Source organism: Silurus meridionalis, chromosome 8 (assembly GCF_014805685.1).
Source record: "Silurus meridionalis isolate SWU-2019-XX chromosome 8, ASM1480568v1, whole genome shotgun sequence".
Lineage (NCBI taxonomy): Eukaryota > Metazoa > Chordata > Actinopteri > Siluriformes > Siluridae > Silurus > Silurus meridionalis.
Genome location: NC_060891.1, coordinates 2,846,426 through 2,918,514, shown reverse-complemented (window position 1 = coordinate 2,918,514; position 72,089 = coordinate 2,846,426). Strand labels below are relative to the sequence as shown.

The 72,089-nt window shown below is 38.4% G+C and overlaps 1 long non-coding RNA gene across 2 annotated transcripts; it reads right to left on the bottom strand.

The window, feature by feature from the left end:
• Nucleotides 1-19,563: 19,563 nt before the first annotated feature.
• Nucleotides 19,564-48,029, bottom strand: LOC124390351. 2 transcript variants are annotated; one of them, XR_006926727.1, is made up of 4 exons: nt 47,959-48,029; nt 44,471-44,572; nt 41,030-41,148; nt 19,564-20,019 (listed from the first exon to the last, which is right to left on the bottom strand). It is a non-coding gene; the product is annotated as an uncharacterized LOC124390351 (long non-coding RNA). The 2 variants fall into 2 exon arrangements; XR_006926726.1 differs by having other exon boundaries at nt 44,471-44,577; nt 47,959-48,026.
• Nucleotides 48,030-72,089: the final 24,060 nt, after the last annotated feature.

Below are 72,089 nucleotides of genomic sequence, written 5' to 3'. Positions count from 1 at the left end.
CTTGTTTTGCAGATGTATTATTACAACAAATGCAATTATAAATGGATAAAATAACAGTAAAATAATGTACGGAGAAAAAGTAATTATAATGGATGGGGAAAAAAAAATTGCTCCCCATACAACTATTATTTATATTCATATATAACTATACATAATTCAGTACATAATAGTAATGAATGCTATAACTATTAATTTACTATTATTATTAATTATTATTAATTATTATTATTATTATTATTATTCATTATTATTATTATTATTATTATTATTCATTATTTCATTATTATGAGCCAAACACCGATGGTGGTGTAGGCAACATATTGGTATTCTACATTTCCAGGCAAGGTTGTCTATAGGAGTCTATACAAACATTCTATACATACAAACACTCTGTTGCGAATACAGCCGTAATAGTAATAAAAAGAGACAGGCAGAGGTCAAACCCACGACTTAAAGTGAAGCATGTTTGGACTCCAAACTGGTGAGCAAATCAACAAGGAAGGAATTCTATACAACAAGGAATTTTTCTATAGAAACCGAAACCCGGAAAAACTACCGGTAAGGATTTTTGCAGATAGACAATATTTTTAGCAATCAACTAGCGATGCCTCAACCTCTATTAATATATAGGTGATATTTTTGTTAGAAAGCGAGACTTTACTAGCAAATACATTCGCAAGATTAGCAAGATGGCGCCGGTGAGGTCGGCTGCCGTCACGACTGCTCCGGCTACGGTTTTTGCATATATCTTTATATCCTTATTTATCTGCCTTCTTTTTCTTGTTATTATATTTTTCTTTTTAAATTTTGTTATTATATTTATCATTTTTATTCTCCTTTTCACCCCATTTTATTCCCTCATGCCGGACCGTCGTTAAAAGCATTTCCCTGCATGTCGTACCCTGTATGTATGTGTATGTGACAAATAAAATTTGATTTGATTTGATTTGAAATACAGATATGATACGGGTAAAAAATATATACATTTAAAATTGTTTTTTTCAAAATATGTCCCTGGCGTTGTTCAAAGGGGAAGTTTCAAATGTTGGATCCTTTGCCTAAAGTTATGGCTTTGCTTTTCTTTTGAATGCTCAAACAAAAGTTTAAGAGTATCTATGAATGGAGACCTCACTGAGTTTGGATGCTTGGCCCGAAATGCTGCTTGCAATTTTAATTATTATTGTTATTATTAAAATTGTTACTGTAAGTCTTTGTGACTAACGTATTGTACTTGAAACTCTGAAAGTGACACCCATACCTAAGCCAGTAGCTTATTTTCCTGTAATTGTTTTGTTTTTGTAGAAAAGCCATTTTTTTTTTTAAATTCACCTGTACTGTCTGCCTGACCTCCCACTCACTCCCGCAATCTTTTAAATTACTCCCATGCTGCACGCTGTTCTGTCGGCTCCTGAGGGTCCTGCAGTAATACACGCCTCTGTTGCAAGTGGAGCCGTAATAGTAATACAAACAGACAGGCAGAGGTCAAACCTAGAACTTAAAGTAAAGCAAGTTTGGACTCCAAACTGATGAGCAAGTCAACAAGGAAGTGGAAACTTAGAACAAAGAAGACTAAAAACTTGGTCAAGTGCTAAAGGTTGGAGATATGATTTGTAAATTAAGTGTTAAGTATGTGGGAGGGTTCACAGGTGTCGAACGGCATATTATCAACTGTGGAGTTTATGTGGTAACTTGGTAGTGTTGTAGCCTCATATTTTTGAGGTTGTGTGTTTGAATTGTGCCTCTGCCCTATGTACATTTTCTTCCTGAGCTTTCAGAGTTTCCTCTCAGTGTTCTGGCTTCTACTCACAAAGGTACTGTATGTACTGGGTTGGCGTCCCGTCCAAAGTGTCTCTTGCCTTGTTTCCTGACTTTGTTGGGATTAGCTTCAGGTTCCTCATGACTCTGTGTGGGAAAAGCAGTAGAGAAGATGGATGGATAAGCAAGTCTTAAATAAATATAGTGTTATCCATACACCTTACGTACTACTTGGAATTACAATTGTAATAGTATTTGATGACTAGCTAAACAAAATCAAATCCAAAGCTTACTTGACAATTCAAAGTATTTGAGAGAATATTTTACTATTTACTTATAATTTAATATTTGTTAATTATCTCAATTAGAGCCATGAGAAAAGTGTAGAAAAAATAAGAAAAAATAAGTGTGAGCCACCCTGCTAATGTGTCCCCTAAGAGTCGTTCTGAGTTCCAACACCTCTCGGTTCCAGCTCCCTGGTCTTCATTGGAGTCTCTGAGTTAACTCCAGATCTAAAGAGTTTGCCAGTATGTATCTATAGTGTCCTGAATTTAACTGTTAAATCTACCCATTGTATATTCCGAAATTCCACATCCATAGCCAGGATATTGCGGAATATAAGCGGGAATGAATTGACAAACCAACCCAAGGATTGACATGTTTGTTTCCAGTTTATTGGACATCTGAAAGCAGTTAGCCACTATTCTAAACCCTTAATGCACTTTGCTAGCAATCGACGCAGATCTCTTATTTTTTAATCATAAAACTTTCATTTCTTCTCCGCTACCCTCGTCGTAGTTAATCTATTCGAATCCTTGTCACCGACGCTTGCGACAGGCACGCATAATTTAGATTTTTTTTTTTCATTTTTGGAGGACGCGGCCCCGAAAATGAGATCGAAAGAGCAAGCGGACGTGCGCTATGCGTAGATCGTCCGCTTCCTCTCGGCAGGTTGTAATTTAGCCGCAGACCGCGCAGGAAAAATGAATTGATCCGAGGGGTCAGATCGATGAACACGCGCAGCCACTACGATCTCTATCCACTGCACCACCCCCTCCAACCCCCTTCTTTTCCTCCTCATGATATTTACTGCTAAATGACAAGATCAATTTCAACTCACTCCAACACACTAGATAGGAGAAATCAATCATAAACCGTAAGGCCTCGCTTGCTAACTCCGCAGCGAGGTGACAGCTCCGGGGGGGGTGGGGAAAGGGCGGGTGTCTGTGTTTTAGATTTCAGGCGTGGAGCGTAGTGCTGATTTAAATGTGCTGCATGTAGATTTAGCCCCATACAGCATAATTCAGTTTGGATTGAGTTCTGAAAGAAAGAAAAAAAACGAGGCTGACCAGAATTGTAATCATTCTTAGGAGAGGTGTTTAAACTGGAATCAATAAAGGTGTCTCGATTAAGGCTGGAGCGTGACGCCTCGTTCTGCTTTTCTCTTTTTTTTTCTCAGTATGTTTAGAGATATGCAGCATTCTGTGAGTTTGCAAACTTTTTTTTTTGTGTACTGCATTTACATGTGAGCTGCGGCATTGAAACTTCGAAGAAAGAAGAATTATCGTGCCAGCAAGAAAACAGAAGACAAAACAAAGAGGAAACCGGTTATTGTTTGTCGTAATGTTGGAGAAAATTCGTTTGACTACATGGTTTGTGTACTTTGTTCACCACTGCCAGCTGGTTAGTCGTCAAATAGTTTTAATGCACTCTGATTTGCATCTGGTGGTTTTTCACTTTCACGCCACGCAATTGAGTCGTGAAACCCACCGAGCCCTGTCTAATCCCTTATGTAAACTGTACATCCTTATACTTTTCCAAAGGTAGTATAGACGTGTATGAGACAGCTAAACTCTCCATGAACTCCGGTCTGTAGAACACAGCCAGCTTTCTGCCTCCGTCCCCCTACTGGCTTGGTCTGGCCAAGAGTTGCTAATCACCCCAACTGGACCAGCCCCTGGCTACATTTTCATGAAGTCAATGTCAGTCATGCCTTTTTTTAATTATTATTTAGTTTTTTATGGCCTGATTGTCCCGAGGAGCTGAAACGCTGGAGCAATGATGTAGTGCTTCCGAGCTACAGCTTCCCTCGGCTCCTGCTGAGAGCAGCTCCTGAATGAGTGTTTGGAGACAGTCCAAAACACACTCTCCCATATTGTTTACGAGGGGAATCGATGCTGTTAAACAGGACAAAAGATGACACCGGCGAGAAGGTAGACAGATCCTCAGACCCAGGTGACGCGAATTAGGACGCGTGGGGTCAAAGCACGTCTGTTTTATCAGCAGTAAGAACCCATTTAGTAATTACTCCTGACTTGGACAGCACTTTAATTGGCAAGAGTTAAAGGACAAAGGGAAACAATGCTAATGTGACATGACACAATTATGCAGCCAAAAAGAAAAAGAAAACAATTAAGGATTGGTCTAAAATGGCAGAGTTGCTAATGTGTAATTACTGGGCATTGGTTACTGGCTGAAGCCCATTAGTGTAAAAAAAAAAAAAAAAAAAAAAGAAAAAATTTACAAAAAAACAAGCTGGAAGTGCATGGATTTTGTAATGCATACAAATTAAAAAGTCTTTCCTCTTAATGGCTCATTTCTGCAAATGGCATTTGACCAGGGGAATAAAAGACCCTGTCCCTGAGTTCAAAATATTTCCATCACATCAGCAACATGGGTGCAATTACATTCTCTCGGTTTGTATATACTAATACATATATGTTTTGTGTGTCTATATATATATATATATATATTAATTCATAATTACCATTTCACATTCCACACATTTTTAGGGTTGTGTGCTCTTCCAGGACTCTCACATTGGCGTCACCATGGCAACAGCACAGAAACTTATGCAACTCCCACTAAAAAAGCATCGAGGTTCTATTCGGCCCGGACTCCGGCGTCAGTAAACAGCAGTCAGTCTCCTAAAAACATGGCTGTCTTTATTATTAAACGCTTAAACAGAGAACTAGAAAAATGAATACTGAAAATCTTTCCGAAAAATGTTTGCTAATGGACTCGAGAAGGATCGACATGTTTGAGATAACGAGCTTGTTGTAAAAAAAACAGTGCGGGACATTAAAGATTATGAATGCAGTATATACAGAACGTATATGTCATACGCTCAATGAGCAGGGAGTGGATGCTGCACCGTATGTACGAGCTGAAGCACGATAAGCTGCTCTTTTAGGGCAAAAATCATTAATAATCGCGCGCTGTGGTATGATGCCCACCTACGGTTGGTTATAAATATAATAAATATTGTATTTGAGTGTTTTCTTTGGGCCTCTCACACAGATTAATCCTGCAATATATATATATATATATATAAACAGATCTACATGGATAAAAGTCCAAAACACAAAATTACAACTAAATATAAACAGCATTGAGAATCATTTCAGTAAGGGGAGAAGTGCAGGTTGTGCTTTTGAGAGTTTCCGTGGAATAACTTGTAATCTCTGGAAGTTTTCGGTTCTTCGTACCACCTGAGAAAAAATGGCATGTTAAAAAAAATAATAAATAAATGACACATTTATATAAATGTGTATAGTATATAAATCTGGAATGATAAAATGGCAAATGAAAATTGTTCCACAGGAAATAGGGAAGTAAATAATAGGGAATAAATTAGGCTGTGTGTTTGAATGATGCACAATCCAGAACAGAAAACAGGAAAAAACAGCTCGAGTTGCGTTGAAAAGTTCCAAAGAAATAGCAAAGTTGTGTTTAGAGTAAGAGGAGTTTGACCTGATGTGTTTTCAGCATCGCATTTGACTCAAAGGTGCATTCTGGGACGCCTTTCAGCTCAGCATGCATGAGTTCCCATCAGTTTTCCCTCCTTTCAGATGATGTTTTTTGGTTTTTGCACCATCTGAGTAAAGAGTCTTCGAGGTGTCTCTTGACCTGCGTGCACTAAAAGATTTAATAAAAGGAATATTGACAAGTTTTAAATAAAAACGCATTCCCTAGTCGGTTCCTATTTTCAAAGCTAAGCCGCGTACGCCGAGAGCGACACATCGCATCACATAAAGTACGCGATAGGCTTTATCGAAAGCGTGGGCAGGGTGGCAGCACGTTCGCCCGAGTGGCATTCGCTTTCTTTTTGACTTTATCTGTCAGGGTTTTCGCTGCACTCCGTGTACCCTGCGCACCCATGCATCTTAGGGGCGCGTGTGGAAAATGGACTCGGTTTATCAGTCAGGCTTCGAGATAAAGACAGAAAATCCATGACAGAGTACTCCGCAGTAAGCAAACACCAACTTCAACCACAACCCCAGATAATCCTACAAGACTGACAGCGCTGAGAAGCCCATATATTCCTCCTGCGTGGCCTTCACTTCAATCCCTCTCAGTGGGAATCCGCGATATAAAAGAGCTCGATAAGCACAGCTTTCACGCCCTTACCAACGGCGCCACTTCATCTGTCAGGCGTCACTTTTTTTTTTTTTCAGTGTGGCAGATGTGTAACTTCATTTTCTTTGCAGATGCTAAAAAAATATGCTGAATTATTACATGTATTTTATATGATGAGGTTTGCTTTCATGCCTGCTGTGTGTCTCAAATACTTTTTATGTTCTACGAGTCAGGCATGATATAGTGTATACAAGTATATGAAAATTCCTCTTTATAATAATAATAATAATAATAATGCTAATAGTAATGCATTTGCAAATTCTCCCTTCTCATTATTTTATTATATTTCCATAAATAAAGTCTCAAATCAAGCACAGAAACCATCCGGGTGAAAACATAGCAAAAGTTCCGTTTGGTGTCCTGATGATTTGCATAATTTAAAACCATAATTTTTTAAAACTTTTACAAGAGTAATTTGTCTTAATGCTCTATGTTGAGTTTGGTTTCACTAATAATAAACATATTTGTCTATGCACATGTTGATTAGAGTATTAAAAACTTAAAAAGTATTAATTTAAGGTACATTTAGAACAAATAAAAATGTGAGATTAATCACAAGTTAACTCATAATATATATATATATATATATATATATATATATATATATATATATATATATATATATATATATATATATATTTATTTATTTATTTATTTCCTGTGTTTTTCCTTCAATCCCATATAATTAATTTATTCTCATATATACATACATAAAAAAATATGCTTGTATTTATACTAATTTTCTATATTAACATTAATTGTTATCCTTTTGCATTCAAGCTCAACAACAAAAAAAGTATTTTTATTATTATTATTATTATTATTATTATTATTATTATTATTATTATTATTTTATATTTTATTTTATTTTATTTTATTTTATTTTATTTTATTTTATATTTTTGTATTTTTTTTTTTACATTTTATTATTTAAAGCAGACCACTGAGTTAAAAACAAGCTGGCTTGACATTAGTGTTACACTTGGACTCCACCAGATGATAAATGATTCTCCTACAGCGAGTTACTCTAATGTTAGCTTGAGCTCTCCACATCATGCCGTATGTCATCATCACGGCGAGTGTGATTCAGGAATTACGATGTAGAAGGTAAAAGCCAGCCTTAATTGATCTCATTCAAATGTGCATTACTTAACCTCTTCAGGTGATGGATAGGGAGCACTTCTGAAAGAGTATTGGCAAGAGGCGTCTCGGAGCGCTCATCAATCGCGCATAGGGCTGTAATTACGCATGCAACAATTTCATATGCGCCGTAGCACGAATGACAGCGACACGGGACGACACTGGCGTGTCCTTTTAGAATTTTTTAACCGTCCAGTCTAAAGGGACAAGCTGAGACCTGAGGAAACTTTTACCCAGATTTGAGACTCGGTCCAAAATGATCATCATGGAGATGTAAGTACCCCTTCAGTGGATGCTTTGATGATTGAACACTTCAGAGTTCCCACTATCTATTATACACTATATGGGTAAAAGTGTTGAGACCTGACTTTTCCAGCAATATTTGGATCTTCCACAAAATCAGAAGCCCACATGACATTGTTCCAGTTACTTGAAATAGGAGACCCAAACCTGTTCCATTGCCCTTGTGCACAGAGCCAGCTCCATGAAGATGTGCTTTCCATGGCTGTCAATCTACTCCTGAGCAAAGCTACAAAAGGATGAAAGACGTGCCATTTCTATTGATTGATTATTGATTATGAATAGAAACCCTTGAGGAGGTTAAACATTAGCGAGCGGCGATTAATGGAAATTGATGAATGAGGACTGGCAGGGCTATTTGTTTCTATATCGTCATGCTAATAGCAGCTCGAACACAAGGCATGTGTAGTATGAGACACAGTCATAACACCGCACGATCGACACGTGCTCTCGGCAGCTCTTGGTAAGATTTGAGAAGATTAAATGAGCGCCAAGAGCAATTTGGTTCCTGCGCTCGATGTGCAACACACAACACAGTGCGTGAGATTCAGATGGAGAACATTTTGTGTGTGTGTGTGTGTGTGTGTGTGTGTGCATGATTATTTCTTCTGCAATCAGTGTTATCCAAACACATTACATGAGGCAGGATCTAATCCAAATACAAAACTGAGCAGTTGATTGGTTAAAGGTTCAAGAGTTGTTTTTTCAAATGATTTCCTACTGACACAATTAATGTGGAAGATATGTTTATCTGCATGTCTAATCCCTTATGTAAACTGTACATCCTTATACTTTTCCAAAGGTAGTATAGACGTGTATGAGACAGCTAAACTCTCCATGAACTCCGGTCTGTAGAACACAGCCAGCTTTCTGCCTCCGTCCCCCTACTGGCTTGGTCTGGCCAAGAGTTGCTAATCACCCCAACTGGACCAGCCCCTGGCTACATTTTCATGAAGTCAATGTCAGTCATGCCTTTTTAATTATTATTTAGTTTTTATGGCCTGATTGTCCCGAGGAGCTGAAACGCTGGAGCAATGATGTAGTGCTTCCGAGCTACAGCTTCCTCGGCTCCTGCTGAGCAGCTCCTGAATGAGTGTTTGGAGACAGTCCAAAACACACTCTCCCATATTGTTTACGAGGGGAATCGATGCTGTTAAACAGGACAAAAGATGACACCGGCGAGAAGGTAGACAGATCCTCAGACCCAGGTGACGCGAATTAGGACGCGTGGGGTCAAAGCACGCCTGTTTTATCAGCAGTAAGAACCCATTTAGTAATTACTCCTGACTTGGACAGCACTTTAATTGGCAAGAGTTAAAGGACAAAGGGAAACAATGCTAATGTGACATGACACAATTATGCAGCCAAAAGAAAAAGAAAACAATTAAGGATTGGTCTAAAATGGCAGAGTTGCTAATGTGTAATTACTGGGCATTGGTTACTGGCTGAAGCCCATTAGTGTAAAAAAAAAAAAAAAAAAGAAAAATTTACAAAAACAAGCTGGAAGTGCATGGATTTTGTAATGCATACAAATTAAAAGTCTTTCCTCTTAATGGCTCATTTCTGCAAATGGCATTTGACCAGGGAATAAAAGACCCTGTCCCTGAGTTCAAAATATTTCCATCACATCAGCAACATGGGTGCAATTACATTCTCTCGGTTTGTATATACTAATACATATATGTTTTGTGTGTCTATATATATATATATATATTAATTCATAATTACCATTTCACATTCCACACATTTTTAGGGTTGTGTGCTCTTCCAGGACTCTCACATTGGCGTCACCATGGCAACAGCACAGAAACTTATGCAACTCCCACTAAAAAAGCATCGAGGTTCTATTCGGCCCGGACTCCGGCGTCAGTAAACAGCAGTCAGTCTCCTAAAACATGGCTGTCTTTATTATTAAATGCTTAAACAGAGAACTAGAAAAATGAATACTGAAAATCTTTCCGAAAAATGTTTGCTAATGGACTCGAGAAGGATCGACATGTTTGAGATAACGAGCTTGTTGTAAAAAAAACAGTGCGGGACATTAAAGATTATGAATGCAGTATATACAGAACGTATATGTCATACGCTCAATGAGCAGGGAGTGGATGCTGCACCGTATGTACGAGCTGAAGCACGATAAGCTGCTCTTTTAGGGCAAAAATCATTAATAATCGCGCGCTGTGGTATGATGCCCACCTACGGTTGGTTATAAATATAATAAATATTGTATTTGAGTGTTTTTCTTTGGGCCTCTCCCACACAGATTAATCCTGCAATATATATATATATATATATATAAACAGATCTACATGGATAAAAGTCCAAAACACAAAATTACAACTAAATATAAACAGCATTGAGAATCATTTCAGTAAGGGGGAGAAGTGCAGGTTGTGCTTTTTGAGAGTTTCCCGGTGGAATAACTTGTAATCTCTGGAAGTTTTCGGTTCTTCGTACCACCTGAGAAAAAAATGGCATGTTAAAAAAAATAATAAATAAATGACACATTTATATAAATGTGTATAGTATATAAATCTGGAATGATAAAATGGCAAATGAAAATTGTTCCACAGGAAATAGGGAAGTAAATAATAGGGAATAAATTAGGCTGTGTGTTTGAATGATGCACAATCCAGAACAGAAAACAGGAAAAAACAGCTCGAGTTGCGTTGAAAAGTTCCAAAGAAATAGCAAAGTTGTGTTTAGAGTAAGAGGAGTTTGACCTGATGTGTTTTTCAGCATCGCATTTGACTCAAAGGTGCATTCTGGGACGCCTTTCAGCTCAGCATGCATGAGTTCCCATCAGTTTTCCCTCCTTTCAGATGATGTTTTTTGTTTTTTGCACCATCTGAGTAAAGAGTCTTCGAGGTGTCTCTTGACCTGCGTGCACTAAAAGATTTAATAAAAGGAATATTGACAAGTTTTAAATAAAAACGCATTCCCTAGTCGGTTCCTATTTTCAAAGCTAAGCCGCGTACGCCGAGAGCGACACATCGCATCACATAAAGTACGCGTATAGGCTTTATCGAAAGCGTGGGCAGGGTGGCAGCACGTTCGCCCGAGTGGCATTCGCTTTCTTTTTGACTTTATCTGTCAGGGTTTTCGCTGCACTCCGTGTACCCTGCGCACCCATGCATCTTAGGGGCGCGTGTGGAAAATGGACTCGGTTTATCAGTCAGGCTTCGAGATAAAGACAGAAAATCCATGACAGAGTACTCCGCAGTAAGCAAACACCAACTTCAACCACAACCCCAGATAATCCTACAAGACTGACAGCGCTGAGAAGCCCATATATTCCTCCTGCGTGGCCTTCACTTCAATCCCTCTCAGTGGGAATCCGCGATATAAAAGAGCTCGATAAGCACAGCTTTCACGCCCTTACCAACGGCGTCACTTCATCTGTCAGGCGTCACTTTTTTTTTTTTTCTTTCAGTGTGGCAGATGTGTAACTTCATTTTCTTTGCAGATGCTAAAAAAATATGCTGAATTATTACATGTATTTTATATGATGAGGTTTGCTTTCATGCCTGCTGTGTGTCTCAAATACTTTTTTTTAATGTTCTACGAGTCAGGCATGATATAGTGTATACAAGTATATGAAAATTCCTCTTTATGATAATAATAATAATAATGCTAATAGTAATGCATTTGCAAATTCTCCCTTCTCATTATTTTATTATATTTCCATAAATAAAGTCTCAAATCAAGCACAGAAACCATCCGGGTGAAAACATAGCAAAAGTTCCGTTTGGTGTCCTGATGATTTGCATAATTTAAAACCATAATTTTTTAAAACTTTTACAAGAGTAATTTGTCTTAATGCTCTATGTTGAGTTTGGTTTCACTAATAATAAACATATTTGTCCATGCACATGTTGATTAGAGTATTAAAAACTTAAAAAGTATTAATTTAAGGTACATTTAGAACAAATAAAAAATGTGAGATTAATCACAAGTTAACTCATAATATATATATATATATATATATATATATATATATATATATATATATATATATATATATATATATTTATTTATTTATTTATTTCCTGTGTTTTTCCTTCAATCCCATATAATTAATTTATTCTCATATATACATACATAAAAAATATGCTTGTATTTATACTAATTTTCTATATTAACATTAATTGTTATCCTTTTGCATTCAAGCTCAACAACAAAAAAGTATTTTATTATTATTATTATTATTATTATTATTATTATTATTATTATTATTATTATTTTATATTTTATTTTATTTTATTTTATTTTATTTTATTTTATTTTATATTTTGTATTTTTTTTACATTTTATTATTTAAAGCAGACCACTGAGTTAAAAACAAGCTGGCTTGACATTAGTGTTACACTTGGACTCCACCAGATGATAAATGATTCTCCTACAGCGAGTTACTCTAATGTTAGCTTGAGCTCTCCACATCATGCCGTATGTCATCATCACGGCGAGTGTGATTCAGGAATTACGATGTAGAAGGTAAAAGCCAGCCTTAATTGATCTCATTCAAATGTGCATTACTTAACCTCTTCAGGTGATGGATAGGGAGCACTTCTGAAAGAGTATTGGCAAGAGGCGTCTCGAGCGCTCATCAATCGCGCATAGGGCTGTAATTACGCATGCAACAATTTCATATGCGCCGTAGCACGAATGACAGCGACACGGGACGACACTGGCGTGTCCTTTAGAATTTTTAACCGTCCAGTCTAAAGGGACAAGCTGAGACCTGAGGAAACTTTTACCCAGATTTGAGACTCGGTCCAAAATGATCATCATGGAGATGTAAGTACCGTCCTTCAGTGGATGCTTTGATGATTGAACACTTCAGAGTTCCCACTATCTATTATACACTATATGGGTAAAAGTGTTGAGACCTGACTTTTCCAGCAATATTTGGATCTTCCACAAAATCAGAAGCCCACATGACATTGTTCCAGTTACTTGAAATAGGAGACCCAAACCTGTTCCATTGCCCTTGTGCACAGAGCCAGCTCCATGAAGATGTGCTTTCCATGGCTGTCAATCTACTCCTGAGCAAAGCTACAAAAGGATGAAAGACGTGCCATTTCTATTGATTGATTATTGATTATGAATAGAAACCCTTGAGGAGGTTAAACATTAGCGAGCGGCCGATTAATGGAAATTGATGAATGAGGACTGGCAGGGCTATTTGTTTCTATATCGTCATGCTAATAGCAGCTCGAACACAAGGCATGTGTAGTATGAGACACAGTCATAACAATTCGCACGATCGACACGTGCTCTCGGCAGCTCTTGGTAAGATTTGAGAAGATTAAATGAGCGCCAAGAGCAATTTGGTTCCTGCGCTCGATGTGCAACACACAACACAGTGCGTGAGATTCAGATGGAGAACATTTTGTGTGTGTGTGTGTGTGTGTGTGTGTGTGTGCATGATTATTTCTTCTGCAATCAGTGTTATCCAAACACATTACATGAGGCAGGCTCTAATCCAAATACAAAACTGAGCAGTTGATTGGTTAAAGGTTCAAGAGTTGTTTTTTCAAATGATTTCCTACTGACACAATTAATGTGGAAGATATGTTTATCTGCATGTCTATATTCTGCCTCTATATCTCCTTGGAAAGGAAGACATGGTAGTACAAATAGTCTTAAAATGGGGACAAGGGTACAAGTAGTCTGGGTAAGGCAGGGTAAGGAGCGGCTTATAATCCGGAAAATACGGTAGGTGCTTTTTGAGCATGTATTCCACATTGCTCAAAAAGCACCTACCGTATTTTCCGGCTTATAAGCCGCTCCTTTTTCCCACGCTTTGACCCCTTGCGGCTTAAACAACGAAGCGGATAATTTATGGATTTTTCCGGGTTTTTCCCGGTTTCACAAACTTCAAGCCAAAAAACTGAGCCCCATAACATTAGACCAATGAAATTGCCGAACGGGTTCAGGTGAACCAATGAAACTCTTTATAATAAATCAGATGCGCTCCCACTGAATCGGGCCGCACCACATCATAAATATGGATGATTTCCTCTGACCTTTGACCTGCCGCTCACTCGGACTGTCTACAGGAAATGAGAATCATTCGTCACGCTGAAAACAACCGGGCATGAAAACACACACTTCACCTGTGTTCTGAGCTGCACGGCATCGGGAGAAAAGATTCACCGATGGTGATTTTTAAACGCACGACGATGCCAGAAGAAAAACTCTCAAGAGAAATTGTTGTGAAAGGAAGGAGGAAGACAGTGAACAATGACTTTCTTAGTAGGCTACTGTTTAGATACAAGCCGTGTAACAGACACTGTCTTTCATTAAAGCCTGTGTAAAGTTCATTAGTTTTAAGGCTTATTTATGTTCAAAATAAACATCTTTGTAAAATTCAGTGGGTGCGGCTTATATTTGGGTGCGTTTAATAGTCCGGAAATTACGGTAATCTAATGTTCAGGTCTCCACAAAGTCTTTCCATCTACTGGCACTTTCTTGTTTTAAGACAACAGTGTTACTGTTCTAACTCTACTAACTGATCGATCCTGAAGACTTTCCAGTGGTGGAAGGAATCATAAAGCATCTTCTTTAATGTTGAAAAAAGTCTTGTTACTATAGAAACCATATCCAAACAACCACACCGCTATACAGTAAGCCCGTGCTTTAGATTCGATGTAGCTGATTGTGAGCGACTGTCACAGTCGAATCCTGCCGGCTTCCTCCAATGAGGATCGAGAATCCAGGAAATTGCTGTGTTTGCTATTTCTGAATGGAGGTCATGATGATTGTGCTGGTTTGTTCCTGTACATATGGTAGTCCCATCTCTTTTGGATTTACACGCTTTCGTAGATACTTGCTTGTGTTGTCCCTGATCGCCCGAGCTAGGTGTTCTGGTGTGCTGTCTGTGGGCCTAGTTGGTTTATCACTGATGCTTTCAGCTCCCAATGATGCTTTAGCCATGTACCTCCATTTATCATCATGAGCCAGTTGCCATGTGCTCAGCCAGTACAGATATGCACTTCATTTCTCATAGGTATTTATTTGCAGCCTGAATGCATGCCTGTGTGTGTGTGTGTGTGTGTGTGTGTGTGTAGTATAGAAGTACGGCAAATAAAAAGGTTCAGAGTTCGAACTCGGATAAATGTAGGTCGAAGGACAAATAAGGTCCATCAATTAAGGTGTGAAATATTGAGATATGGCGAACGACAGCACTACAGCACTACACAAGATTAAAAGTTGTGACACTGCTCTCAGCCAAGGTAACACTTAATCTAACGCCCCAGCCGAAGCCTTTTCTCGCGTTGGCGTAGAGACGGGTAAAAAGGCCTACATCATAACTGATCCGGTAAACGGTGATGAATTTTCCCTCCCCGTTCAATTCAAAGCTACACAGAAGTACGAGAGACCAGCACGCGTCATATCCAGACTATAAATCGTAACGCAATTTGGACACGGCCGCTAAATTGCGTGCGCTTAGAGGAAAAATCGATATGTGCGTCGCTTTGTTGTATCAGTGTCTCCCGTAATGGGCCTCAAGCGCCCAGATGCGCAGAGAACCACTGGATAAAATGCAATACATCAATGTTTATCTAGAATCCACAGGGGCTTCGGATGGTTCGAGCCTAGTCTAAGTTTTATTTACTACACCTGGGTTTGCACGTAGGGAGAATTTGGTTCTGAAATCAAGTGCAGCGTATCACCGGATATATCGTGGCTCTGTTAAGCGTGAAGGATATTAAAGTCAGCCAAATTATTATGATGCGCTGCATTAAGTGCTGTTTTACAAGCTACTGATCATCATCATCATCATCATTATTGTTATTATTGTTATGATGATAATTATTATTTTTATTCTTGTTATTATTATTATTATTATCATTATTACTTCTCTTCCTTTTTTCCTCCTCTTACTATTATTATTATTATTATTATTATTATTATTATTATTATTATTATTTATCTTATTACTATTATTATTATTTATTTTTAAAATTATTATTATTATTATTATTATTATTATTATTTAGTTTATTATTATTATTATTACTAATGATAAAATAACTACTTCTACTGTTACTACTACTACAAAAACAAACAAAACAAAAAATTTTTTTTACTGGTACTCTTCCCTTTCCTCCTCTTCCTACTAATAATAATTAAATACTACTAGTACTCTTCTTCCTCCTCCTGCTCCTCCTCCTCCTAGTAAAATACTCCAATTACTACTACTATAAATAATAATTAATAGTAATAATACTATTAAAGATAAAACAAAGACTACTATGAATAATTGTACTGCTAATAAAATACTCCGTGATCTACTAAAATACTACTACTAAAAATAACAATAAAAGAAAATAATGATAATAAAATACTACTAGTTCTCCTCCTCCTACTATTAATAAAAATATTACTACTACTATTAAAAATACTACTATTAATCAATTTATTACCACTTCTCCTCTTTCTTCTTCTGCTCCTACTTTTACTACTAAAATACTATTAGTACTTTTTCTCCTCCTGCTAATACTACAAATAAAAGTACCTCCACTACTATTACTATAAATAATAATAATCATAGTAAAAAAATACTAGATTTTCCTCCTCGTACTCGTCCTCCTCCTATTACTACTACTACAAAAATACTACTTCTCTTAATAAAATACTACTGTCATCTTACTTCTCCTCCTAATACTACAACTAATAATAAAAATACCACTACTACTATAAATATTAATAATTATAGTAATAAAATACCCCCCTCCTAAAAATACCACTACTACTATATATATTAATAGGCATAGTGATAAAATACCCTCCTCCTCCTCCTCCTAAAAATACCACTACTATATTAATAGGCATAGTGATAAAATCCCCCCTCCTCCTAAAAATACCACTACTACTATATATATTAATAGGCATAGTGATAATACTCCTCCTCCTTCTGCTAATACTACTACTCTTAATAAAATACTACTACTCTTAATAAAATACTACTGTCATCTCACTTCTCCTTCTAATTCTACTACTAATAATAAAAATACCACTACTCATATAAATATTAATGATCATAGTTATAAAATACCCCCCCCTCCTCCTCCTCCTCCTACTACTAAAAGTGATAAGATACTACTAGTACTCTTTCTCTTTCTCCTACTACTAATCATTACAACAAACTGTACTGTTACTACTTCTAGTAAAAAAATACAAATAATACTACCACAAATAATAATAATAATAATAATAATAATAATAATAATAATAATAATAAATTACTTATTTATTGATTTATTTACTTGTTTTTTTGTTATTTATGCTGTGAATAATGTACTAATCAGAACAAGGACTATACATATAACCATGTATTTATAATATATTACACTCCATTCAAGTATTTATTTTAATCCCCAACATTTTGCTGCTGCATACAAGTATATCCTCATAATCTCATAAACAAAATCAGTTTTCTTCACAATTATTTATTTATTTATCTTTCCCCTTAGAACTGATTTTTTCCAGGCTTAAATCCAACCACTTGTTTTTTGATGTATTGGCCTCTGACAAAATCCTACTTCAGAAATATCTCAGAGGAGGAACGGCAAAGCGGTAGAACCGAAACAAAAGCAACCTTCATAACCAGGGCATTTTCTAAGAGATGAAACCATCTGGTCTTTGGACCACAAACATCTGCAGCATTTAATAATTTTTTTTATACATGATCTTGTAAAAACGACTTGTTTCATTTGTACGGATTTTTATCATCGCTGTTGAGACGAACCCAGGAAGCCAGACGCTCAGATATTTATTTCATTATTCCTCTTTTTCTTCTTATCGTGATTGTTGTTATTCTTTCTCTCACACACTTCTAGAAGTGAAATGTAAAGACAACATTCTCAGTGTAATGAAACTGTATCATGTGGAAAGCTTCAGGGAGTTGGACTCTAAATGGCAGTGGCTCTGTACACATGAAGTACGTGTGAAGGAACCTGTGCTTATGAGGTTTAAAAGGGGTACAAGTGGAGAAAAAATCAGCCTTGGTCAGTGATTGGCTGATTGGAACCCCAGGCTTGCACTCAAGCACACGTCATGTGAAATTTACACACTAGTCAATCGATCCTGTGCCATTAACGCATAACATCCATGGCATGAGTGAATGCAGAACTGTCACTCCAGACATCGGATTCGCTCTTCTGCACTTTGGGGGGGGGGGAAACTATACCCCCAAACACAGCCATGTTGAACAAATCAGGCAACATTAACGGCATTAATCACACAAGCGATTAAAATAATCCAATTGGGCCGTCCAGAAAATGATTGTGTGTACAAACCTCTAACAATCACCAACGCTCTTGTCAACTTTGAATAGTAGAAACCTGACATAAAAGAAAAGCAATGCATGAATATAATCAAATGATTTACTCAGAATAGAGAGAAAGAGAGAGAGCAAAAACATGAAGCTCTGCAGCAGGTACTATTTTACAAGCGACTAAATAATAATAATACACAAGCGATTTGAAGGGAGTAATACCTTAGCACTTATCAGCTGTGGAACTCGATACTCGCGGAAAAACAGATTCATGAAGAGTCTCGCGTCAGCTCAAGTGCTTTACAATTCAAGATACTCTGATTGGGGTTGCCAGATAATCGGTCTGTGCATAAGTCGACTCTGAATACAAGGAACTTTTCCTGCATCAGTATGAATGTAATATTAAATGAATGCAATAAAATGTTGGTTTTTTTTAAATAGTGGCTTTGAGTGTGAACCATTGACCAATTTTAAGAGAATAAATTGGAAAAGATACGCAGTTAATTAATTAAATATAACGGTTTATTTATAATGCAAGAGAGAAATAATGTGATGTGCTGCATCAAGTGCTATTTTACAAGATACCAAATTATAGTAGTAATAATAATAATAATAAATCTATTATAAATCTATAATAAAACAATACTACTACTACTACTAATAATAATCATATTCTGAATACGAGGAACTTCTGCATTAATTATCAATGTAACTAAATTCGAACAGTATAAACTTAGAACAATTAAATGAACATTATTAATGAATTCATGATCAACTTATGTCTCAAAAGGAATGAGAGCGAGATAGATAGAGAGACATTACAGTGCCATAACTGTCCTACTGTAAGTATGAAGATAAATCCATTAAATGAGTTAGCATTATCCGGCTTTGGGGATTTTTCCTTGATTTACAATTCAGTGAAATCGGAAAAAACGCATCCTAGTTTGGACTTTCTGCCTTTTCGTCATCCTGCTGTCATTAGTTGGTGCTTGGAGAACCTTAGCTTATTGTTCACAAGAAAAAAAAGGAAGCGCACTTCAGAGCCTGGGCCGAGAGAAATTTAGAGTGCTGGAAACATCTAATAGAGATCACAGACCGGCAGTGCCACCAGGTGCAGGCATCTTTCCAGTCTGCGGCATTAGAGCAAAATGGGGAACGTCCACACGCTTCATCCTCGGCCAAGCGAGCACGGTGAAAGCACGCTCAGATGCTATTAGAGCACCGCACATCAGAAGGAGAGGCTGAGTTTAAAGCGCACTGCTGATGGCTTCCCTGTGGAGCCGCATGCCAGAGATGAGAGAGGATTTGGAACTCGTGCAGGACAAAAACCTGGCATGGAGGCATCTATTAAAGTCCAGATCAGACATGTGCAGTGTCCAAGAAAAACACTTTGCCGGGAAATGAAGCGCACTTATGTAACGCGCTCGCCATGTGCCAAGCTGGCGTCAAGCCGGGAACTGAACAGATAGCTGGATTTCGTCACGCTCGTTCGCAACGTAGCGCTGAATCATCCATCGTAGCTATTGTTTAAGTAAAAACACCATACTTTCGTGTTTAAAATAGGGAGTCTAAAATCCTTAAATAAATGAATCGGCGTTATGAGTTTTGCGGATGCTTTCTGATCAGAATAAAAAAACGCTCAGAAGAAGAGTTTTACAACATAGTTAATGCAGACATTAAACTTTAATAGAACACCAAGAATGTTGTAAAAGACACAATCCATCCTGCAGCACTGAAAAGCTCCTGCTTAAATGTTCTCACCTCCAGAGAACAAAATGAATTATGCTCTCTGTGTGTAGGCCACCCCGAGGTGATTTATTTGCTGATACCTTGTCGCTCTGTAATTTATAGCCGTGCTTTCGTCTTCCTCTCTGTACACACGCCGTGGTCTGGCTGTGCCAGGAGCCGGCCGCGATTCTATTCCCGACGAGACACACGGCGTCCGGGACCTCGGGTCGTTTCTGTACAAGCAGGTTGAAGCATTGCACAACAACGCGGTTCATGTGTACGACGTGATTCACATTGAAAAAGTGCAGGAAGTGCGATGGCGCCAAAGAATAGAGCTTTCGAGGGAGCGTTCGCCTTCGCAGCTTCGTCACAAGTCACTTCGTCACGACACGCTACAGGGGAACAAATACATAAGTACATAAACTGATAACCAAATCAAAGAAATAGTTAACAACAAATAAATACACAAACACACAATCACATAGATAGATAGATAGATAGATAGATAGATAGATAGATAGATAGATAGATAGATAGATAGATAGATAGATAGATAGATAACTAAAAAAATACATAAATATACAAATTAATAAAAGAATAAACGGAACAGAAGGACGAATGGGCAGACAGACAGATAGATAGATAGATAGATAGATAGATAGATAGATAGATAGATAGATAGATAGATAGATAGATAGATAGATAGATAGATGACAAAAAATAAATAAATATACTAATTAATGAAAAAATAAATGGACAGACAGACAGACAGGCAGGCAGACAGACAGACAGACAGATAGACAGACAGATAGATAAAAGTAAAGTAAGCAAATAAATAAATAAATATATAAATAACAAGCTGCACCAGTTTTTACCCAGGACACTTTTATACATTTATAATGTTTATAGCCATGAAGATAAAAAATATATATATATATATAATTATAAATGAAAACACTCTCGAGAAAGTCGTAAAAAAACAGTGCTTGAAATCAGGCTGAAAACAGATACTCAGAGTTCACAAACGTTTACAAAATCACACTGAATCCAGCATGGGTATAAAAAAACCAGGAAGTCATGAAGCAAACCAGGAAGTCCAGTAAGCTCCTCTGTATATTATCTTTATGTTCTATAATATATTGAACGAGGGATAAGAGGGATGTGTGTGATTTATGCTTGTGATTGTGAAGTGGGCGAATCTTCCATCATTTTCTCAAGCGAAATTTCAGGTGCAAAAATATTACTATTGAAGATGATCGATTTTGCTGTGTTTTAGTGTATTAAAGTAGCGTTAAGGTAATTTCAGATCGAGGAGCAATTATTGCATCACACGTGTGCCAGGTTAATAGCACCATTAGCTTTCCTTAATGAGTCCGGGTGATGAAAACAGTCATTATCTGTTATAGTTTGATCACATATTTCGGTTCTCTTGGCAGAATAATGCAATTCATGTGCTGCTTGGTGCTTACACTTATGCCTTGAGTCGTAATAGGAGTCGTCGATCATGATCAATTAGACTATGCAGATACAGAAAGCTAGTATTGTTTATCTTATAGATATGTTAAAGCATACTAGTTATATAGTTTAAAATAACTATAGTATTTTATAGAAACTGATGATTTTACTACAACAGCATGCAACAACGTGTTTTCTCCATTGTACCATTGTACTCGATCGGAAACCTTTTGTCTTTCCTGCTACGAAATGTACGACTCCTTCCACAACGCACAGTATAAACCGGTCCGAGGAAAACTTTCCAACCAATCAGAATACAGCATTGAGAGACCATCCCGCATTTAGTCTCTTTTCTGTGTTATAATAATCTCAACTCTTCTGGGAAGATGGTGCACTAAAGTTTGTGGAGAATTTGTTCACAATCATATACAAGGTTGTTAGCAACATCCAGTAGGTGAGAAGGTGAGGAGGCCTGGGGTGCAGTTAGCATTCATATTCATCCCATAGGTGTTAAATAAAGCTCTGTAGCAGGAGATCTTCCACTCCAACCCATGCAAAGTACATCTTCATGGAGCTGGCTTTGTGCACAGGTGCAGTGTCATGCAGAAAATTTCATTTTTTAAGGGAAAATGTATTCTACCTCATTCAAAAACCTCCCATACAATTGTGTGCCTCCAATTTTGTGGTAACCAAAAATCCCTGAGAAAATCAGGCATCCTAATACTTTTGTGTATATAAAGTGAACCTAGCTATTATAACTAATCTAAAAACTGAAAGAAATACACCATAGGAACTAAAACAACGGACTAATTATCACAAAAAAGATTGATTACTTGTAATATTGTCAGAAAGTAGGAAGCAAGAAGTTTAGTTTTTTAAATATTGTTCAAATTTCTTAATCAAATTAATCCCCGCCCCTTTTGATTGGGGGCCTGAACATATCTAGACAACAATTGCGATGGTTTGGCTCCGCCCACATATCTGTCTAGTCTCCAGGCAGATGTTGTTTTTGCTGTAGTATGTAGTAACGTAAAAAAAAAAAAATAGCAATGCACTTTGTATTGTTTTGCCCATGAGTTTCCAGTTCGCTTGGCAGCTGAGCGTATACATAAACATAGTATAACGTAGTATTACATCAACACACACACACACACACACACAGTGTATCCTGCAGCAGCCTTCTGCTTTATGGGCCTGCCTACTTGCTGAGGTTGCATGCGAGTCGACTGGGAAAGTAAGTTTCTCTGACATTTCGATTGTGTGAATATTAATGGAGCGCTGCATCTCTGCTCAGCGGCGTCCTGTCAGGAAGCGCCGGTTGGAAGCGGCAGCCTTGGCAGGAGACGATTCCACTCCATGCCAGCTGCTCCTGCCGTCCTTATCAGCAGCCTGGCAGAGTGCTGTGCCCTGCCCGAGCTGCCTACGCTCCCTTCCTCCCTCCGAGCGCCTGAGATGACGCGATAGCGCTTGGCCTGCCTGAAAAATCCTGGCTTGCGAGCACTTCCCTTCCCCACTCGCTGTAAATCTGTAAAGACGCACATGCAAGATGATGCCAACTATATTGGCAGGAAACAATAGCGAGTCTGCAGGAGGCCGGCGGAGTTTTACATTCTGCTCGGTACTTGACAGTTTTGGTTTTATTACAACCACGGTTCACGGAATTTATTTTGGTCTTCATGACATGGCATATACATTTATAAAAGACCACAGGGGTCGAGAAGGAGTCTCCAGTGTCAGTGTTCCAGAATAGCTGTATTTTTTTTAAGGTTAGTTTTTTCGCTTATATCGCTAGGAAACTGGAACAAGTCAAATCAAACCAAGCTGGTTATTGTCATTCCAACAACGTTCCCCCAGGACCAGGACGCTACATTAGACAATGGGATACAAACATCGAATATTACAATGAGACAATGGATTTAAATGTAAACCTCCAACTTTGTTATTCACTAGTTTTTTGCAAGCTAGTCATTTATTGTAAGCTTACAGAAAACGTCAGGTGGTTCTATAAAAATAGGTCAACATTCGCTTGCTGCAAATTATGGACGCCTGACAATATACATTTTTTTTAGCTTTACGAACATCCCAATCCGTGTTAAGTCCTCATTTCCTGTTATAATGATCTCAGCTCTTTTGGGAAGATACTAGATTTTGTGACGATTTCTGTTGATTCAGTCACAATGGAGTAAGTAGGTAATGTAGGTGTGGAGGTAAGGAAGCCTGGGTTGCTGTCAGCATTCACATTCGTTTCAAAGGTGATCAATAGGGTTGAGGTTAAAGCTCCATAGCATGAGATCTTCCACTGCAAATCATGTAAAGCAGATCTTTGTGCACAAGGGCATTGGCATTGCGAACAGGTTTGGTTTAAATGAAGGAGAAATTTCATGCTACAGCATCCACAGATGTTCTATACAATTGTGTGCCCCCAACTTTGTGGTAACAGTTTGGGAAAGAACCACATATGGCTGGGAAAGTCAGGTGTCTTTTTATGCGTATAGTGTAGCCAGATGCAAGTAGGTTAGCTGACAGCAAGCAGCGGACACCCCGCGTATTAAAAATTTGTGCTTACTGGTGCTATTCAGACCACGTCTGCGATTTTATCGTGGACAGCAAGTTAGAACAAAGAGCAAACTCGAACTTATCCATAAAACTTGGCAAATCCTCCACAGAGACGTTTGACATGACAAACTTTTGGAATAAGGCGAAGCCGTAACAAGTCGTTCAAGGTTTTTTTTGTTTTACGAGCGATTATATTGCTGAAGAACATCACTGGAAGACGATGAGAGTTCAGGAAGAACCATTAATAGATATTAAAAAAGCATGTGTTTCGTATAAATCTGTAAAAAAATTAATTTTTCTTTATTCTTTACTGCTACATATATAATGATATACACCATTCAACTTCATGTTGTAACTCTTGATGGAGGACTAACTGGATTAATCGCAGTCTCTGGGAACACTTTAGAATCAATTATTTTAGCATTAATTTAGTCCAGCTCTGCGTTAAAATTTAAAACGCTTCGTTTTTGATCCTACCGGAGCATGACGGGCTGAAGAGCTGGCGAAGTTGTCTGGCCTTGGTCTTCACAGCACTTCAAAGTCAGTCCTTGCAGATTTAACGATCTTTAAGTGAGATATCAGCATGACTCCGAACTCCACGACGATGCCTTCTGCTCGGAAGACAGCTCCACCTGCAGAGCGGCTCCCAAACTCACGACGCTGGGACGATTATTTAATTATTCCTGATATTTGTTCCAGGTGAGTGTTGCACCATGGGTGTTGAACAGAAAATCTGGTTAGTCTGGTCACTCAACAGTGAAATTAGGAAGATGCCAGAGGTGTGTCAAACGCGTGACTGCATTCAGCAGGGCCTGCCACTGAATTTCAAATAACGAGCTTTCAGATCTCTCTCTCTCTTGCATGCTCTCTTTTTTTTTTCCGCTGTCTTGTCAGGAAACGAGCCAGTGCATGTGACTGTGCTTCAGTTTCATTTGATATTCTCCATTTGGTGTGTGAAGGCATGTCCAATAACGCAAGGGCGTGATTAAGAATGAAGTGCCTCTCTTCGCTGATGGGTTTTAAACACGGGCCGCAGTCGTTCTGTATTTCGTGCCCGCTTCACGTCCCATTTAATGCGTATCAACTAAAGGGTGGGAGAATGCACATTATTTGAGCGATATAAGGAAAGGATGGTTGCATATAAAGAAAGGCCACTTTGCTTAACATGGAATGGAAATGGCGCTGTTACTGAATCATGCATTTAGGATTCAGGATTAGGTTCACCTAATCAAGTTTGTTATAAAACAAAGTACACAAATCTGGGCAAGAGGGTGGGACTGGTCATAAGTTTTTTTGGAGAAGGCAGGGTTGGTCAAACTTTCTGCTGCCTTGGTCCCAAGTGTCTTTGGGATTGACATTATTGGAAAAAAAATCTTTACTTAAAAATTCTTATACTTAAAGAGCAGGATGAATTGTCAAAAGTTTGTAGAGTGGGCAGGATTGGTCACTTTAACAGCAGGTTGCAGATTGCAAAATGTTGACTCTAAAGTGGGTGGGATTGGTCAAGATTCTTTTGCAGCAATCAATCTGTTTAGTGGATAAGATTCTTTTGTCAGCATGTGATGAGAATGTATGTAAATTCACCCAATGGATTGGGTGAGATTGGTCAGAATTCTTCCAGATGCAAATGAGAATGGTGAAGTGCAGAGCAGGTAGGATTGGACAGAATCCTTCTACGAGCAACTAGGAATGGTCAAGAGTGTCCATGGTTTGGATAAGATTGGTCAGAATACATTTGGGAACAGGTTCCAGAGATGGCAAAAGTACACATATCCTTTACCCAGTAGAATTACAGATATTCATGTTTTAAAAGACTGCAAAAAATCAAAGTACTGAAAACACTTGTGTTACTCAAGTTAAAGTAAAGAAGTTTGGGCTCTGGCATGTATTTAAGTAAAAGGTATGAGTCAATGTGGATGGAATTGTTTAGAATTTCTTCAAAAGCAGATAGGATTGGTCACTTGGTGCAGGAGGGATGAGATTAGATTTCTTTGGAATTCTTTTTGGAGCAAATGGGAATGTTTGAGTTTGCTTGTGGGCTGTAATTTTAGTATCATCGCAAGCTGAATTTTGGACTTTTTAAAATTTGAACTTTGAGAGAAAAAAACTGGTTTTAACAATCAAACCACAGGATAATTTTAAAACTCTGGCTACTACAGTATATAGCATATACCATTGCATAGCCTACTTAACTGATAGCATCCCATTAAAACTACAATTATTTCCGAATCCCTTGTCATTGTACACCATCAGACTGGGAGATAATCCCGTTCCTAATTACCACCCACATCACACAGGATCTCGCTCTCACAAGCTGGCACTTAACCAGGAACCGCTGCCAGTTTTTGTTCCTGCAACAACAGAGATGTTCAAACAGCCATGACAACAACAATAAATAGCAACAACGAGCACAACTATAGAAGTCTACACCGATTAAAATGTGCACTTTATGTTCACTCGCTCGTCTCTGCTCGGCTTTCTGCGGGCAAGTGGTTTACTGATCGAGACTACGATGAGTAAAAAAAAGGACAGTGGTAACCTCACGGTCGTTTGAAATAACTTGTTCTTTTCCCCCTCTGGCTCTGCAAACGTTGTCTAAACATAAACGCGTCATGTTCGTAACCCGATGCTGATGGCTCGTCTGTAAAGCGCAGGGCTTCTGACAGCGAGATGAGGCGGCTAGATTAAAGCGGACCTCCGCAACACTGGTTGGACTGTTTAAACACAGCTTGGTAGGCACGACCATCCCTCTCACGCCTGTGCTCCAAATTCCTTCTGACTGAATCTTAATTAACCAATCAGTCTTTCCCGCGCGTTTGAATATGCATGCTCCGAGCGTCCAGGACGTTCGCGGAGAAGCCTCCGTCCGTTGACAGTTTTGCACACCGAGGCAGATTTGCCAAAAGGGGAGATCAGAACACAGGCGGAATGAAAAGTCAGCCTCCATTTGTCGGCCATATTGAGAACAAAGTGCTGAACAAACGCTAACAGATGCACTGACACATCGGCTCAGGATGAAGAGTGCGCACTTCTCTACAGCACCATTTCTTCAGAAAGTTGCACTTTAAGGGCTGTTTGGTGTGTTCACATTGACGTCCAGTGCTGGTTCAGCGAGAAAGTGATTCAACTCTGGAAATTATTAAAACACGTTGTGCATTTTTGGATGCAGCAGTTTTTGCACTTATGAGCTGCTAAACTGAGCTTTGATACACAACCTGAACCAAAGGACAAAGCTGGAGCTCTGCAGAATGTCGTATATTGTGATTATTATTATTGTGATATTAAGATTTGGAACAAAAAAACAGAAAAAAGTAAAAAGAAAAATTGCTACTCTGACCACGTGCAGTTCCACGTCTGCGATTTGATCATGGACAGCAAGTTAGAACAACGAGCTAATTCTGCATGAAACTGGGCAAACTTGCAGCAGAATTGTTTGACATTACAAACGTTTGACATTCGGCGATGCTGCGACGAGGCATTCGAGGCGTTTTGAGTGGCACGAGCGCCTCAAGTGGAAGAACATCGCTGGAAGATGTCGAGAGATCAGGAAGACCTTCAATGAGCTCAACTCCCGAAAACTGTTCGGCAACTTGCGCATGATGATCGTCGGTGAACAATCCACATGATCTCTCTTCCACACCCAACCACCTGCTCTTGTGGACTTTGCCCAATTCTCAAAGATAAAGATCCAGCTCAAAAGTCTCTCTTTTCGGTACCGTTGCATAGATCCAGCACGAATCTTCCGAAGACTTCAGAGACACATTCCAGAAGCAGCAGGAACGCTGTTAGGTCTGTATTGCTGTAGAAGGGGACTATTTTAACAGTGACAGTGTGTAAACATAGATAAATAAAGTACTTTCTTGTAAACAGAGCTAGTTTTGAAAACGTTTTGATACCACCTATTAGCATAGCTAGCATGATTTAAGCCTGGGAGGAAACCCACAAACAGACAGTATCTTAAAACTTTTAGGTGCCACTCAAATATATTTATTTTGAACCTCAAACACAAATTCATCAACCAGAGTTCTCCCAGCTTCCAAATTCCACTTGCACATGGGACTGAATTTACATCCAGGCATTTATTTGTGTGTGTGTGTGTGTGTGTGTGTGTGTGTGCTCTGTCTTGGTGCAACCTTGACCTTTCCCTACACACACACACACACACACACACACACACACACACACACAGAATGGAGCAAGAGATCATCATTAATCACCGGTCATCTGTTCAGGTTTCATGCAGCCGGTTCGAGTCATTAGTGCTAATGAGAGGGAGAAGGAAAGAGAAAAAAAGAGAGTGAGAGGAAAACATTCTAGGTCCCATGCTGTCTACCCTTGAACGCAGACGAAAAAAAATATATATAGCACCCAGGTAAGATTCAGTAAACCACGTCCCAAGCCGTCAGCCCGGCGATTATTCACATTGTTTACAACGAAGCTGGAAACGGCGCTCTATCAATGCCGTAACCTTCACATTCGTCCAACACACCCATTTTTTACCTGCAACCTTTTATTATCAGCGAGGGCTATAGCTGAGAGCATCACATTAAGGATAAACTCGTGTCATGGCAGATTATGAGAACTGAAACAAGGGGAAAATGGACTGAAATAGATAAGGCTGTTATGTTTTATGCTGTGTTTTTCTTTGCTCTAGGACACAGATTAGAAAAGTAAAAGAGCTCAAGGATGATGAGGCTGATCATTTAAGAAGATTAATAGTAAGGGCTAGACAGAGTTCAGAGGACACGGGTTACAGTACATGCATATCTAAACTGGTTTTTATATATATATATATATATATATATATATATATATATATATATATATATATATATATATACACAGCGGGTAAAAACACGTCACAATTTTTCTCAGTAAATATATTTCTAAAGGTGCTATTGACATGAAATCTTCACCAGATGTTGGTAACAACCCATGCAATCAAACCATACAGGGAAAAAGTATTGAACATGAAGAAATGGAGGTTCAAAAAAGGCAACCAGCTGAAATCAATCAGTAATTAGAAAGCAATCCTGCCCCTTGACAGTGCAAATTAATATCAGCTGGTTCAGTCCCAACTAATGGCCTGTATAAAGGTGTCCCGTTACCAAGGTGTCACACAAGAAACATCTCATGAACATCTCATGGGTAAAAGCAAAATGCTCTCTCAAGACCGTTGCAACCTTATTGTTGCAAAACATACTGATGGCAATGATTACAGAAGGATTTCCAAACTTCTGAATGTTCCAGTTGGGTGGAAAGAAGTGGAAAGAACATTTCACCATAAGTTGGCCATGACCAGGTCCTTACAAGATTTCTGACAGAGGAGTGAAAAGAATATCAGAAGAGTTGTCCAAGAGCCAAGGACCACATGTGGAGATCTTCAGAAAGACCTGAAATTAGCAGGTACAATTGTTTCAAAGGAAACAATAAGTAATACATTGAACCGCCATGGCCTGTGTGCACGCTCATGACAAAGCATGTTGAAGCTCATTTAAAGTTTGCTACACAACATTTGGGAAGGCATGTGAAATACTGGGATAAAATTTGGATGCCATAATAGACACCATGTTTGAAAGCCAAAAGGCACTGCACATCACCCCAAAAACATCATAGAGACAGTGAAGTTTGGAGGTGGGAACATCATGTTGTGGGGCTGATTTTCAGCATACGGTACTGATGAACTTCATATAATTGAAGGAAGTAGAATGGAAAAATTATTCCGAGACATTCTTGATAAAAATCTGCTGACATCTACCAGGATGATGCAGATGAAACGAGGGTGGACATTTCAGCAAGACAACAATCCAAAACACACAGCCAGAGAACTCTCAATTGGTTTCAGAGAAAGAAGATAAAGCTGCTAGAATGGTCCAGACAATCACCTGACTTGAATCCCAATGAAAATCTATGTTAAGAACTAAAGATCAGAGTTTATAGAAGAGGCCACAGAACCAATATTTGAAGAATGTTTTTGTAGAACAATGGGCCAAAATCAAACCTGAGCAATGTGTGTAACTAGTTTCTCCATACAGGAGGCATCTTGAAGTCATCATTACCAACATAGGCTTTTGTATTCAAATATTAGGTATTAAGTTAATATTATGTAAGTATTAAATACATTTCAGTAGGCGTGTTCAATACAGTACAAAATTGCATGATGTTAAAGTATGGAATGGTTGCCATGTTGGTGCCTTTCACCCGGAAAAGGTTTTTAACCTTCCCTGCTCTAAAACGACCTCGAATAATTAAGCTTTCACCCTTTGTTTGGTTGTGGGGGTGAGGCACTCTGCTGACATGTCTCTAGTTTTTCATCTGACATTACTTTTGTTAACAGAATTTCCTTTACTGTTTAATTCTTGTGTGTTTTTGCCTCTCGGTTTGTTTCACCGAACAAAATCAACATGTACGTGTGTCAAAAAATCATAAAAACTAGGCGTTTCCAAGCATTTGACTAGCGATGTACTTGCTATACATTTAAATCTATATTTTTCTCACACCTTTTAATTATTGTTTATATATAGATACACAGCATAATTGTATGTGCGATTTTTGCGACGCATCAGTTGTTTATGATGTGTGTTTTTTTTTTTTTTTTTTTTCATGGCTCAATTCATCCTTAATCTCAAAATGCCAAGGCTGCTTTTGGCAGACGGATGGTGCCGTAATCGATTTGCATAGAAGCAAGGTGATGTACCAGTTCGTCCTTCATCTTTGGCCTTATGAGTTGTGGACCGGTTCAGTGTGTGGTTTGTGTGTGTGTGTGTGTGTGTGTGTGTGTGTGTGTGTGTGTGTGTGTGTGGGTGATTTATTCTTTTCCATCCCTAGAGAAAATGTGAAAAGGGCACTGAATGTCAGCAGAGAGTTCCGGAGCTCTGCTGATTGACAGGTCGCTTGCTCCTGGTTGGTCACCGGCGTGAAATATGAATACAGTTATCACTGAAAGTAATCCTGCTCTGTCTATTCACTGGTAAGTAAATCTAACAGTTACGCTATATGTCAGATGTATGTAGATCTGTCCTGAGTAAGCTTCTCATTCTCCTAGCTTTTTTTTCACTTATATGCTTTCAGGCTCTAGAAGGCCTCTGGTAATTGAACGGAATCATTCGTTGCTATATTTTGATCCGAATCAAAACGAATGACCTTTTCCGCCTTTCCTGGAAATGAAAGCAGCGGGACAGAGGTGTACTTTGAAGGTGTGCTGAGCCTGGCTGAGTGGCATTACTCACCCGCCAGTGTGTCTCTGCAGAGCAGCTCCGGCCGTTAATAAAGCGCTAGTCCTGACACACTCTCCATCACTCTTAATAGAGATATTGTCATAGGCTGCCATTTCCCAACTCCGCCGGCCCCCGTGGCCGAATGGATGGGGAGGAGCCAATGCTCTCATCTGTCCTTATTGTGGCCCGTGACATAAACACAACACAGAGCTTAATAACTACTGCAATGCCTCACTTTCAGCTCCGGCTGCGTCATAGCAGAGAACCGGATCTTTATCCTTTTGAGGAAAAGAAAATCTGCACCCTCAGGTCATGCCACATAAGAAAACGCAAGCTCAATGCAATGAAGTTTCGAATGTTTCATGTCAAGACGAAGAAAACGGGAGATTGAAAGGTCCAAAATCCAAGTTGGTTATATTGGTCTGTAGGTTTTATATTCCTATTTTGTCACATCCAGTTTTCTCAGCAGGAATCCGAAAAAATGTTCACATGTTGAAAGTCTACGTGATCGCACTCTCAGTTTTCCCAGCACTCATGCTCTCACGTTTGTCTACCACGATTGCATTTTCACTTGGTGTCTTCGGCTTCTTGCTCAGGCTATGATTTTCATGTTCATGTTTTATGATTACTCTGTATTTCTAAACCTCCTGCTTTTACTACAGCGTTTGTTCAAATGGCTGCTTACGCAAACATGCTCTGCAGAAACTTGAAATAATGAAAGCCGAGGTGTCAAAGCATGTTTAAAAAAAAAGTCAGCTTTTCCCAGTCAGCAATTTTTTAAACTTTACTAAAAATACACCAACTTATGGTCACGCTAATAACCTGTTTGCTCATCCTACACCTTTTACCATGCTTTCTCACTTATGGGTCAAAATAAAAAAAATCAACCAAATCAAAAAGACAGTCTTTTTTTTTGTTATTTTTGATTATTGAATGGTCACATGATGCACAAACATGTTCTGTTTCAGTTAATTTAGTATCAATATGCTGCAGGAATGTGCATCTCCATAACGGAGATTTGCATCTTGGTGCATAGCTAATGATACAATACATTAAAGATGCATCTGAAGCAACTACTGATATGATGTGATACGATTTACAGCTATTATGATGCAGAAGTCAAGTCGAGAAGCTTTTATTGTCATTTCAACTATATATAGTACACAGTGAAATGAAATTTTTCAAGAACCCTGGTGCTACGTAAAAACAACATAGCGCTACATCACAGAACACAGAGCTACATCACAGAACACAGAGCTAGTTGCTCTCGCCACATAAAGTGCATCGTGTTCAACCTAACAGCGCAAGACAAAAGACACTGCAAAAAGACAAGAGTGTAGAAAGTTTATTCAGAAGAAATCGATCTACATATAAAATATTAGTCACAATTTATTGGTCAATTTCAAAATCATAAAGGTATAGAGTATCTACTAATAATAATTATATATGTATACATAAATATGTTAAAACGATGCATCATGATTCTTGTATCTGATACACACTTTTTAACAATGCATCACATCGTTATGCCGATGCCGATCGGTAAATCTTACCGTCCCTAATATAGTGTCATGTAGATTTCAGTTTTTCTCCGTGCAAAAACAAGAAGTGTTGCAAACTTTTGCACTCAGCTACTACATTTATGACTTCACTTATTGAATTATTTGCTGGATGTAAAAGTGTAACCTTTTTCCTCCCTCTATATGTCATTTATTTTTCATTTGGATTAAATTAATTTAAACGTCTTTGGAACTTAATACAGATCAATAGAAACATTTTATTTGATACCCCCAGAAGCCATGCAAACTGGCGGATTGGAAAGCGTTAAGAATACAAAGCCTTTAGTCCAGATGTAGCAGAGCGGCATCAGATGGGGATTTGCTCGCAGAGAAACTAGTAATCCCAAATCTACTGGGAAATCAACATGGAGGGATTATGGGTGAGAAGCTTCTCATCACTCACCAGAACATTTCATTTTTAAGTTCGCTCTCAGCTAATAGCTACCGAGTCCAAAATCTGCTGAAAGAAATAATTGGGACTACTGCATTTGCATTACCAGAGATTTCCATCCATCCATCCATCCATCCATCCATCCATCCATCCATCCATCCATCCATCCATCCATTTGTCTTGGTCTGCTTAGTGGTGGATCTGAAACCAATCGCAGGAAAACAATCAACCTGGTAGCTTGTATTTAGGAGGAATAAGGAAACTAGAGATCCATGAGAAAACCTGAACAAACCTCTACTCAAGCTCAGGATCGAATGAAGCTATGATCTTCAGTAGGCAATTTATATTGGTCATGGAGAACCTGGAAATTTTAAGACTGAAGCAGGAATGCACTCTGGATTGTTTTAAAAATCGTGCCACTTGTGGGAGGGTGACTGACACTTTGACATGTAAACTCTTAAAAACAGAAAAAAGAATGTGACTGGATATTGAACTGTTTGAATCCAGAGCAAGAGCTGGTGGCTGACAGACAGCTATCGAGCGACTAATCCTCCACAACAGACTTAAACGACTTTGGCTTGATCTCCCAGGGATACAGGCTTACAGTTAATTATAACCTACAACTTAGACAAATTTACAACTTAGATGTGTTCAGCGTGGACATGAGCCAAATAAAACTATTTGTCTATTGCAGAAGTCTTAACGCCCATTGGACTTCCTCACAAGGTGCAGAGTAAAATGAATTTAAATTAATGGGGATTATATAGCAATAATATATATATATATATATATATATATATATATATATATATATATATATATATATATATATATATATAAAACCCATACCTATTTATATATCCATCCATCCATCCATCCATCCATCCATCCATCCATCCATCCACTCAACACTGGACTTGTGATTGGAAGGTTGGGAGTTCGAATATCAGGACCACCAAGCGGCCACTGCTGGGCCCTTGCCCTTAACCCTCAATTTAAAGTTTTTATAAATAACATTATTGTAAGTCAGGTGTTTGAAGAAAAAAAGCCATAAATGTAAGTGTATAATCCCAGGAGATTTTAGTTCTACAAAATTTAATGTTAAAGGCAGTGATTTTTTTTTTTTGAATGGCTCTGTATTTGTAGAAATGAAAAAGGCCACCATAAGGAACAATCTAATGACAGCAGTTCAGACATTCCCTAACCAGAAATGAGGCTATTCTCAAAACATTTCAAACAGATCACAGCCAGTTTTCAGAGCATTTGCTTTCAGAAAAAAAGTACAAGCTTAGAGCTCGCCAGATTTGCCCGCGGTGAGAAGTGGAACGGCCCGTTCCGTACTGCCGAAATGATTAGGGGGGCTGGAGCCAAGTGGACTTCAGGGGGAAGAGCTGACATGGGCACGAAGCACAAGATGAACAGGCGTAATGAAGCCAGTGGTTCCCTGCAGCCCATTCCAAACCCCTTTCCAATTCCTCATCACTTACTGATCACTGCAATCTAGGGTCTAATGGTCCCGCCAGGCTTCGGCATGCCCATGCGCTGTCTGGCTGCGATGTTCTCCGCCATGATGGACAGCTAATAGCTCTGGCGTGAAGGTCTCCGAATGGGGCCCTGCTTGATTTGATTCATCAATTAACCCGGGAGTTCATCCCCATCAATGTGGAATGGATTAGAGAACAGCTGCTCAAAGCATCGGATCAATTTCAGTATAGTACAGAATACCTTTCACATATTGTTTATATCTGCAGGGGGTGCAGTTGTGGTGGAAGGGATTTTCTTCCTAGAGGCAACCAGGGGATTAGGGAAAAAAAAAAAAAATCGATCCAGATTTACTGTAAATGATTTTTAGATGGGATTGAGGGGAAAAGTAGAAATATTTATTTTGAAATGTTGTTGTTGAGCCAGAGGAAGAAGGATCTATCTGTCTGTCTGTCTATAGATACCTCTCTACCTATCCATTACTCTTTCTACTTATCCATCCATCCATCCATCCATCCATCCATCCATCTCTTCCTCTGTTTATCTATCTATTTATCTCTACCTCTCTATCTTTCATTCTACCTTTCCATCCATCCATCTCTCTCTTTCTCTCACCACCCATTCATCCCTTTGTAATCCCATCCATCCACCCATCCATCCATCCATCCATCCATCCATCTCTGCCCTTGTCTATATCTCTTTCTACCAATTCATCCATCCATCCATCCATGCCTCTCTTTATAGCTCTCTCTAACTATTTCTCTCTTTATCTTTTCATCCATACCTCTTTTAATACCTCTATCTACATTTCTATACACCTCTTCTACTATTATCTATTTCTCTACCTTTCATCTCCATCCATCCATCCCTCACATTAATAAATGTAGGTTTCAGGTCAGCAAGAGTTCAAATGTCACAAACAAACATGCAGAAATTATAAAAAAATTAAAAATAAAAATCAACCCAAAGCCGAGTCACATTTGGCCACACCGCATTTCTTAAAGCCGTCCTGAAGTTCGCTCCGGTTTACTCGCAAACAGACGGCACGTCTTCCGGCAGGCTCACGGATCAAAACGCAACATTTCCGCATGTGATATTATGATGCAAAACAGCGCGCACAACATTAATATCCAAAATGTCAGCGCAGTCATAATGTCAGACTGCACGAGCATGTCTTTCTATTAAAATGCCATGACAGAGTTTCAGCATACAGATGACACGAGAACATTTCCAGCAGGCCCTGATGTAGCATTACTGCATAGGAGGAACGGTAAATAGGGAAAAAAATATTCAAATTGAAATTATACATATACAGGAACGAAGAATAAGAATGAAAATAGCCAAGAGGAAGAAATATGAGGCGATTCACACGAAGCCATTATTATCCATTAAAGAGAATGAGATGGTCGGGAGCACATCATTGGTTTTAATCATCAGCATAAAGGAAGTCGGTTGTATCCAGACTCGCGGGCAGAAACGCCTCTTTGAATGGAAGTCTACCGTGGAAAATTCATCCCAGCTGATGAATTCCTTTTTTTTGCTCAAGGACATGAATCACAACTCAGTTTAATTGGCTAAGTACAATAAATGGAGCTTTTTGATGGCGTCGATATGCACGTGCAACGGGACGCCTCTGAAGTGCGTGAACGTCTCCGGTAGAGGAAGAGGCCAGTCGCAGGTGGTTCGGTCGGAGGCACCGAATCGACTCCTTTGAACGTTTTATATTACGTTACCAAATTGAACATGAAAAGCTCATTCATTAGCGTGATTTCATCTGCCACTGAATGATATTAGGCACTGTTTAAAGCGTTCTCACTCACCTACTGTGCATTCGCTTTTGCCCAGAACAGCTGGTGATGTTCCTCACACAGAATTATACCAGTTTGGTGAAATAAAAAAACTTTAAATCAATTCTCCACAGGCATTAAAAGGCGCTACAGAAAAATAGCACCACGTATAATTTACACGTGAAAAATTATTCGTCTAGGACTTCATTCATTTCCTTTCATATGGTACCTTTGTTTAAATCTAAATGTTCCTCATCTGTTTCTTTTTCTTCACACTTCATCATGGACAATGTGAAATCCTGCGGGAAAATCTGCCACAGAGACGTTCGACATGACATGCGTTTAACATACGGCGATGCTGCAACGCGTCATTCAAGGTGTTTTTAGTGACATGAGCATTTCAAGAGCGGAAGAACATTGCAGGAAGATGACGAGAGATCGTCATCTTCGATGAGCTCAAACCCTGAAAATGTCAAAACCATTCAGCAACTTGCGCATGATGATCGTCGGAGAACAATCCACCCGATCTCACTTTTGCACACACCCTATTCGCCAGATTTGGCTCCTGCAGACTTCGTCTTCTTCCTGAAGATGAAGATCCAGCTCAAAGATCAACATTTTTGACACCATTGAGGAAATCCAGAGCGAATTGCAGAAGGTGTTTGACACGCTTGGAAAATAAGTCTTTCAGGACATAATCCAGAAGTGGCAGGAACGCTGGGAGCGCTGTATTGCTGTGCAGGGGGACTATTTTGAAGGTGATAGTGTGTATTTATAATTATATATATTTTTATATATATAAAGTACTTTCTTGAAAACAGAGCCAGTCTTGGAACTTTTTGATACACAGATATACATCTTCTCCATGATTTCTTTTCCGCCCACGATTTTCATATGAGCCCCTTTTCCACAAATCACCGTTCATGAGATTCCTTTTGAACTCATCTAAGAATCCATTCCAATCGATTTCCTATGCGAATTTATAAATGTATATGATTTATTCAATTCCATTTTCACGTTACGGTTTTTACATACACGTTTTTATATTCAGTTATTTTTCCGATACATTTGTCACATGATTCGTTCACTTTCAATGATTCATTTATCATTTATGTTGCGGCAGAGTGAAACCCGAATTCTTTCAATGGATGTAAGTTAAAACTATTAAAAATGTAATTAAAGATTATAGATATTTTATTCGGTTATGTTTAGGCATTTCTGTTAATAATTCCAGATGTGGTTTTTTTTTTTTTGTTATTATTGTTTTTTTTTATTATTTTATAAAATCACTGATTTTTTCCCCCAAAGGGATCAGACACGGGTTTGAGGAAGCAGTTATTGCGGTATATTTTACTATTGAAAATATTATTAAAAAAATTGTTTTATTCGGCTATCATGTTTAGGCATTGTTGTTAATAATTCCAGATGTGTTTATTTTTTATTTTATTTTTTTGTTTGTTTTTATTTGATAAAATCAGTTCTTTTTTTCCCCCATAAGGATCGGACTTAATCCGGGTTTGAGGAAGCGGTTCAGCATACGTATAGTAATCCCTACAATGACACCGAGTACTTCTCCACAGAGAGAGGGAAGGACTAGCGAGATAAATTAGTCGGTGTGTTCGAATTAATTAACATGACGATGCACAATCCACAAAGGGAATAAAAGCGACCAATGAAAGTGCAATAGATTAAAGGACACAAGATTAAATAGCGATTCAGATGTTTCAATACGTGAGAAAAAAAAAAAGAGAGAGAGAGACGTGTGGGTGTGCAGTTGTGGAAAAATAACTCATATTATAGACTTATTTTTTTTTTTTTCAATAACACGGTGGTATTTTTTATTAATCTTTTTATTTATTTGCAGAGACATTCACTAACATAATGTCATGGAATGTCTGTGAAACAAGTTTGAGTCTGGTATAAACAGTCCAACTTCGCATTTCTCCGCTCTGGTTAAAGGCAAAACGGTTACAATTATACACAACCGACTCGTACAAAGTGCTCTAACACTAGAGACTCCTTCCATAAAGGCTAAATATAAAAATAAATCTCTGTATAAAAATCTGCACCAGTCTTTGTGTACATTGTTACTATGGGAACAGGATCAATAGCGGGTCGTGTATATTATGCCGAGGCCTTCAGTGGTGTCCTACTTGAATCAAATAATCTCTAAATATCATCATTACGAACCACGTTTGAAGAAACCATCAATATTATAGAGAAACGCAGTAGAACAGAGCGCTGCATCACAGACAGGAATCTCATACAGCAATAATAAATGCCTGAAGCAAGAAACCCGATGAACACAATTCAACAAGTCTCCTTTCACTGCAGCCACAACTGCACCGCCTGCATGCATCATCTCTTACAGAAGCATTAATATGAACTTAATAAAATGACCCGAAGTTTTCTGTGCATTTTTTTCGTGCATTACAGTTTTGCTGGGGATTTGAAATTAAGGCAAATTGTGTGTGTTCAAAAGAAAACTTTTGAACTGGCCGACCTTTTCCTCACAATGTCCAGCTTTTCTTGAAAAGTCTGTCTTTGTAAGTGCATCTACAACCAAATCAATTTCTTTTCCTTTGCAGCTATTCATTCTAATATTTCAGCTTGTGCAGTTTGCTCCAGATGCGGTTTGTGAACTCTGACTAGTGCGCTCTCTGACCATCCAATCGAAGGACGTAAAACTGCAGACGTTATTGGACGCCTGCTAGATGGCCCTGGTGTTGGCACCTCAAAATCTGATTGGTTAAAGCCACAGTCTTATTGTCATGTATTTGAAGCTACCGGTGCCCACGCTGTTAATACCTCAAGGCAGATTTCTCTGAACTTGGAGACACGTGATATGATGGTTGAAATATTATTAGATACAAACTCTTACAAACGTATGCGACTGGAGGCAACGTTAGCGAAAGAAATGGGAACAATTTATCGGGAATAATTAAATAATTATTCATGTAAAAAATGTATATAAATGACAGCATTTTGCGTTTAGACAGTACAAGGTCAAAGTCCAACAACGTCCTGGTGTCACTTGTTACTATGGGAACAAAATTATATTAGGATTGGTGCACTGATTTGATTTAGACATTGGTGACCAAACAACACTTCTGACTGAGGTGAAGTTCTCTAACACTGGAGACTCCTTTCATAAATGATAAATAATAGTTAATAAAAAAACCTCACCACATCAATGGCAGTCCAATTCTGGGTGTAAACTGTTACCATGGGAACAATAACGAATTAGGACAAGCCTATAGTTCCGAACCAAACCACTGTGCTGGAGCAACACCTCCCGACCAATCAGATTTAAGAATTCTCCTCCACCCTTGGTTAAGTTTTATCCAGCAACCCGAAATTTGTTTTTAATTCCGTTTAAATTTGGTTTGCATGGCAGGGAGACGAAATGTGAAAGGTAGCACGGATCGCGGCGACCTCTTCCTCCCGAGCTCCTTAGTATAACGTTACTCCAGTTTTTGCTGTGATGCCTTATGCAAATGCAGCGGCCCTGGGTGAAGTGCTCTCCAAAGGCTCTTCGTGGGTTTTTTTTTTTCAGCTATTGTGAAGCCACACGGCATGGAAAGCAAACGATGCTCGCCGGGAAAATTGGCAGGAGCGAAATAACATTTTTATTGAGGGCCACTTACAGTGCATAAACAGGAATGAACTCGTTTTCCTCTCTTTCACACACACACACGCACACCTACACACACACACACACACACAAACACACAAGCCGCCGTTTCAGCACACACGTCCGAATAACCGGAACGAATCGTGTGTCTTGTAAATAGCTTATCCATAAGACGATTCGTTTTCATTTACCACGTACTTATCGTTCGACCGTCTGATTAATATCTTTTAATTATACACAGGAGACTGGTCAATATTCTGGCTAAGAAATGCAGAGTACCTGTAAACAGATTTTTTTTTTTTCGGAGGGGGGGTAGGTATTGAACCAAGAGAAGGAAATTAGGCCATGCAGGCAGATGGAAATGGAAAATGGGAATAAATATATAAATAAATAGAGACATATGCTAGGCTGAAAATAAACACAAATGCCTGGGTAAAGTCAAACAATTGAGATGAATACGTTTCAGGGTGAGTCAGTGCTGTTTGAGCTGTCAATCATTTCCAAAAAAAACCCAAAAATCATAGCAAACTGAACAAGATTTTTTGTGTGTGTGCGATTAAAGAAATACATCAGTAATGAGACACGCACATTGAATTATTAAATGCATACAGGCCTTGAACATTTCCAAGATGACTCGGATCTCAACGGAATTAAAAACATTAATATGAAGATGATGTGGTTGGGGTGGTGGGGGTTTGAAGGTAGATGTAAAATCAGGTTTGCAAAATCAAAAAAGGAAGGAAAGGGCTGGCAAAAAAAAAAAAAAAGATGAAAACTATTAGGAAAAAAAAAAGGTTGACAATAAATGATCTTTACGAAAAAACAAATTATGGATTGGTAAAAAAACCCCAACAAATAATAATAAAAATACGAAATACTACTTTGAAAAATCAACAATTAAAAATATAAGAAAAGAGTTCTGACTAAAAATAATAATAAGTCAATGTTTTCCCAGAATTCTCAGTCAGTCCATGACAACTGCCTGACCGGTCATATGACCTCAATATTCTTTTGCCAGCTCTTAATTACTAACCTCTCACACACACACACACACACACACACACACACACACACACACCTGTCTCTTATTAACCAGTTCTCAGAAATACCCCTAGCAGTGGTGGAAATAATGTTTTTTTTTTATCTTACAAAGAAATTAACAGTCTACAATTTATATAGTGGGTTTATTTTAACAAAGAAAACGACAGAATTAAAAAAAATCCATATAGAAACAGTAAAAACTTTTAAAAATTAATTTGTATTTAATCAAATGAGAATAAGAAATAGATTTTGTATCAAAATAGCAAGAATTCTGACTCACCCAGATTAGTCCTGTCCATTAAGGAAAGTGCTCCTAATATCAAATGTGTATAAAAGACACCCGTCACAGAATCAACCTCTTCCTTTTAAACCACCAGAACCATGGGAAGGACAAAGGAGCTGTCAAAGGACGTCAGGGACAAGATTATAGACCTGCACAAGGCTGGAATAAACCTTAATGATACAAAATATATATATATATATATAATATAATTTTGTTCTTTCACCCTCTGTTAAAATAAACCTACAATAAAAATTCTAGACTGATCATTTCTTTGTAGGGGGTGAATTTACTAAATCAGCAGGGGATCAAATCAAGATTTTCCACTGTACGTTTTATTTTGAGCGTTCTTATTCCAAAACTTCATATTATTATAATATCATGTAATGCAGTTAGTTTAATCATATGCTTTAAAACACGTTTTGTCGCAATGTTTTTTGTGTAACTAAATTTCTATAAAAAAAAAAAAAGCTAGCTTCCCAGTTCAAGTTTCTTTTAAAACTGTTCTCACACACACACACACACACACACACACACACACACACACACACTGAATGTTTTGCTAAAAATATTTTTCATAATGTTTAAGCTATTTATTACAAGGACAAGTATAATGTCTGTCTGATAATTTTGTTTGTTTATTTATTTATTTATTTATCTAAAATAATTAAAATTTTCTTCACATTCTCTGTTTTATTTTGGTCTTAATTTTTTTTCCTTAATTCACACAGCAAAACTTAGCAAACACAAGCAACAACAAGAGCTAGCAAGAAACAGCTAGCTAGCTAGCTATATATCTTTATATTCTTATGTCAGCTAGTCATGCATTTGCAGCCTGCATTTTTTCGTAATATTCCAAACCTTTGGCTTGAATACGCCACAAAGATGATTGTATCCATCAAAAAGACAAGCCCAGAAACCACGGCACTTATTACCACTCCCTTGCACACACACACACACACGTCAATATATTTTTTAACCGCTGCTGTGGTTTACATCGTCCTCTTCATCTGGGAGGATGTTTTTCCAGATCACGTTCGGGGAAACGGAGCTCATTTACGTTGCTCTTTATGGTCTATTGATTCAGAGGGGCAGATTAACTGCCGGCACCACAGCGGATGCTGAGCAGGACAGATAGAGCCGAGCTGGAAATAAAGCAAGCACTCGGGGTCTTCGCTTCAAAAGTCGGACCCCGAGCGGGTGCTGGGAAATAAGTGGAGCTAAATGTGACGATTATCAGCAGTGCATGACGCATGACTTGGTGCTTGATGGGCCACAATTCGTTCTTTTTATTTTTAAAAGAACGCTAGCGGTGAGAGCAGCGTCGGAAGCAACAACGACTGCTCTTTCCATGGAATTTGAAACGGATTTACGAGCGACAGATAGCTCAAGGGTGTGTGCTTTTCTTTGCGCTGGTAATCAGTGGGCTCTTCATTCTGTATCCAGATCCCTGCTGGGACACCACTGTTATGCCTGATAGCAAAACTCTTAGTCCCTCTCTGTGACCCGCAAATGATGCAATATGGTTTCGAGTTTATTTCTTTTCAATTAAAACCATTACCATGTCCATGAACTGGTCCACCATCAGGGGCGCGTTTGACACCAACAGAACGTACAAAATCAATTACTTCCAAAGCTACTGCTTTTTCAGACAACCAGATAATACTATTATATACAGTATATAAAATATTATATTTGATAACCAATAATTATTATTAAAACTACCGGTCTAATGTTGCGTAGGCAGTGGTGGACAGGAAGGAAGTAAATGTAATTCGTTGCTGTACTTTAGCACTGAACTGAAGCATTTCCGTTCAGGGAGTCTTTAACTTCACTACATTTCAAAGTCAAATATTTTACTTTTTACTCAACTATATTTTGTAAAATCACTTCCTTTTTATTCATGAGATGATAAAAACGTAACTGGTCAAACACGAAGCAGGCCACCAATCAGGGTCGAGCGCACGCTCTGTTTTGATCTGGTTTTGAAAAACATGAATAGTCTTTATCTACATGATGTAAAAAAAAACGTGATTAAATCAGACCAGGATATTGCTGATTCAGCTTTATTGTCAGTTGTTTGATCGGTGCGTATTCACTGATCATCTGCGACGTGAGTAACGCATATTCCAAAATAGGTTACTATTTATACCGCGTTGTAACGATTTGTTTAACATCAGCTCAAAATTGGATTGATTTATTGATTGGTCGATTTTGCTGAGCGGCTTAAATAGCGTGAACCTACGATTATGGGTAATCGTAAATTTTTTATGTTAGTGTACAATGTTGGTCTAGGACTAGATTACAAAACGGAGACGCCAGGTTTAGTTTGGATTGTTTCTTTAGCATACTAAAGAGGCAAGAAGGACATTTCATTGGTTAAAAAGTATTTAAAAATATATATTTTGTTGACGTGTTGTTTTTGGCCAGACTTCATCAACAATCCAAGCGGCGTTCACACTTTAAATTGATTTGAAACACCGTTTTGTACTGAAAACTAATTTATCTTGGAATAATTAACAAAATAAAAACAATAATTTGGCACCTTTTTAAACTCTTACAATAAATTCCCACATTCCATATATGGTCATTGTTTTTTATAACTATAGTATTTAACAGTTTGAACAATTGTTTTTTTAATCAAAGTACTGATTTCATTTGTAAACATTTCTAAATGGAATTTTGTACTGTTTGCATGCACATTTTTTACTACATTTTATTAGCAATTTTAAAGGGTTTTTTTTCCCCCCTTGTACTTCAGCTCCGTGTTTCACTCCCTGTTTATAGCATCTACAGTGTTCTGGTTTTGATCCCAGGCTGCTCTTTAGTTTATGATCATTGATTTCCCAGCATTCACCCCGTGTCTTGACTTGTGCTATAAATATTGACGATAATTCTTTGCATATGGATCTGCATCCGCTTTCTTGGCACTTGCTTATATAATATATATATATTCCTTGGCCTAGGGTATGTTTGAGCATTATATATGTATATATATATATTGTATATGGGGGACCTGAATAGTCTTTATTTTATCTCAAGGCTATGGAGGTGAAAAAAAGGTTCCATTAGAGCAGTCCTAATTAGCACCCACTTCTTACCTAGAGCTGAATATTTTATTTCAGAGGATGGGAGAAAAATCCTTTTCAATGTCTCTGCTCTCAACTTGATAATATCAAAGACACATTTCCTCCCAAGCCTCCTGGGCGCCCCCTGGCCCAATCGCGCTCTTAATTACAGACTGAATACGCATTATCCACAGGAAAAGACAGACCCGGGCCGAGTTCTAGCCAGGCACGGGAAGCTTTTCTCGCTCATGTTGACTCTGCAGCGCTGCGGCACCGAGATTTATGGGGCACTTAATTCAGCAGCCGGAGAATCAATGAAAAAGACCCGCCCCACCTTGATAACTCCTGAGCCTCGATATATATCATAACCCACCTTACAGACGAGTTGAGAAGCTCATTCGCAGGAGTGACGTTCAGCCTTGCGCCGGACTGACCGAGCATAACCTCTGCAGCTCATCCAGCTCGCTTCGTCCGTCTGCGCTTCATCAGGAGATCATAGAATATCATAGAAATGAATCATGGATCTGTTAGAAGACTGTACGCACATTAAACGAAATAATGAATCATTTGCATACTTGCACAATTCAATGCCCTGTTAGATGATAAAGTGAGATGATGCACAGCTTGGTACTTTCCACAACATGCCCAGACCATAGAATCGACTGGCTTTCTAACTAAATGCAGCATTCTTATAAAAACAACCATCATTCTGTCGGACTTCGTCGACTCCAGATTTATGGGTCAGCGGTGTCTCATAAAAGCAAGACTTTTTCTTTTGTTTTGTCTGTCATTGACCAATAAAATCCTCCCAAGCACACACAAAAAGTTAAGCGTTTCACCTAAAATCTGGTTTCTACACACTATAAATCATCGTAGGTGGTTTATCACCTTTACCATATTGTGAATATTTTGTGTGTCTGTGTGTGTGAAGGTTGAGGTAGCAGTTTGTATTTATCTTATATTGATTAGTGATTTATCATATACCATATGGACAAGTATTGGGACTTTCATTTGTTGTTCTTCCCCAAACAGTTAACACAAATCTATAGGATGTCTTTGGATGCTATATATGGCTTCCTGAAACAATTGAGTTTGCGTTTACTTTCCCTGTTGGTGTTATGTCTTTGTTTGTGCACTACATTTAATCTCAACGGAGGTTCGGCTGGTGGGATCCTAGATTTGCCAAATCTAGTGAACCAGTGTTGATTTATTCATTGATCGAAGCATGCTTGTACCTCACTCTGGATAAGAGCGTTTGCTAAATACCGTGAATGTAAATGTAACTGTTAATGGATGCGCTAGCATGATATTTTCCGTTCGCTTTCATTCAACGAGGAAATCCAAACTTGTTCCATCATGACGATGCACAAAACCAGCTCCATGAAGATGGGTTGGAGTGGAGGATTTCCTATATCGAGCTACAGAGTTCTGCCCTCAACCCTTTTTGAACACCTACAGTATGAGATGAACTGGAACGACACCCAGGCCTCCTCACATCACCTACATCAGTACCTGACTTTACAAACACCCTGGTAAGCCTTCAATCTCACACAAATGTCCACACACTCGGATCATCCGCATGTTTGATTTGGCACATGTTTTTACGCTGGATGCCCTTCCTAACGCAACCCTCCCCAATTTATCCGGGCTTGGGACCGGCACCAAGAGTGGCTGGGGATGGTTCCCTGACCAGGGATCGAACCCGGGCCGCAGCAGTGAGAGCGCCGCATCCTAACCACTAGACCACCAGGGACTTAAAAGGTAATATTTACCGCAAATGCAGATTTGGAATTTACACAGTGAGCGCATGCGTTGAACGACTTTAGATTCGACGGCATTTCGCTGTCGGCTGCGTCTGTCTTGTCCGTCTTCATCTATCTTTCTTGAGTTTTGCGCGTTTGTTCTCCGCCTGGCAATCAATCAGTGCTGTAGTTTCCAGAGCACAATTTTTGCATTATTTTTCTTTATCCTTTTTTTTTTTTACTCAGTAAGGCATATGATTTAAATTGGTGTTAAGTACAATACTTAAACCAAACACAGCTAAGTAAAAGTCAAATTACAGATTTAAAAAACTACTTAAAAAATAAGAGGTAAACAAAACAAAACAAAAAAACACTCAATTACAGTAAATGTAGTTTGTTACTTTCCATCTCTGGGTACAAGTTACACTACATTTCTACATTCACTCTGAGTGTAAGCGGCTATTTGAAGAGGTATTTTGTACATTGCTGATGTCTTTATGACCATTAGGGTCAGGAGTACTTCTGGTACCGGCTGCTCAAGGCAGTCTAGACTTGACTGTTTGGCACCGTGTGGAATGAGGAGGTTCTGCTGAAATTGATTCGTAACAAATGGCAAGCCGACATTGGCTGTGTCGCACCCGTAAACACCTGGAGACTGCAAGCCCCAGAGCTTAGATTAACCCACATCCCTCCACCATTGTGAGACACTTTCACAGTCTTTTGAAGGCAGCTGTTCTGTCATTTTGCCAGCCTTATAGACCTGACATGCAGAATACATACTAAATGCATGACTGTATCATTGATTTAATATCTATCTATCTATCTATCTATCTATCTATCTATCTATCTATCTATCTATCTATCTATCTATCTATCTATCTATCTATCATCTATCTATCAAGGTCAACACCTTTCAGCAATTATATAGACATAAATATTGTTTTTGTATTTTTTTATTATTAAAAAAAATTATCAAAAAGCTTCACAAGAGTTGGATTTTTTTTTTCCCTTTCTCTTTTTTCTTTTATTTATTTTTTTAGTATCACTTAGCACTGGCTTCATACAGCACAAGAGCCAAAAAAGCGAATGATTAAACACTCCCTAAAGCAGCAGTGTGATTTAATCAGCTAAAGGTGCACTCTGATTAATCCATACATTATGATTAATGGCATAAACGAACCTTTTCATTAATCAAACACCGGGGGTCTCGGTACTATTTTATTAACAAATCGGAGTCGTAAAAAAAAAAAAAAAAAAAGATAAGCACGCTATAACCTGCCCAAAAAAAAAAAATAAATAAATAAATAAATAAATAAATAAAAAAAAATAAAAAGGGGTTTTGACCTTTTTTTTAAAAAAAAAAGAATCATATGAGGATTCCAAAATTTTAGATTCTCCTGGAAATATGTTGAACAGATGATAATAATAATGTCTAGGAAATTATGTCTGGGGTTTATTTATTTACACTGATGTTATTAACATAGAAATCCTGGAGCATGCTTTTATTGTAGTGAGTAGAGGGTTACCATATTTGCCCTATAGAATAACTTGAAGTACCATATTTCAGTTTATGTATACCTGATTTGCCTTGTAGTATCCCATCATACATGTTTATATGTTTTAATAATTACCCTATAGAAAGTTTTTACCATAGAGTTTACCATAATTGCCCCATAGTAAGTCAAAGATGACCGTATTCTCCCTGTAGCACTGTTTTACCCTATAGACTTTAGACGTGTCACATATTTACGCTAGTGAGTAATGCATTACCATATTCGCCCCAACCACTGGAACATGGTCTGGTACCGGGCCATGGATCATTTGGTACCAGGCTACACGTCAAGAACATTGAATTATCTTTTACGTATTATTTATTGACTTTCATGGTCTGCAGGGCATTTTATAAAATAAAAAAAAGGCCAGTTTCCTGCAGTTGTTTTAGCTGCAGTTTTGTTTAGCGTGAAACTGTTTCCATGATGCAACAAAGGTTGCAGATTGCTGCCTTATAGAATGTAATGGTTTACTGTATTTAGCATAGCATAGCATAGCATTTAGCTATTTTTACCTTTTGTAGATGGACTTGGGTAAGAAAGGAATATGGTTTAAATCCCATATTTACCATTTAGCAAGTAGCAGTATGTCAGGCGTAAAGACCGTACTGGAAACTGAAGTGAATTGAACGAAGGCCTTTTAATGAGAAACAAAAAGGGCAAGGCAGAAAGCACGGGTATTATAGTGTGGTGACTGATTTGGACCAGGTGTGGATGATTAGTAAGTAGGTGAGCTGCTTGGAGTGATTGGAGGGTTTGGCGAGGGTGTGGCTGGTGGATCCCTGACACAGTACAAGTTGTAGTATACCATATTTACCTTATATCAAGTTACAGTATGCCATATTTACCCTATAGCAAGTATACCATTTTACCCTGTAGCAAATAGTAATACGCCCTTTTTTTCTTCCTATATCAATTAATATTATCATAATTACCCTTTAGCAAGTAGTAGTATGCCAAATTTGCACTATAACAAATATTATACCGTATTTGCCCTCTAGCAAGTAGCAGTATACAATATGTACCCTACAACAAGTATCATAGTTTGCTATCATTACCCTCTATTTGTGTCTTACTTCCCATATACAATAAGAATATATTTAGGCTAAGTTCATGAACTATAGTATATGAATTGAAACTGCAGAATGCAATAGATTTGATTAAAGGTTTCTTGTTGATACACTTCCAAGTATTATGAAGTACGGAGGTGGAGTGGTGTTTGGGGAAAGAGAGAGAGAGACTGAAGGGTGGATGATAAAATGAGTGAGAGCCGACAGATGTTCGAAATATGTGCCGAAGCCAGGTATTAAAGAGGTCTGTTGGACAGGAGAGACGAGTGGCATCCAACTGCGTAATTGACAGGCGGGTAAATGATAGGCTACGGCTGCCAGTTAACCAGGCCTGCTGCAGCAGCAGGGGAAATGACCCACGTTTGGGGGATGGATACATCAACGTGTCAGATAAGAGTCTTGGTCATGTTCCACCTGTACCTGCAATATGCTCTTATGATTTCAAACATATCAATTAGCACGGGCCAACCGCTATCGAAAGTCATTAACGGCTACGCTGATGGATTTGCCGGAGAAGAAAGGTTAGCGTCCTCGGGCTGTTACGGCGCCTTGTAGAAATATTCAACGTCACTGTAAAAGCGGTGAATGAACTTTTGTGCAACTGGGCGTTATCAAAAGTCCCGTAATTAGTTTAATGGAGTTGACCTGTATGCAATTAAAGTGTCACATGATCCTAGTGGAAATACAGCATTGTGCTGAAGGGCTGCAGTTTGTTAGAGACCAAACAAACATCTTCATATAAGTGTCCTAGCTGACTGTTCCCTGTTTAAAGGTGACAATCTGAACACTGCAGAAGTCTAAACACTGCAGAAGTCTCTAACTCGAATTTTTTTGGTATTAGCTACACACTAAAAATTTGAATAATCCTTGAGAAAAGGCTCTGAAAATGCACTTAATTGCATGTGTAACCTGATTCTGAATACAAGGAACTTTCTTCACCAGTAGTATACCACATTTGCACCACTAACCATGAGGCATATGTTCCTGCAATGTTCTCAAAACATCATAATAAAAACATAATGTATTTGCAAAACCTGTTAGATATTGTGCAAACATTATAGTAATATCTCATTATAATCATGTGGCAAACCTCTTAATGCTTTAATAGCAGACTTGTGAGTGTTTCATAATAGTCTGGTGGATTTCTGATTAGTATTTATATAGTTATTATCTAACATGATTATAAGTCATTTTAGTTCCTTACACAATGCCAGTATTCTGGATCCATAACCAGTAGGGTAAATACGTTATACTGCTGCTTGCTATAGGGTAAATATGGTATACTGCTGCTTTTTAAAAGGGTAAATACAGTATACTGCTGCTTTTTATAGGGTAAATATGGTATACTGCTGCTTTTTAAAAGGGTAAATACGGTATACTGCTGCTTGTTATAGGGTAAATACGGTATACTGCTGCTTTTATAGGGTAAATACGGTATACTGCTGCTTTTTATAGGGTAAATACGGTATACGGCTGCTTTTTATAGGGTAAATACGGTATACTGCTGCTTGCTGTAGGTTAAATATGGTATACTGCTGCTTGCTATAGGGGAAATACGGTATACGGCTGCTTTTTATAGGGTAAATACGGTATACTGCTGCTTTTTATAGGGTAAATAAGGTATACGGCTGCTTTTTATAGGGTAAATACGGTATACTGCTGCTTGCTGTAGGTTAAATATGGTATACTGCTGCTTGCTATAGGGGAAATACGGTATACGGCTGCTTTTTATAGGGTAAATACGGTATACTGCTGCTTTTTAAAGGGTAAATATGGTATACTGCTGCTTTTTATAGGGTAAATATGGTATACTGCTGCTTTTTATAGGGTAAATATGGTATACTGCTGCTTTTTATAGGGTAAATACGGTATACTGCTGCTTTTTATAGGGTAAATACGGTATACTGCTGCTTTTATAGGTTAAATATGGTATACTGCTGCTTTTATAGGGTAAATATGGTATACTGCTGCTTTTTATAGGGTAAATATGGTATACTGCTGCTTTTTATAGGGTAAATATGGTATACTGCTGCTTTTTATAGGGTAAATATGGTATACTGCTGCTTGCTGTAGGGTAAATATGGTATACTGCTGCTTTCTATAGGGGAAATATGGTATACTGCTGCATGCTGTAGGGTAAATATGGTATACTGCTGCTTGCTATACAGCAAATATTGTATACTACTGCTTGCTATAGGGGAAATATGGTATATTTTATGGATCTTGCCTGTAATATACAGTATTTGTAGCTGTCTTGTTGTTTTTTCATTTCACTGGAGCGGCTGTAAAGTCCCAGTCCTTCGAGACTGAGATGAATTAGCTCAAAAGACCGAAAGTTATGTGTTCAGCAGGGACTTAGCTTTATGTACCACAGGATGCCTGGTATTAGCAGAGAACACAGCGTTCACTCAGAGCAGAACCCGTTCTTTCCTCCTTCCTTTAGTTGGATTTCAGTGTGACTTGACCCTAACAGCATGGTCACTCGCTAGAGACAAGCAGACGGCAGACATTTTTTTTTTTTTCGCTGCTTCACAGCACCAAGTGTCTGTCGGCTTGTTTCTACTAATGGGTATCATGGAGCTCTGGAGTTATGCGAGGACCACTACAGGCAAGCGTGCCAAAGTTCCTAAATGAACCGAAAAAGATCTTGAGAGAAACGGGTGTCCTTGTGTAACAGCGGGGCCATGTGTGAATCACCGATGCTTGTCAGGAGAGCTGGTGCGCTTGTCAAGGGAGCCCGAGAACGTAGTTAAACTCTCAGAGCAAGAGAACTGGGCGCAGTGGGGAAGCCGAGCTGTCCGACTACAGATGGATGTTCCAGTCCTGCAAATAACACTGCTGAAAAGTGCTTTTTAAAAAAAAGGAAGTGTGAACTACAAAGTTGTTTACTGCCCTGGGAAATCTCTGGATTCTTTTAATTAAAGGAATTACATAAGGAAGAAAGGGCCGAAAAAGCTTTTTTGAGGAAAAAAATTTAAACAAACTGTAATTTAACTGTCAGATCTATAATTATATATATTATATATATCTGCTATTGTTTTTTATATATATATTTTACAAGATTATTAACTTTTTAAATCATTTATTTAATTACTTTCACACAATTTTTCTTTTTTTAATGATTCACTTTATTTAAATAAAGTAAAAAAATTTTTTTTTTTCATGTGATTTAATTTTTTGTAAAAAAAAAAATTATTTTACGTGATTTAAAAAAGAAATTGCAGCATTCTTGTAGTTTTTTTTTTATTTCAAGTTGCTTCTTGTGATCTTTTTTACAAGATTTTTTTATTCTCATGTGATTTTCTCATTTATTTCCATGTTTACATTTTCCCATATTTTTTTTGTCGAATACCATTAAAAAAAATTCATTTACATTTTTTAAAATGCCATTCACTTTTTTGCATATGTTTTTTTTTCTCATGTGATTATAATTCTTTTTTTTTTTATCATACAATTTATTTTTTGAGTCATCTTTGTTTTCATTTGGTTATTTTTCCTCATGATTCCATGCTTTTTTTATTAGAATATAACAATTTCTTTTCCATATTTCTAGTCTTGATTTTTAATTAAGATATTAATTCTTATTTTTTTACACAAGCTGTAATTTTTTCTTTACAATTATTAATTCTTTACACAAATAATTCCTTTATATAATTAATTCATTTACACATGACCCATTCATTTCCATACTATTTGCTTTTAGTTACTATGCGTTTTTTTTTCTTTCTTTGGCTCGAATAACAAAAAAACTATAGAAAAAAAATGCATCATGTGTTACTTTTTTCCTTTTTTTACACGATTCCCTCTCCAATGATTTTCTTTTACTTTCACAAGTAATTCCCCTCATCTGTTTTATTCATTTTTGTAATTCATTTATTTCCATATGATTTTTTTTCCTGTTTCATAATGAATTTATCATTTACAGGATCATTGTTTGCATTTTTCCCCTTAATGAATATTTATATTGAGATTTCATGTCCTTTTTTTCTCAATTGATTAATGTATATGTGCTGTACAGTACTCTGAATGTTACACTCAGATGTTAAAATAACTGACATGGTGGAATCCACATGATCACGTGATCGCCCGTATAATCACACGTGCTCTGCGTGTAAAATAACATAGTATGCTTCGGAGTTTTTCCTTGACCGTGTTCAGCCTTGACCAGTTCATCTCTGTTCTTTCTCCCACACACTCTATAGCGATTATACCAGGCCCTGTTTTTCCGAGTCCTCAAATGGCAAACAAACACATATATAATCACTTTTTTCAGCATATATATATATATATATATATATATATATATATATATATATATATATTTATTTATTTATACATGCCTAGGCACCACGCACCATATATATATTCCTAGGCACCGCGTTCCGGTGTCGCTGGCAATGGTCTCGCGCGACAGATGTGATCTCCTTATATTGTGATAAATTAAAGCTCAGCCATGGCCAAGAGATTTAATTAAGATTCAGTGTTCACCTTCTGCAAAGGTAGGGTTTGTTACTTCATTCAAATTAAAAACGGGAGGCAGGGGGAATGCTTGCGCTGCTGCTTTCCTCCGTGCAACATCTCCTCTGCTTGACCTCAGTACAACAGCATCTTAATAACACAGCACACACTCCTGCATAAAAGAGATGAGAGAGAGAGAGAGAGAGAGAGAGAGAGAGAGAGAGGAGGCAAACATTCCTGTCAGACATCCATTGAAAGCTGAGTACTTAAGCATTCTCCAGTCTATACATTCACTATATGGACTAAAGTACTGGGACTTTTCCCCCCATATGCGCTCTTTTTTCAAATTGTTACCACAAAGTTGGAGGAACGCAATTGTTCAGGACGTCTTAGGATGTGGTAGTAGGATATTTTTATGGGTTGGAGTGGAAGATCTCCTGCTATAGAGCTCTGACCTCAACCCAAATGATTGGGTTGAGGTCAGATTGATTGAAGTACCATCAGTACTTCAATTAAGTAACATCCTGGTAGCTAAATGAGCACATGCACACTCCGAAATCTAGTGGAACATCTTCCCAGAAGAGTGGAGTTTATTCTAACAGCAAATGGGGACTGGTAATTTTCTTGTCGCAGTGTGGAAATTAGGGTAGCCATTAGGGTCGCACAAGCCTTAGTGCCGGTCCCAAGCCCAGATAAATGGGGAGGGTTGCGTTAGGAAGGGCATCCAGCATAAAAACATGTGCCAAATCAAACATGCGGATGATCCGCTGTGGCGCCCCCTAATGGGAGAAGCCGAAAGAAAGTTTATTGTGGAAAGAGCCAGAAATCACATAAACGGAAGTGGTAGCTAAGTGGTTAAAGCTATGGGGTGCTGATCAGAAGTCAGCGGTTGAAGCCTGGTATCTCCAGGCTGTCACTCTTGGGCCCTTGAGCAAGGCCCTTAACCATCTGTGCTCCAGATTTTCACTGTACTGTAATGTATATGTGACTAATAAAAAAAGCCCCTTTACCTATTTATCAGATGTTTCACATTATTAAGTGCTTTTTTTGTTTCCTAATGAATGATTTAAAATGTTATGATTTCATGTTATTTTTTTTCCTCACACAGACAAATCCACACACTCACATGATCACTCATATAATCACATGTGCGCTGTGAAATAACTTCATATGCCTTGGAGTTTTCTTCTCGGTTGCTTTTTCTGATTAATATTTTCACTTGTGCGGTCACGTTATTTTTTTTCCCCCTCGTGTGAGTCATGTACTTTCACGATTCATTTATTTATATCTATTTTTCTTTTTTTCTTCTTAATTTTTTTATTGTTTTACAACGATTCTTGATTCGATACCAGATGAATACCTCACGATAATAAATCAGCGCTCAGATCAAGTCAAAAAAATTATTATTATTACTATTATTATTAATAGCTGGCTAAATTCTCTGGATGACTACAGTGACTATGATTTAGTATAATATTTTATGTTTTTTGAGACATATGCAGGTTTTTTCTTGATTTTTTTTTCTTTAATAACTGTAATATTTTTACTTTTGAGGTCATGCGTTTTATCATTTCTTTTTACAATTCACTTATTTCTATACTATTTCTTTGTTGTAGTTCGAATCAAAGTGATTTTTATTATTTGTGTGATTTAAATTTGATTTAAAAAAATAATAATTCTTTAAGGTGTAATGTACAAAAAACCTTTTCCAAGTGAAGGATAAAAAATAGCATCCCTACAAAACAAAAGTCATGGCTCTGGATAGAAAGAAGCGACTGTAAACATTTTTCTTTATATATATTTTTTCTCTGTCTTAAATCTAAGTTGACTTGGCAGTGTTGCATGTAATCTCACCTGCCTGACGCTCAGGTTTCAAGGTTACACTCGAATTCTGCCATCACAGGGGGACGTAAGGGCAAGGAGAAACGTGTGAGTGTGTTTGTGTGTTTGTGTGCTTTTTTCTTATCCAGAACCTCAAAGCAATTTACAACAAATTCCGCCCAAAATCTCCTGGTGTCCAGGGTCCGGACCTCACCGTCTGTTTCTCACCAGGACACCATTCACACCCAAGTATCCCGAAAGACGCTTCTTCTGTGGACAGGAACAAAAAAAAAAAAGATCCAGAAATCTGAAGTATTCAAGCGTGAAGTAAAGAACGGGCGAGATCTGCAGCTCGCCAATTAAAATGTGCTAACGTGAAGGGTTTGTAATGACTCGGTGCTCTCCGCTTCTCTCACACTACGCTAATTATTTTAATTAAAAACAACCAGTATTTTTTTTTGTAATTACATTTAGCAAAAAAAAAAAAAAACTGTGGTACTGTTGCGAGCAGCGAAATAACTATGGATCGCTGTGTGTGCGTTATCCCCCCCCTGCGCACTTTGGTGTTGATGCAATCTACAATTAATTATTTATCCAACCTGAAAAAGGATCGCTAAATGTGCAATAGTTTTATTTTTATGGCAGGGCTCAAGGCCTGAGCAGTCAAATCTCTTGCAACACACATGAGTGAGGTTCATTTTAATGCATAGAGCAGATGTTTTGGAAAAACTTCCCATGTACTTTGGAAAGAAAAGGAAGATGAAGATGAAGGAGAAGAAAAAGAAGAAGAAAATTCAAAAGCTTCAACAAACAGTCATTAATTACTGCAAAACTAGGCGTGTCCTGAAAGTCACTTCGAATTCAGATTAACATGGCAGAGGTAGAGCTGCATCTTCCTGAAAACAGAACAGGGAAAGGACGTCTGGTTTTAATTCATATTTTTTCCCTTTTTCTTGCGCTATTTCTTGCGTTTGTGAAAGGGCCATGCTTCAGAAGTCTGAAGCCACTTAAGTAAATTGATGATTTGCTGTCTCTCTGCTGTATGTACCATACTGGATTGCATAGTATCATATTTCCATTACATCGTACTGCATTGAATCGCATTATGTAGAATGAAATCGGAATCTGATCGCACTGCATCGTAATAGAGGTGAATCGCATCGGCCTCAGTTATAGAGATGCACATCCATAATCTTTTTTCAAATGTTATACCTCTGGAAATGATCCCTTAAATGTTTCTTAAATGAATAATGGTAATAATGAAAATGGCTCGTTATATTATCCATTAAACCTAAAACCAAATTATACCCCTCTTGACCTCTGACATACAGGTCATACAAAACCCTGACACTGGAGACTCCGTCCATCAATACATACTTAAAAAGACAGCTTCAAAAAAAAGAAAGGGAAAAAATAAAGAATCTTGTCTGGGTTTTTAAGTCAAACCAAACGTGAAATCCATTTTAGATGAAAATGCAAATTCACTGAAGGACATAAAAGCAGGTTTTAAATGTAAACTCTTGAGCCTCAGTCTTTTGAGCCAATAGGCATCACTGTGGGTATTACATTTAAAATTTCTCTCTCTCTCTCTCTCTCTCTCTCTTTACATATATGTCTCTTTCTGTATCTCTCCCCCTCTGCCTCCCTGTCTGTCTCTCTATCTGAACAAAATTCTCACACAACCTCCTGTCCAATCAGAATTCAGAAAACAACAGCTATATAGTAGAAAGGCATTACATAATCTATGGTTAATGTGATCTGCATTAATTATCTGTATCTATAATCTATAATCTGTACAAGGCACACTGTATATTTACATGAGATGAGACTTCACCACCTTTACACAGAGTGTCCAAATGAGCGAATTCTCATAGACCAGGACTCCTAATGCATCTCCATGACATTGCCGTGACCCTTTCCTAGACCAGCAGGTGCTTTTTCAGTTTCTGGACCAATTAAAGCTCATGGGTATGCAACAAAAGGTGTCTCATTAGGAGCTTCGGCTCAGGAGGAACCTCGTCGCTGGCAAAAAGTTTACTCCCGATTGTCTACACTTTAATCAAGCGACTAATTGGGCCATGTTGACAGTCCGAAATGTCAAAAGGCCATGTGTATGGTCGAGATAGAAGATTAGCATAGCAAGACAGCAAGCGTCAGACAACACTCAGGAATGGAGTAAATAGCATCATTTACTCTGTGCATCATTTAAGCTCGATACTCATCAATTCGTCAAATATTGCCGCTTGCTGCAGCTGAAATGCTCCAGTGCGTCTTTTACTTTATTATAATTTTTTTCACCGAAAAGCACTTAATCACCTGCCACACACTGGAGCTTCTTGTATAGCTCAGTGTCAGTGTGATGCTTCAGGCGATGCTTGTACGCACACTTCTTTGTTTTTTTCTGTTGTTGTAAAACAAGTCTTGATTCCTGCGAGAGTTTGAGTGAAAGCTGATGAATTCCTTGCTATAATAAAATCAGCTCAGATCAAGTAAAGCAATTCATTATTATTATTATTACTATTAATATTTATGGATTTTTTTTAATTAGTTGGCTAAATTCTAAGGATGCCTACATTGTGCACGTTTCTTTTTTTCTACGCAATAATCTGAAAGGCAAAAACACACAAGAATTGGACAGTGAATGTCTGGACGAAAGATCTGTGGAGTCAAAATGTGTCATTTTTGGCTCTAACAGAAAAACTTGTGTAAGACGGTAAACAGGAAAGAAGATGTTAGCAGACTGCCTCACCCCCACACTCAAACATGGAGATGGAAACATAATGGAATGGGGTTGTTTTGAAGCAGGGAAAATTAGAGACTTATTCCAGGTTAAAGGAACCAACATGGCAACCATTCCTTACTTCAACACCATGCAATTCCGTTTGGACTGTGACTCATTGGAAACGAATTCACTGTACAACAAGAGAATTAGGCAAAGCGTACATACAAGCTCTGCAAGCGTTCTTTAGAGAGCAAACAGTTGTCTGGAGTGATACAGTATCTATTATGGAATGACCTGCCCAGTCACCACACCTAAATCCTATCCAAGTGCTCTGAGATGAATTGGATCGGAAAGAAATCTCCAACTAGTGAAAAACTTTGGTAGGTTTTACACGAGGAACAACAAAGTATTTAAGCTGAATGTTTGGAGAAACTAACTGACCAGATGGCGAGAGTGTGTGAAGTTTTTTATGAAAATAAAGTGGAACATTTATATATCTGTTTTAGCTGGTGAAAAGTGAACCAATTAACGTCCTATCTCCACCCCATCCCATCAATGCTTCTATACTCCATGTGTTTGTCTTGGTCCATGCAATGCCTCCACTCCTTTCTTGTCATTGGTCCTGTGTTGATGTATTCCCAGTTCTATCCACTTCCTGGTTTTAGCATGGCAATGCCGCTGTGCACCAAGCGAGCTCCTTGAAGATAAGGTTTACATGCTTTAGAGTGGAGGGTCTTGAGTGGCCTGCTATAGAGCTCTGACTGCCCCCCAGGCCTCCTCACCTCAAGTCAGTACCTGAGTTTACTAACACCTTAATGGCAGAAGAACACAAATGTCCACAAGCACACTCCAAAATCTAGTGGAACATCTTTCCAGTAGAGTGAAGGGAATTAGCAGAGCAAATTGGGACAAAATTTGGATGCTCAAAAAGTACATACCGTATCTTTTAAACTTTGTGTTTGTACAGTAAAAAAGAGTACACCCTCACATTTCAGCAACCATTTTAGTATCTTCTCAAGAGACAATACTGTGGAAATGAAACCTGGATCTATTTATGAATAGTCAATGTGCAGCTTGAATACAGTATAGATTTCTGTCCTCTAAAAATAACTCAAGACAGACTACAGACATTATTGTCTAAATAGCTGGAAACAGAAGTGAGTACACCCTAAGTGATAACAGCTGTAAGTTGTATAACCAACCTCTGCTGAAGCTGGCTCACCAGAAAGCCTGAAAACAGTTTGCTGAAGACCACCTATACAAGATTATTTCATTCACAGATTCTGATTATTTGAAAAACTATCTCCAACTCTAAGCATCAACGAGAGATCAGCCTTTTCTTTTTACTGCTTCCTCAAAATCCATTGCCGCATCATCTTTCCATCCATCTATTTTTCTTTGCCTCTACACTCTCCTGGAAGTAAGGAAGTGATTTCTGAGCCTATTTCATTTTTAATGGCCTTAATATATTAGTTCACATCAAAGTCTTGCGTGACCTTTTCCACAAAGTGAGGGGGAAATGGCTGAATCCCGGGCCTAAAGGTCACAACTGTTGTAGAGTCTCCAGCCCCATCAAGTGGCACTCGCTTCTGCTGGAATGTACACGAGCGGCTCGTAAGGCGCCAATACCCCCTGCATTAAATAATTTTTTGATGCAATACAAAATAAAAAATACACCTTTGAGGGAAATGAGGGTGGATGTAAAACATGCAGCATGGAATGCGTATGAGTGTGGAAACTTTTCTTTCTTTCTATGCAAATGATTTATGCATATGAATCTTGTGTAAAATAGCTTTATGGCTTTGCCGCAGATTTTTGTTTTTGTTTTAAACCGACACTGAATCGCAAGCAAAGTAGATTCAAATAGGCTTAAAAAAATGTGTATTAAAATTCCCAACAAGCCACGAACAGGTCATGGGCATCCACCTCCCGACCTTAGCATCTCTATTGTGTCGCATGTTTGCCTTTGTGAATGGTGCCGTGCACCAGATATGAGGCAGCGCACCGGAGTGCGGAAACAAAGCTCCTGCATAATGCAGATCATTTAGGCTTGTATTGTTTCCTTCGCTCTGCAAGATAATTATCATTCATTTGGGTCTTATTTTGTGGCTCAGCACACCGACTTATTAGCAAGTAGCTTTTGAAAAAACAAATTGCCTCCACTCTCCTATGAGCATTCAGCAAAACGACAAGATAAAGGGCTTTTTTTTTTGCTTTTGCATCTAAGATTTAAGCTCATGTCTCAAACAAGTTTGACACAAGTAACAGTATCCAAAGATTAGAATAAAACCTACAAGAACCACGAATAAATCAAAAGCGGCAGCCGGCAACCGCTGGCTTTTGCGTACCGAGGATCAGATTAGCACATCAGAGATTGAGTTCAGGCTTCATTCAGTCTGCTCAGATGAGTAGGAAACTTTTACTCTTTTTTTTCAGCTATTTTTTACAAAAATAAAGAAGACAATGTGTTATATGGATTAGTATTAACTTCATTGGCTTCACTGAGAAATAACTCCTCTCACTTATTGTCTACAGCAGGGGTCCTTATCCATGGTACTGACCCACACAGAAAAAAGAAAAATAATTATTTTCTCTTCTGTTCTTTTTTTTTCTTTCTCCAGTCTGCATTGTGTTTTATATAGAAAAATAAACTTATGCCAAAATTCCAACATTTGTTTTATCCAGTTTTTCTATGCATCTGTAAATGTAGACCTAAAACCAGGTCAAGCAAAGATGACCACAAACCAAACATTGCTACAAAGTTTCTTGCCAAAGCAGCAAACACCAAATGATTAGACAGCAGAAGACTTCAAGACTCTATTTCAAAGAAAATACTGAAGTTTATTGTATAATACGGGGCTCAAGACTCTGATTCTGCATTATGGTGGGTTGAGATACATTTTTATATAAGTAATGATTAATAGTAATATATAGTATTAATATAATATGCAGGTTATTGTGGTTAGTTAGGTGTGTGACTCCCCCATTCTGGTCCATGGAAAATTGTCTTGCGTGAAACTGGTCTGTGGTCCATAAAAGTTTGGGGAGCACTAAGCCACAGTATATCAGCAACCCTCTGGTGGGTGTGGTCTTTTTCTTGTCCATTGTGCTCCACAGCTCACTGAACACTCTGATGAAGACAGAATGGCTCTAAATTATTTTCCACGTGGCCTTCACTCTCATTTACACAGTGATGGACGAAGTACACAAACCATGAACTTGAGTTAAAGTAGAGATACACGGGTAAAATAGGACTCCAATAAAAGTGTCCCTTTAAACTTTCCCTTGAGTAAAAGTACAAAAACTCCAAAAAGTATAAAACTCAGTTTATGTGGAAAGACTCTAATGTGACTCTCAGCACAACAATCTATTAATAAAATGATATTAATGAGTTAAACACTGATTGATATCTATTTTAATTATCATTAATCCAAAATTGTGTTTTTAACTACTTTTAAAAATAGCGCAAATGAGGCCGCGGGTGTTGCAGCGAGTTCAAGTCTGGAGTTGCTTCATCATTTATTCCTTTCTAAATGTTCTGCTTGCTGAACTGCATGTTGGTGATCAGTAGATACACCAAGCACCAAGAAAATCCTCAGGTGTCAGATTGATAAGAACTCAATCAGTATGGTTCAGGTTTTCTGGATTTCAATGCATTCTGACTAAACTATAAGCAAAAGATCAAATCGGAAATTCATTGATAATTAAAATGCCAGCGAGAACCTGAGCAACTGATATGTATAAACCAAACAGTTTTTCTCTGTAACCAGACAAGCTGAGAATTTTATCATCATTATTTCAGGTGAACTCGTTCTTTGCAAACCTGATCCAAGTCCAATGTCTTAACCAATAAGATATCACCTTCCATGGCACTACCTCTGATTCCTCAGTTGTAGTTTTGGTGGTGTTGGGATTTGAACTCTTGAACTTCCGATTTAAAGTCCAACGTTTTAACCACTGAGGGACCACCTCCAGAGTGACCTCCTGAGCTCCTCCTGAACTCCTAACACCCCCCAGAGCTGCACACATTTAGTTTTTATCGATTTCCAGTTGCGAAAGTAACTTTCTTACTTAGCAGAACCTATCCGCTTCCTCGCATGACTGGAAGCCTCATTATGAAAAATCTCATCTTTGACATTTTTTGGCTTTCCGTTCACACTAGGACGACGTTTTCAGTCAACAAAAAAAACGCAGGATACATTTAAAAACTCTGTTTTCACGTCGCATTGTGCACGGTAAAAAAGGAGGCTTTAGAAAACGACGCAGATTTTTTCGTGTTTGCCGCAACCTTTCAAAGGGCCGAAAATTAAATAAAAGACTTGCGCAAATGATGCGGGACGAAGCATCTTACGATTTGTGCATGCGCGGTACAGGGACGTGAGCGTTTTCGGACGTTCCGGTGTGGAGCGGTTTTAGACGGAAATGCTATTTTCAAATTAATCCGGATTAGTATCGACGTAGCCTTAATGATGTTCTTTAATCCATTCAGAAAAAAATACCGTAACTGTAAAAAACAAACAAAATGCATCTGCGCCATTATTTTCCTTCAGTCCTACACAGAAAGAAATCGAAACGTCGTCGTTCTCGCGTGAGAGAATTTACACACTTCCGACTAGCAAACCACAAGTCGGAGATCCGTGCATCCCGTGATTACTATCCATCCATGTAATTCTGTCTCCTGCACGAAACCCAGCATGGCTCATCATTATCTTCCTAGCATGGTTCTGCATTTGTTCTCCGGCGAAACCGAGAAGACTGATGATTTGTGATTAAATTGACGCCCGAGGTAAACGGAGGCGTGGTACGTAAACACGACTCTAATGCAAAAAAAAACCACGTGGGGACGAGGTTCATCAACATCGTACGAGGGTCTGCTCTGTGCTGGAAAATATCTCTTGACATTTGCCATGAAAGTGTATAATGGCTAGTCGATGTGAAGTCCTAAATCATATTTCCAGGCTTCATCTCCCACCAGATGGCCCTCTTTCGTACACACGCTTGTTTATTTTGTTGTTTTTAGAGAAATGCTTATTAAACTAACGGGACCGTGCGCCTCGTGTGGCAGCATTCTGTCGCTAATTGCTTCCATCCATTTTTGTTGTAGATTGTTTTTCAGCTCTGGATTAATAAAAAACCTTAGTTTTCCGCTTTCACGTTCTTGCCCCGGCGTTAATGTTTCACTCGAGGGCTTCTGGGAAATCAGGGGGCTCGATGGACAATCGATAAAAGTTTCACACTGATTACAGCATGACGTCTTTGCTCCGAACTTGGAGAAGTCTGAAACGTGGACGCTTCATACACACCAGGGGTCAAAAGGGGAAACTCTGATACCACACCGAACAACCTTCCTCTAAGAAGAGACGATGAAAAGATTTTGTGTATATGTGTGAGTGTGTATGACAGAAAACACACACGCCCACGCTCCCTCCTGCAGACAAAATGAATGCAGATGTGCTCTTCAAAGCCTCAGCCTGTGTTCTCGTCGCGTCTCATCTCTGACATATATTCATATTAGTACCTTTATCTTCAAGGTTGCAGCACAGAGACGGGAATGCGGCGGGACGCGACACGCTCGCGCGTTCACACGGGCGAGCGCCTCACCTGCGAGAGATAGAACAGGAAAGGGAAGGGAAATAAAACAGCAGGATATGTCATTCAAGGTGTAACGTGTGCATACTGCTTTGATTCAATGCGGTTTTATGAGCATCTGTCGGTCTTCTATTCGTTTTTCTCCAGTCGTCAATGCTTGAGGAGGTAGAGTATGTCGATGGGGTATCTTCATTTTCGATTTTCAGATCAGGACGGCTACACAGAGTGGTTATTCGGTCTACAGTGGATCTGAGTGTGCAAACTTCGAATTATTCTCCCTTGAGTGTATTCTATCCTCTCACGTTCCAGGACTTTTAAGTGACAAAAAAGAAAAACAAAGATAAAATACACCCATCAAAAATAATTTTAGGGCCACTGACAAGGCATTATGACCACCTGCTTGATATCGTGTTGGTCCTCCTGTTCCTGCCGAAACAGTCGTGACCCATCGAACATTAACAGCATTGACTTCTTCAGCAGTTTGAGCTACAGGAGCTCGTCTGTTAGTTCGGACCACACGGACCAGCCTTCGCTACCCACGTGCATCAACGAGCCTCGGCCACCCGTGACCCTGTCCCCGGATCACCACTTCAACACTTTTGATAGATACTGACCACTGCACACCAGGAACATCCCACAAGAGCTGCAGTTTTGGAGACGCTCTGACCCAGACGTCTAGACATCACAATTTGCCAACTTGCTCAAATCCTTATGCTCGCCCATTTTTCCTGCTTTTAACCCGTCAACTTTGAGGACAAAATGTTCACTTGCTGCCTAATAAATAAATCCACTCACTAACAGTTGCCATGATAAAGAGATAATCAGTGTTCTTCACTTCACCGCTTATAATGTTATGATGTCATAATGTTACGCCTGATCGGTGTAAATGTTGCTAACGATTGTGGAAACATTGCAACTACGACCAAGTCAAACTGGAGCTAATTTTCTTTTTTTTTAAACCCTCAATTTTACCTTCTCTATTTCTTTTTAAGTTTCCGTAAACCATCCTCTTGCAGGCTTTGCAGTTTCATATCTCAAAGTTGCACCGTTACATTTACAATCCAACCAAAAGAAATAAACTGCATTGCTGCATTTTTATATTCCTTTTCTTTTTTTTTTTTTCTTTCCTTGATGAAAACTTTCTTACTTAGCAGAACATATCCGCTTCCTCGGATGACTGGAAGCCTCATTATGAAAATCTCATCCTCGCCGCTCAATATTAATGGTTTGGGAAAGCTTCCTTCGTTTTTTGGGTTTTTTCTCCTTTTCTCTCTCATCTTACTGTATACTCTCCCCCTTCCTCTCTTTCCCTCCTAGAGAAATCCTGAGCAGTCAAAGAGTAGCTTGCAGATGTTTAAACAGATTCGCTATTACCCCCCTCGTTGGCGGATCTTTATGTGAGTAATCAAGTTTTCCTTGCCGTTGATCTGCAGGTGTGATGGAGCACCTGATCCGGCCTTCACCTCCTGTGCTTTTGCATATGAGGCAGATGCTGAACCACCAGAGAGACTCTAAACTCAGGACACAGTGTTCACACATAAGAGCACACGCTAGATATTGTATTATACTATACAAACAAAGGTTTGTGCATGCCTGATCATTGGGTTTTGTGCTTTTTGCCCCTCCACATTTATCCCCCCTTTGCTGTTATAATAAACTCCACTCTTCTTTGACGATGTTCCACTAGATTTTGGAGTGTGGAGATTTGTGTGAGATTTATCCTACCATGATTAGTAAAGCCAGGTACTGATGAGGCAAATGTGTCCACTAGGGTTTACATCTCTATAGACCAGGAGATCTTTCACTCCAAACCATGTAGACCATATTTTCATGGAGCTGGCTTTGTGTACAGGAGCATTGCCATTCAAGCATATTTGGATCTCCTACTGCATCCGAAGACATCCTATACAAGTGTGTGCCTCAAACTTTGTGGTGGGTGTTTGGGAAGAACCACGTTTGGCTGGAGAAGTGTCAAGTCTCCCAATGCCTTGGTCCATATAGTGTATATTTCCTACTTTACCAACTTTATTTTGGGACTTTGAGAGATCAGATGCTTTTCTGCTCACCACGTATGTAAAAGGGGGTGGTTTGTTGTGAACCTGATTATCCACTGAAACACTGAAAGGTCCTTATTTTTCACTAAACTGAAAGTTGTGTGATCTTTGCGTGACAATAAATATTAAGTGTACACAAATACCACTGAGTTTGCTTGTTTGCTTGATAAGACAAGATAAAAAAAGACAAATCTTGTCCCGTCTTATTTTGTATAATTGTGTCCTTATTTTCTTTGCTCTAAACTCGCTTGTCTTGTTTTATCTTGTCTATTCTCATCACATCCTATCTAATCTTTTACCCAGTCTCATCTTCTCTTGCTTTATCTTGATTCAACTTGTCTTATCTTGTCTTCGATTGTTTCGTCTCATCTCCTCTTATGCTTTGACATGTCCTGTCTTATCTTATCTTGTCTTTTCCTATCTTGTCTACCTCGATCTTACTCTGCCTCGTCTTCTTCACCCCTATCTTATATTGTCTCATCTTGTCTAATCTCATCGTATTTTATCTCATCTCTTTCCCTGTCTCATCTTCTCTTGCCTTATCTTGATTCTTGTCGCGTCTTGTCTTATTTGATCTGAACTTGCCATGTCGTATCTAATATTATCCTCATCCAGTATTATCTAATTTTGTCATGTCACATCATGTTTTGTTTTGTCTTACATTGTTTTATCATATCTTGTCTCATTTTATCTTACTGTCTCATCTTCTCGACCTCTAGTTTGCCATGTCTCATCTAGTTTAATCTTATTTTGTCTTATCTAATCTCTTACTCTGTCTAATCTCCTCTCGCCTTATCTTGTATCAGCGTGTCTTCTTATCTTGTATTATTCTATTTTACCTTGTCTCGTCTTGTCTCGTCTGAGGATCTATGGAGCTCATTTCTGACTTCTGTACCTTGACATATAAAGTCACACACTGAATCCATATCATTTTGCTTTTAAACTAAAAAAAAAAGGTCAATAAAGAGCAATAAGGAAAGGCAACTAGTGTCCCAGAGACGGCATCAGCACTTATCGCCGTTTCGTTTTCTCCATCCGAGCAAAGAACCGTGTGTTTTATTCCCCTCCCGATCTTCACTCTTGGTCAATTATTAGCCTGCTTGGATTACTGATGTGTGGTAATGCCTGCTCTTTTGCGAGAACCTCAAACGGCGCAAGGGACCGCCACCGGTCCGTTAAATTGAGATTAAAATTTCCAGTTTTGGCCCGTGCGCTCGCTTTGCTTGCGGTTATAGCATTAACAAGCTGCGAATCCAATTATGAGCTCGAAACTCATTTACATCTATTCATTTGGCAGATGCTTTTATCTAAAGAGACTCACAAGTGAATCCAATCTGAGCGCATGGCGGAGGAGCTGAAGGTTAGGTACACAAACCTGGACTCTGTGGTAGACCAGGGATTATAGAAAAGAGGAAAAAAAAAAGTGCTGCAGATATGTTTATGCTGAAATGATGTGATTAGCATTTTTGGTTCTTGTCTGTTGTGCAATTTTTATTTATCCTTGGAGAAGCTATAAGCAGCGGGGTGGGTCTTTTTTAGTGTTAGCACAGTAGCAATGGTGGTTAATGTGAGCGGGAAAAAAGGCCCTGAAGAATTTATTTACTCTTCTCATTAAGAAAAAGAATCCAACAGAAAGAAAACATGATCAAAACTCAAAAAGACTCAGTTTGGCTTGGTAATGATTTAGAAGATTGAGTTTTTTTATTATCGTCCAAGTTTAATATAAAGATGAAATATACAATTGAAAATAAAATAGAATTTTGTGTGCTTGACATGCATCAGAATAATTCTTTGTGTGTTTTTGTTGGAAGGAGGGGATGTTTGGGCCTTAGCAGGGGTATCTGAGGGGGGATAATTGCATCATCCTGCATTGCAGACTAAGCACAGTCTGACCAAAGATGCCACATTAAGTTCTCAGCACGACGTTTCGAAGCAACTTGCTAAGCGAATTTCTTTTTCCGGACACACAGAGACAAAAGCAAATTAACACGATGAAAAAGGAACGTGCTAATTATCCTAATCATCTTCAGAACAAATATATGAGCAAAGAATATTTTTGGGGTTTGGATTTTTTTTATGCTTATGAGCAAATATAGGAAGACATACATCATAAAGTGAAAATATATTTGAGAGTCAATTGTCTACTGTGAAAGACTGCTGAGAGCAAGGCTAATTAGACTAGCTTTAAGTAAGCAAATTATGATAAAAAATATAATACGAGGGATAACAATTTGGGGTGCAGCTTGTTTGGACGGCTTTTTCATTGTAAGTTCCATTGTATTCTTAAATTTTATTTATACTTCTACAGGGGTCCAAAAACAAAGATGTCAATGAAGAAATATAAATCTCGAGACCTATCATATTGTCAAAATTAGCTCAGATTTGATCTGTGTTCAAATGTTAATAGGTTGACTGCACATAAAAAGATGCACAGGCGTGAACCTAAAGCCTCGCGCGTAAAAAGTTCGATACGAATACGTGTTCCATTACACCCTACTGTAGCTGGTGTTATAAGACATATTTTGTGATGATTGACGCTAGCTGGTTTACAACACGGGTGCGTAATTGAAAGAATCAGCTCAATACAGCGATGTTGTGGAACGAGGCAGCGAGGCCTCCCCATTAAGGGCAGCTCAAACTGCCCTTAATATTCTCTGGTATGCCGTCCGTTCCAGACCTTTGCAGACGGGACACGATCATGACATCCTAACTGGTAATAACGCTAAAATTCCCTTTGTGCAGCACTCACACTATCACCATTCTTATAATTAACATAGGCAAAATTAATAAAACATTGCCGCCAAATTTACAGATTCCCTGCGCCACACTATATTTGTATGGTTAGCATTCATGTCACATACCTTTGATTCCACTGCCACATGATTTTATCCCTTTCCTGCACTCTTACTATCCTAGTGTGTTCACCTGTTGTGTGTCTTAACGTCTTTAGTTTAGTTTGGTTATTTCTACTCTGATTAAATCAATTACTTTAGCATGCTTTCGATTTCCCCTGTGTCCCTTTTGACACTTGAATTCACTACCCTCACCAATACACCAATGCAGTAGCCATCACATGGGCTTATTTAGTTAGAAATAGTCATTTGTTATTAAACTAAAGATCACACCAGATTTTTGTCTCATGCTTTTCTCATCCTTGACCCTCTACTTGTGGTAAAAAAAAGCAAACAAATCCAAAAATGTAACTGTTTCTAACAACATATGCTCAGGTTTTTTTGCACTGAAATTCTCTTTAGCTCTCATTGCCAACTTGGTTTTTTTTTTCTCCAAAAGCAATGCTGGCGTCTCTGTATTATGATAATACTTGTTCAACAGCTGCTAGTTCGAGATAGTCAGGGCTTCCACTGAGACCTGATACTACCGTATCTTTCAAAACAGCTGCACATTACGGGACAGCTGAACGCGGCTGGAGGTGAGCGCTAACTGCTCTATTCTGTAAGAGCTACCACATCTGCGATCGGCTCTAATTGAAGAGATAGAAAGAGAGGGAGCGAGAGAACAAATGCTCGATGGACTTCCAGTTACAAATGGTTGTAGTATATTTAGATTTTTTCGCTTGTTGTACCACTCAGGGGAACTCGCATTTCTTTTTTCGTATTTGTGCGCTTTCGATGAAAGAGTGGTGTTCGTGTAGACGATTTGGCTTCTGAAATCGACACCAATAACGCTGCAGTCGGAGTGTTTTGGCAGCACAGCCGGAGCAATTATACATGAAAATGACAGAATATCCGTCTGAGGTGCCATCACGTCATACGGCAGAGAGGAAAGAACATTGTCAATGCCAGCAGCCATCAGCTATTTTGTGTGAAACGCTCCCCTGTCAGATGTCAGAGGTTTATTGCAACCATTATCGGGATTCAATTATTCTGTTTTATTTTATTCTGCCCTCTTAAACCAGCTCTAAATCTCATTGCCCGACTACCGATCGCACGTCACGATCTCATATCTCGATGCGCCGAGGACGCTGATGACTGTATCGCAAAGGTGATCATAGCATGTCGCAGATATTTTCGAAAGTCATCCATCACTCAGTTGGAAAGGTTTTTTTCTGCAATAACAGAAAAGAATACAAAGAATATGGAGACAGGATATGGACGCTGGAGCTAAACTTCAACTAAACAATCTATTAGACACTCATCATGAACTTTGACACAAATAATTTGGTGCTTTAGCAATAACAACCTACTGAGCCACTCAGAAACGAAATGTTTATATTTTTTTTCCAGCCATGCCAAAATCAAGAAAAACTACCAAACCTGACAGAAAAACGTAACTCTCATACTGTAACTACACTGAAATTGAGGCTCAACTTTTCGTTCTGTTTTTTTTACTCTTATTTAGAGCAGGGGTCTTCAACATTTTTTAGGTTAAGGACCCCTTAGGGGATAGAGACATGGGGCAGGGACCCCTAATACAAAACATGAGAAGAAAGAAATAGAAAAACAATTGTATTACACTAAATAGGTCATGTTAAGACAATTAGAACATGCTTCTTTATCTATATATTTTCATATATTTTCGAATATTTCAAAAAGATTAATGCATCATAAACATTTTGCAATTAAAATCACAATTTATAAAGTTGCTTACAGTTGTCTTTTATTATTTTCTTATATTTATCTATTTTCTTATTTTTATTTATTTTCTTTTTAGGTGGACTATTAGACATTTACATGAACTTTAGCTTTAATAAAACTTTAAGTAATAATGCTAAATATTTTATCTTTGAGATTTTTACCCATTTTTTTACAAAAAACTATTTGCAATTCATCATCATCATCATTTGCGGATGGCTGGTTGAAGACCTATAATTTAGAGCATTTCTGAGAAATTCCAGAAAACAAACCAAACAAAAGTTAGCTAGCTAGCTAAAACCTTGCTAGCTATCCTAAACACTTTCATTTGCACAAATCATTCTCATTAACTTCCATGTGCAGATTTATATTTTTTATTTACTCAATTCCCGCCCTATTTAAAATCTGTGAAAGCTTTGGCAGCTGTGATTGGTTGGCGTTATCGAAAGAACACGCCTCTTAGTCAAGTCCTGATGTTGGGCTTAAACAAGTGCAGTACTCGTTTTGTATAAACTGGTTCATGTGGTTTAGCACGAACTAAAGAAATTAGTTTGTGAACCATTGGAACTTGGACTTGCTGGTTGAAAATGAAATAAAGGGATGAGTCATTTGTTCGGCTTGGATGCGAGTCCTACTGGGTCACCAAGAAGACCGGAGAAAATGGGTGGAACCATGCTAAGAAGGAAATGGAGAAGAATTACTGCAGATGTAATGCTTATTTTTTTCCTATCAAGCTCACCGTGGAACATCATAGGGGAAAAATTGTGACAAAATAATGCATGCTTGGCTTTAGTAATTGAGCAGAAAAGATAGCAATATACTGGTATGTGCTGGGAGTACACTACTGGTACAGGTTGTTGTAGAAACGTAATCATTGACAGGGTAGAATGATGTGGTCTAATGATCTTAGGTGGTGTTATACTAAATAAAGCAACACCTAGTGAGCAAATGGAATTGACAATTCAGTGTAAATGTGATCACCTCACATAAGGGTTTCAAAAGCAAAGCAAACAGCAAGGAAACAGAAGGAACCCACGAACGTTGTGACAGAAAAGCCGCCTTGCAAATACGTTTTTACGAAGCGGATTTGCATTCGTCGTATTGATGTTGTGGAGCCGAGCATGTGCTCGCTATTGTTCGGGCTCGAAGTTTCTTGGGAAAGCGTCGCCCCTTCATTATCACCACGCCACACACCCTGACAATTTGGTCGTCAGCTTGACATTTCCAGCACGCCGAGAGCGAGCCGAACAAAGCGTCTGAGCCGATGAGACTCCAGGTGCTGTCATGTGATTGGGCCGCCACATCTCGGTGCATGCCGGTGTTCTGGGCCCGACCCACACAAATCCCTCGCCTCCATCCCGGCCATCCGCTGGCTCTCGCGTATGACAAGGTGGAGTTTGGAGATTTGGTTGCAGAACAAAGCACGAGCGCGGGGAAAATCATAATCGTGGAATCGTTGTTGGCTTGCCAAAGGGAGACGGTCGGGGGAATAAGTTGGCCGTTCTGTAAGAAGAAGCAAAGACAAAACGCAAATCCGTCTCTTCATCACCATCGATTGCTCGCGAACAAACGGGTTCTCTTGCATCTTTTCAACTTTTCTGCAGCGCGCCACGTCTTGTCATCATTCAGACAGCCCGCATTTCCATAATGGCTCTAAGATACTTAATTTGTCACTGAAGACTTTGTTGCCTCGCAGCTTTTTTTCCTTTATTCCTTTTTTTTTTTTAAAGAGTTTTTACAAAGAACATTTGCCGTGCACAAATAAACAGCGCCTGAAAGAAGACAGCATTTTGCTAAAGTAAACAGTCTTGTCAAAATCTTTTTTTCTCTTTCTGCATGATTTTGGTTTTTTTTCCAGATTTTTTATTCTGATAAAAAAGAATAGGAAAATGCTGTCTGTATTGTAGACAATTGAGGCAATTTGGCTGAATCTTATTATTGCGAGTTTCTAAAGTTTATAATCAGAGATCATTACATGAATCAGGCAAAAGTTCAAAATGAGAAAAATGCACAACCAAGAACCGCAGCTTGTATGATTTAACAAATACCAAGAACACTAGGCAGTAGAAAATAAGGAGCACAAGCCAAAAGTGTAGATTAGATTTACAGGCATGGGTCTTTAACCCTCCTGGTGAGAAACCGTTGGTTGACAATAGCAGGAAGAAAGCTTACTGAGATGTGAAGAAAGAAACTACATGAAATAAAAGACTCAGAAGAGAAACCCAGTCTTTGACTAGCATTGTGAATTATGTATATATTTTTTTATTATATTCAATAATATAGCAATTGAACTGTTTGAATTTCCTTCCCTTTGAGACCAGATTATATCTGTTACTATTTCTCAAACTTGTCCAATTTAAAGTTATTTTACATAAACGTTCCAAAACTGAACAA